The 70,237-nt window shown below is 54.6% G+C and overlaps 1 protein-coding gene across 1 annotated transcript; it reads right to left on the bottom strand.

Moving 5' to 3' along the window:
- Positions 1-13,956: 13,956 nt before the first annotated feature.
- Positions 13,957-52,772, bottom strand: LOC124516401 (short-chain dehydrogenase/reductase 3). Its single transcript, XM_047085717.1, has 6 exons — positions 52,578-52,772; positions 22,780-22,923; positions 21,956-22,075; positions 21,353-21,591; positions 16,678-16,803; positions 13,957-14,489 (listed from the first exon to the last, which is right to left on the bottom strand). Exons 1-6 carry the CDS (start codon positions 52,770-52,772, stop codon positions 14,405-14,407), a joined length of 909 nt encoding a protein of 302 aa, XP_046941673.1. The 3' UTR covers positions 13,957-14,404.
- Between the last annotated feature and the right edge of the window lie 17,465 nt (positions 52,773-70,237).

Genomic DNA, 70,237 nt, shown 5'->3' with positions numbered 1-70,237 from the left:
AATCACGCATCCAACACATGTGAGCGAGGGATATGAAAAGATCATTTACCTACAAAGATATTGGACTAAGGCAGTCAGCAGGCACTGAGTGTTTATCCTGCGGTAGGCACTGCCTTAAGAGTTTTCTATCTCATTTAATTATCACAGGAAGTGCAGCAAGAAAATCTAACATATACAGAGTTGGTGACTGTGGTATGTTCCTTTTTCCTATATTATCTATGAAATGCTGTAATCTTTTTGTTTGTCCCAGAAAATTTTTGCATTCCGATCTTTTCCTAATGTTTATTTTTGAGAGAGAGAGAGAGAGACAGAGTGCAAGCAGGGAAGGGGCAGAGGGAGAGGGAGACATAGAATTCAAAGCAGGCTCCAGGCTCTGAGCTGTCAGCACGCAGCTCCATGCGGGGTTTGAACTCACGAACCGCGAGATCATGACCTGAGCCGAAGTCAGAATCTTAACCGACTGAGCCACCCGGGCACCCCCTTGCGTTTCCATCTTAATGAAATCTCTCCAACCAGGCAGGTTTCCGCAGGGTATAATCCATTCATTCGGGTGTGAAAGATTGGAAACTATTTACACGGTCACAACCCTGATAGCTGGGCCTGGGACAAAATTAATTCATTTCCGAGTTGTCTGGGTTCTGCAGATAATGTCACTACTGTCGTATATTCAAGCTACTCTTGAAAGGCTCACTTCGGGCAGTTCTGAGAAACACTAGAAAGATGAAAATATCTTGTAAGCTCTCGGGGCAAAGACCAGGTTTGGATTTCAGTACTCTGAAGGTGCAGTGGGGGCCCAAAGCTCTTATAAATATGCAAATAAAAAGAAAAATTCGGCCGAATTGGGAAAAAAAATAATCGCAAAAAGGCCGTGAGGAGATGACGTTATCCCCTTTATACGTGATGGTCTGGGGCTCGGAGGTGAATTCACTGGTCAGATTCACCTGCTCTGAATCGCCACATCGTGAAAGGTTTCTCTGCACTGATAATCGAAGAAGGGCAGATTGAAGGAGGTACTTCGAGACTATTTTATACTACATTGGCAAAAAGAGGAATGTTTTTGAGGCCACACCCAGCATTGGCAAGCATGCGTAGAAATTCATATCCTCACCCTACTGATGGAATTGCAAATTGGCATCTCCCTTTTGAGAAGCCAGGGGATCACACCCAGAAAAAAAGCCATAAAACTTTTTGTGTTCTTAGTTCCTGGACCCTCTGTTGGGATTCTTCCCAAGGGGAAGGTTTAAAAGATACAAAATGCCCAAGCTGGTAAATATCCAGGGCTGCAAGTTGTCAATGGCAACAAACAAACAAACAAACAAACAAAAAACCTGATGCAACCTATACGCCCGTTAGGAAAGGAATTTACCAGAAATATGATGGGAAAGGTGCACGAAGGCAGAGTCGAAAGCCATTGAATATTATCTTTTTTTTAAGTTTATTTATTTATTACTTTTGAGAGAGAGAGAAAGAGAAAGAGTGGGGGGGGGGGAGCAGAGGGAGAGAGAGAGAGAGAGAGAGAGAGGGAGAGAGAATCCCAAGCAGGCTCCGCACTGTCAGCACAGAGCCTGATGTGGGCTCCGAACCGTGAACCGTGAGATCGTGACCTGAGCTGAAGTTGGACGCTTCACCGACTGAGCCACCCAGGCGCCCCTGAAATGATTTTACAGTGAGAATTCTGAAGGTTATGCACAGAAACATCTATCAGAGTGTTAAGTAAAAATTGAGAATCATAAACCTGAGTAAAAAACTTGTACCACATACAAAATTTGCGTGTGCCGAGCGGGTCCCAAGGACCACCCGCAGGCAGGAAAATGGTATTTGCTGGGACAGTTAGTGGGTGCCCATTTCTCCGCCCCTCCCCCCCATTTTCCTCTTTCTTGACACGCCATCATCTTTTTAATAATACTTTAAGACAATGAGCCCATGGGCAGACCATGTGCTCTGGGAAGCCCCTGGCCCAGGAACTGTGGGAAAGACAGGAAGCAGAAAGGTCACCGTGCCCCAGGGAAATCCCACTGCTGGAAGGGCCGGCATTAAGGGGAACCTGTTTCTTTGGGGGGGCAGGATGCTGATGGCCATAATGACCCGTTTGTAAATAAAGTAGTCCACTTTCCTTGAAGGATTATATAATCTCCTTCCTTCCTTCCTGCCTGCCTTCCTTCCTTCCTTCCTTCCTTTCTTCTTTCACTCATTCAATACATCGGAGTGGGGTCCTTGCCCTGTGACAGATACGGGTGGTCAGGGAAGGCAGCTGTGATGCAGGGAGATAGATCTGAATGCCTTTTAACGTTATTTTCATTTTTTAAAAATAACGAGGGGCGCCTGGGTGGCTCAGCCCGTTGAACGTCCGACTTCAGCTCAGGTCATGATCTCACAGCTCATGGGTTCAAGCCCATGCTCTCTGCTGGCAGGGCGGAGCCTACTTCCTCTGTCCCCCCTCTCTCTCTGCACCTCCCCTGCTCATGCTCTCTCCCTCTCAAAAATAAATAAGCATTAAAAAAAAATAATAATGAGTGTATATTGTTTTTTATAACCAGGAAACACAGAGCTAATAACTTCATGTTAGGAAAGGCAAGAAAGGTGACGCTTTAGGGGACCCCAGGAAGATTCCCTGACGTCGGGATCTCTTTGTAGGAAAGCCAAATAAATTCGCCTCCTTTCCACGCCAGGCCCGGTTCTGGGTCTCTGCGGCCCCCGTGTGGAATTATGGGGTGGTGTCCGCAGGGCCCATCCCCAGTAGTGCCCTTTCCACCACTTCCAGGTCCCTGATCCCCAGAAACACCAGGCGGGAGGGAGTGACTACATCTGTCCGCAGCGCCCCTTCTTGGGAACACAGCCAGCGGGGCCAGGTTCCCCACATTATTTGGCCTGAAACCAGACACGTTTGTTGAACGGGAAGGATGGCTCTGAGTCCAATGGAGGAGCAGGCAGCTTCTCGAAGGCCACCGTCTGGGAGATGACATCGGCCGTGACAGAGCCCGAGGGCTCCTCCAGCCCTCCCTGCCTACAGACAGCCAAGGCCTTGCAGCAGTGCCCAGGGAAGGAGGGTACAGAGGGCAAGACCACAGCATTCAGGTTTCCATCATCCTCTGGGGGGCGCGGGCCACATGTAAATGCAGAACAGGGGCGCCCCTGCTCACACCTTCTGCCACGCTGCAGGTGCCCCCCACCCTCTCTCCGGAGAAATGAGGACTCCCGGGCAGCTCTCCTCTTCCCCAGTCCTCGGGAGGGTGGGCACTGAGTCCCCATCTCACAGAATCCAAACTGCGGCCCCCGAAGGCGAGTGTCCGAGCCGGGGCTCCGTCCAGACCACCCACCGCCATCCAAAGGGCTTGTCACTGCGCAGCCCCGTGCGGTCGCTAGGACCAGCTGGTGTCCTTGTCGGGGAGGTGGGTTGGTCTGAGCAGACAAGAAGATAATGTACCAGGAGGGCCAAGGGCAAAGCTAAGGTGGAGGCCTGGCCTCCGACGCTGCCCCACAGCCCTGTGCTTCGGGCCGGCCCAGCTCTCTGCCTCGCCCCACACCCCTCCCTTTACAAGGATGTCTCCTCCTTAGGATCCTGACCGCAGCTCAGATGCCACCGCCTCCGGGAAGTCTTCACTGACCGCTCCAGCCACTGTCTGATATTTGCCCCTGTGACTGGTCTGTATACTGGCCTATCTGTCCATCCACCTTCTCTCCGCTCAGCCAGCACAGGCTCCTGGCCCTCCGCATTTTCTCCGTGTCCCCGGCCCCAGGCCCGGGGCCCAGCACGCAGCGGGCACTCATCCCGACGTGCCCACGGAGCGAGTGAACGCCTGGCCCCTTCCGGGCCCCGTTTGTCTCCCGGCCCTGCTTACCTGTGCGCCAGGGTCGTGCATTTCTTCCAAGCTATGTGTCCAGGCTGGACGGCCACGAGAGAACAGGACAGTGGGCAGAGACGGCCTGGTGGCTGTCGTCAGGGCCCCCCCCCCGCTCTTCAGCAGACTCCCCTCCTGGGGAGGGTCTTCCCGATGCCCAGGCCTTCCTCTGGCACACACACTGTAGCCTGATGACCCGCGAGGCCGCGTCTGTCCGCGGGCCCCGGCTCAGAGAAGACTCTGCTGGCTGAGGGACATACCTGCTCGTGGCACAGAGCCCGGGGCAATGGCGGTTGCTTGGGGGACCCCTTCCACGGGGAGGGCCTCTTGCTTCGCCCTCTGAAGATGGAGCCGGTGCCCTGAGGGGTGGCTCAGGCCTGAAGCAAGCCAAGAGAAGGAGGTCCGGGTAGAGGGTCCTGCCCTAAACCTGTAGGGCCATTTTCAGGGAAGACAACCTCGGCCCCGCCCCAGTAGTCCCCGGCTCCATCGGGGGCAGGTGCCGGCTGGGCCAGAATCGTGGGACCCACCCAGGGTGAGAGCACCGGGTGAGGGGAGAGGAGGGCAGGGGCTGCCCAAATTCAAACTTCGGGCTGGGTCAGATCCCCGAGTTTCTGAATGAGGTGTCGGCAGCCCGGCGTTGGGCCCGTGGCCTGGGAGCCTCGGGGCTCCGTCCCAACGCGCTCTCCTGGGGTGGTGCTGGTGGCTGGGGGGAAGACGCAGGTGACAACCCCCCCAGGGAGGTGACAGCCACGGGGCGGGAGTTGCTGCCACCTGAGTGGGTGTGGAGCAGGTTAGCTGGGTGAAAAGTTCACCGAGAGGGGAGATGTCTGTTTCCCTCGCTTAATTTATCCACTATTTGGCTAACCTTGCTCTGAACCCAGGCCCCGAGACCCCTTCCTCTCTCCCCCGCCTCCCCACTGGGCTCCCCAGCCCCCGCCGCCAGACCTCCCGCCCCGGGGGCCGAGAGGCGGGGGACACGCTGGCCTTGAAGAGGCCTCGGCCCGCGGGCCGCCCTGGGGGATCGGAGGCCGGCTGCCCGGCCAGGCAGTTTATTTATGACCCGAACCTTCCCATCCTTAGTAACCAAAATAAAGTCCGGTTGCTGTCGAGGTCCAGGCTCCCAAACGCCAGCCGTGGGCCGAGCGAGCGCTCAGAAGGCGCCCCACCCCGCCCGCCTCTGCCAAGACACTGACCTTTCCTTCGGGGGCCATCTGTCATCCTGGCCCCGGGCAGGAGCCGGACGCATGGACCAGCTGGCCGAGGAGAAGAGGCCAGCCTCCTTCCCTGGCCCGGGGGTGGCCCGGCCTTCGGTCTGTGGCGGCCTCCCCGGGGCCGGACGTCCAGACCTGCCTCGTCTTAGCCTCTTATTCCAGTCATGTGGGGGTGGGGGGAGGGGGCAGGGATGAGTGTGATGGGGGAGGGGAGGGGACAGGCATAGCAGCGACAGCCACCCCTGGCACGTGAGACACGTGGTCTCCCGAAACCCAGGGGGCAGCCCGGGTTATGGCGGTGGCAGAAGGGGCCGGGGCGGCCGGAGCCACCTCCGTCGTCCTGGGAGTTGTCAGCGGCCCAACCGGCCAGCGTGGTGGTCCCCACGCTCACCTTGTCCCCCCTTTCCATTCACCAAATCCCTTTCCGAAACTACGAAAGTGGCACGTGCGGCAGCCTCCAGTGACAACACGAGGATGCGCAAAGAAGGCACAAAGCGCTTCCTCCACTGGGTCCTTGGAAGCGGACCGCGTGCAGACGCGGTGTGGGGGGCTGGCGGGGGGGGACGAGTGTGCAGTCCTAGGATCCCTCTGTGCACGGCACTGGGCAGCTGTTGACCACAGCCCCGGGGTGGGGGGCAGCCCCCAGGCCCCACGATGCCACCGAAAGCGAACTCCCTGATCTGTCACACCCACCCCTCTCCGCTCAGGGTCACCACCCTCTCTCATCTGGATTACCCAACTGCCCCCCACCTTCCACCCCTGGCCCCACAATCGGTTCCCTCTGCATCCACAAGGACCTTCCTAAAAGGCAAGGCTGATCCTGTCACTGTCCTTGGGAGGAGGGCGCAGATCCTCTCCCGGGCCCGTCACAGCCTCACAGCCTCTCCAGAGCTCAGAGGGCCAGCGGCTGGCACACCCCTCCCCGCGAGCTGCTCCAACCTTCTTTCACGGCCTAGGACACTCCTCTAGCCGGGCCTTTGCTCTCTGCTCCTCCCGGCGGGGCCTCCCCGCGGCCTCAGCTGACAAATCACCTCTCTGGAAGGCCCCCCTCCACCCACATCCACAGGGCACATCTACGTCGTCAGCACCCCAGCCAGGCCCCTCTTCCCCGATGGGCCTCCAGCTCAGTGAGGGCCAGCCCTGCCTGTTAAGTTCACGGCTGCCACCGCTCGCCGCCTGGAGCCCCAGCGTCCGACCCCTGGTGGGCCTTTCAGAACTACTAGAAGCTGAGTGACACTGAGCGAGCAGGGCCAGGCCGGGTGCCCATTCGCACATTTCCTGGGTCCCTGCATTCCAGGGCCACAGGCCCCTGGCTTTCGGAGGGAACCACTGGCCCCCAAAGTCCTCTAGCTCCTGCCGGAGGCCAGGGAGCCAGCTCTGGCCTTCCCCCTGCCGTCTTCTCTGCCCAGCTGGGGCCGTGGTGTAAGGAAGGCCGAGCCAGAGTGGGGCAGTGGTGAGCCCAGGAGATCTCCCCGTGTTCTGCAGGGCAGCCCCCAGGAAAGACTGCCAGATACGGCTGGTCGGCTGCCAAGCACTTTGAGGGCCAACTGCCCACCGGGGTGCCTGCTGACTGCCCGTCAGACGGGGCCAGAGGTCGGCAGGGGGCCGCCAACCATCTGTCACCACACTGGCCAACTGTCAGTCAGGAGAGGCCCCGGTCCTGCTCTGGGAACTCAGTACTGCCCGTGGGGCATGGCCAGCGGCATGTCAGGGAGCCCACCACTGGTCACTCTGGTGACGGCTGCTTTTGTTACCCAGAACCCTTTCTCCTTTCTCCTGGCTGGGGCACCCCACTGGACTTCTGGGGACCCAACGCCATCCCAACTCCAGTCCACGTGTTTTAACGGGCTTGATTCCCTTCCAAGCTGCCAAGACAGACGGCAGGTCTCGGGACCAGCCAATCAGAGCATTGCATTCCTCTGGCTGTTGTGATTGGGTCACAGTGGACGTGTGACTCAAGTCAAGCCAACTATCACCCGTCAGAACTAACTCCGATTGACTGGGAAGATCCAGTCTCTTTCCTCTGCTGCCCTTGAGCCTGGGAGGGGGTAAGGCTGGAGCCGAGCAATCACCTTGCGGTCACTAGAACAAGATGTTTGAGAGCAAAGCCAGCCCAGAGGATGTGGAGCTGAAGGTCCTGATGGTCCTGGAAACATCGCTGGAACCCCCGGATCCAGCCATGCCTGAAACCACCTATCGCTGGGCTTTCTGATTACGTGAACCAATAAATCCCCCCTTTTGCCTAAACAAGAATCCTTGTGGATGGGACTCACTCAGGGAGTCTGCCAGTGTCCGATGGAAGGCCATCTGCCGGTCAGGGCACCAGCTCTTGTCTGAAGTCCAGGGTGGTCCCGGGGGAACCCCTGACTAAAAGCCAGAGGCATACAGAGGTTCTACTTGTGGTTTCCCTGCTCCTGGCAGCTGAGGCGTGGCCCTGTGATCACCACTCCACCAATCAGATGCTTCCTCAGCCTTTCACTCAAATAAGTGACGCAGAGAAGTGGGTTACTGGGATTCTCTTCAGTGCTGGCCACAGCAGGGAGGGTACAGATGAGGAAACTGAGGCTCTGGCAGGTTAAGTGACCTGCCACACAGAGCCAGGATTCAGCTTTGGCTGCCTCCAAAGTCGAGCCTCAGCCCTTCTCTGAGTCCAGCCCTGGCTCCTGGTTAAGTCAGCTCCCCAGGCTGTCAGCGGGCCCTCAGCCAGGGGGGGACCCCGGATGGCTGAGAAAAATGTGGGCTGGGCCAGAACCCCCTGCCCACCCCCCTGTAAGCAGTCCACTGCCACAGGGAGTCCAGGGTGGGGTTTGGGGACCTTTTGCCTCCTGTCAACACGCCAGGGTCGCAGAAGCTGACGTGCCCACAGCTAGCCCCGGGGTTGGGCTCTGTGCGTGGTCCCCAGTGTGACCTCCCCAGGCAGGATTCAGTTACATCACAGCGGCAGCTAGGGAACAAACACAGCTTGTGTCTTCCTCCAAGTGCTTATTTCCTTTGTCTTGTGAACATTGAAAAATGAAAGGAATGATAAGGATTTGGGGGCGGGGGGGGGGGGAGCAGCCCGGAAAATTCTGCAGCGTTGGCGGAACTCACCAAGAGGGCGGCGTGAGGGAGTTTTCAAACTGAGTCCAGAGGCAGAGAAACTCAAGTGTGATGCGGGCGGCCGGAGGGGCCCAAAGCCTCCGGGATTCCCAGCTCCTGCCTGTGGGTTAAGGGCCCACCCTGGGGCGGCAGCTTCTCATCCGCTTCTGGAGCTGGCTTGTCCGTGGTCAGGCCACTGAACCCCCCCGGGGCCTCCTCTGCCAGCCAGTGCCCGTAGCGCCAGCTCCCGATGCTGTGGCCCGCGATGGGAACGAAACAAGAAAATGTGTGCAGACACGGGGGGGCGGTCAGCTCCTCGGGGGGCATTTGCGGCATCATCTCTGGTTGTCACAACCAGGAGGGTGAGGCGCCTGGCATCTAGTGAGTAGAGACCAGGGATGCCGCAGAACAGTCTGCAATACACAGGACGGTCCCCTGCAGAGAAGTGTCCCCGACCGACCGAAACGTCAGCAGGGCCTCGGTGAGAAACACTGAGCCCCTGAACGTAGCGCCCTGAACGTCGAATGGTAAATGTTGGTTTTACGATGCAGGGGCCCATCTGGAGTACAAGGGGAGGTGGATGGGAGAACGGGGTGTGCCGTGAGAAGGCAGCACGCCGACGGTGGCTGCCTCTGACAAAGGCTCCGTCCCTCTTCATCCAGACGGCAAATATTTACCACGCCACGCACTCCTCCAGGTGCTGAGCCGGCGTGGACCGGCCCAGGTGCTCATGGAGCGTCCGGTCTGGAGGGGAAGAGACTCAGACAGCCCGACAGAGCGAGTAAACAGAAATGGCCCGGAAGATCCTTCGAGGGTGAGGACTGGGTAAACAGGCCGCAGTAGACGCGTGCCACGCAAGAGTTTTCAGCCGTGAAAAGGCACCGATGCCCCGCGCGACTGCAGGGTGAGCCCCGAACGCGTTTGCTGAGTGAAAGAAGCCAGACGGAAAGACCACATCCTGCACGCACGTTCCCAAAGATGTTTGCGGTGGGGGCTGCATAACCCCGTGCGTGTACCACGGGCCACTGAATTGTACACTTCGAGCAGGTGAATCTCCATACAGCCGTTACACGTGGAAACATTAATGACGGCCCCTGCCCACCTCCGATCTGGTGAGACAGGCAATGAACGAAGTCAGGGCGAGGCTGATATGGGGGGCAGCCCAGGCCACCGTGGCCAGGGAGGGCGCCTCCCGGGAGGGCAGGTTCGCGCGTGCTGGAGAAGGGGCTGTGGGCCTGGCCACGCGGGCGGGACCAGGTAACCTTTAGCGACCTGGCGTCTAGGCTTCGGGGCCCTGCAGAAATATTCCCTCACAGCTGCTTCCATCCAGGGAAGTCAGTGACCCCGGGGTCACACAGCCGTGCACTGGTCGCCAGGCCGCCCCGCACGGGCTTCCCCAGCCAGCTAGTGTGGGATGGGGCCCTGCCTCCGAGGCCTGCTGTCCACCCAAGGGGATCCACGTGCTGAGAGCGGCTCCCCAGGAGGGCAGGGCCCATCGAGTCACACCTGGCAATGCCTTCCCAGGGGACTTCTGTGGTTATTTTCTTCCTGAGCCCCGGAGAGACTTGGGCGCAAAGGGCCTGCCCAGAGCCAAGCATGGTGGGTGGGGGGTGAGGGGCGGGGGGTTGCCAGACTCCCCGGCCCTGCCCGCTGTGTCCTGGAAGATGGCAGAACCCCCTCCGATGTAGCATTTCTGTCTGACCCCTTTGCTCTGCCCTCCCCACGGGCCTCCCGGCCCCTGCACCTACCGCCCACGTTGGGGTCTCCTGAGCTCCAGCTTCGTTCCGCCCCAGCCTCGGAGGAGCTATAACCAGGCCTCAGGGCAGGCTGCTGTCACAGGTCAGGCTGGGCCACACCAAGACGGTGATGCTGGGTGTCCCGAGGGGCAGTTCGGTCTTGGCTAGGAGCTGTGGGAGCCAGCAGCATCACATTATCCCCCTCCCAAAGTTCCCAGAACCTCTGCACTGGACACTCATCGCTGCCCAGGAGGCAAGGAGGCAGGAACATCTTGTCCCTTCCGCAGGACAGGAAAGGTGACCTCACATGCAGGAGGGCAAAGAGCCAGTGGAACTCCAGTCTGGATCCCTCCCTGAAAATACTGGGGCCTCCTGACGCTTGGGGAGCCTCGGGCCATGGTGGGCTGGGAGAAGCTGGGTACTCAGGGATCTGCTGGTTTCCTGGAAGCTGAGGGCCTCGGGGCGGGGGGGGGAGGGGCATGGGAGGTGAGAGGGGCAGCGGCCCCCAGGCCCAGGCTCTGTTCCACAGCACACAGTTTAGGAGGAGAAGTGTGTTAACGAATGTTGGTAAACTGGATCCCAGTATGAGGGCCCTACTGGAGGGGAACGCAGAGTGACTGGGGTGCCCACAGGCGGTTCCCAGCCTTCTTTCTGTGCCGACGGACACCGTCGTCACCCCCTGCTTTGCTCGAAGTCAGGAGTGACTGCATATCGATGTTCTCTTCACAAACATAGACCTCTGGGCTCTTATTAATGGTCGTCTTTCTGAAAATCAGAGAAGCCTCCTCAGTGGGAGAAGTTCCAGATGCACGATGGTGGAGGGACAGCACCCCACAGCGGCCCCTCCCTGACCCCGGACCCCCGTCCTCCCACCTGCAAGCATTTTGTTCCCTCTGTGCTGCACGGCACTCAGGCAGCAGGATTCATTTATTTGTAACCTGGTTCCCTTTTTTGTCCCCCATCAGACTGGGACATCTCCAGGGGCATGATGAGAAGGGCTCAGAAGGGGGACAATCTGGGGTAGAGCTGAGCCCGTGGTCAGCCCAGGAGCTTTCTGTCATCCTGGTCCCTTCTGGCCGTTGGTTTGGCCCGAGAAGAAGAGACTCCGCTTCTCAAATCATTCTGGCCTTAGGAGCGGGGCTGTGGCCACAGGATTTAACTCTTGGCCACTCGCCAGGCCAGATAACCAGGTCCCTGGAACCCTGCCAGGATGGGCTCGGGTCTGGCGCCTCCCTGGGCCTGGTGCCCACCTCCACTCTGATTCTCTTTGGAGATAGGGAGGGGCCCCCGGCATGACAACTAGGTCATTTCCCAGGGTCCGAGCCTCCTCTGCAGGGTTGGCATGCCCTGTCCTGCCCCTTGGGGGTCAGGAAGTCAGAGTTCAGTGTTTGTCACTCTCATTGGCTTGGCTAAGCTCAGGGACAGAATTAGATCTCCTCCCTCACGCTCAAGGCTTTCCAAGCACCCAGACCATTCTGGGGGAGGGACCAGGATAGGGCCTCCTGGGAATCTGCCCAAGGCTTTTTCCCTGGTTCCTCTGGGAAGAGATCCAGAGAAAGACTGAAAAGTGTCCCAGCAGAGAGGGAGGGGTCGGGGTGGGACCAGGCCCTGCCTGGCTGTCAGGAGAAGCCCCGGGGGCTCTGGGAAGATGTGAGGTCCCACTGCAGCCAAGCCAATTCCATTCTCACGAAGCCCTTGTCAGGCGGGATGGGGGGGTAGGGGGCGGCGCTGGCTGGCCCTGTCACTCCCAGAGTCCACTCAGACCCCTGGGATCCTCACTGTGTTCCTGGCCTGCAGGTCACATGCAATTTCGTGGAAACTTCAGGAGTCCGATTCCCTCCAAAAAGTTGGCCTGGAGCCAGCTGTAACCTCAGAAATCTGCTTGCCACTCAAGGATGATCACAAAAGGGGCAGACACTCACTAGCTCAGTAGACAGGATCCCCACTTCTTCCTCCTCATCCATCCCTGCCCACGAAGATGTGCCCCCCACCCGGAACCTGTCTCCCGTGAGAGCCAGTGACAGGCATCTGGCTGTGGTTCTGGGACAGCAGAGGGGTCAGGCCAAGCCCATGGACATTCCGAGCCTGACCTCACTGGGCTGGCAAGGGTACCAGGGGGACACCGTTAGCAGCTTTCTCCCCCCCACCCCCGACTTTGTGACACATGTCCTCAAGCACCAAAATGAAGGTGATGAGTCTCTTGCCGGTGTGACGGGTCTTGTAGCTCAGAGCCAGGTTCAAATTCTGCCTCTGGTCTTTACCAGCCCTACGAACCCGGGCACGCGATCTCCCTGCTCCGAGCCTGTTTTCTCGCCTACAAAACGATCTTTCCAAAACCACCCCCACCAAAAGGCCAGTGCTTCTTTGGGGCTCCGCTCAGGGCCCGGTGTGAAGCACTGAGAGGCCACCACATCCCTGGGCGGCATCTATCGGCTTCCCTCCATCCCCTGCCTACATTTCACTTTTTCCTTATGTTCTAGGGACGACTTCCACGGCGTGGCACGTGGCATAATAGTTCAAAATTACTGACCACTCCTCCAGGGGGATTGTATGGCCAGCCACACCCACGGCCGTCTGGACCACGTGACCTGTTCTGGCCAATGAGCTGTGAGCGGAAGTGACATCCCTTGTTTCCAGGCAGAAACTTTCAGAGCCGATGCCGGGTGGCCAGGCGTGTCTACTACCTCTACCACAAGACATCGTCCCAGATGTTGGCTCCTCTCTCGGCCAGGCTCCCAGCGCAAAGAGGACACAGAGCAGAGCTGTAGCCACCCTTGAAGGACAAGTGGCAATCCTAAGACAAGCCTCCGTTGTTGAAGGGATGACACCTGGGGTCATATCCTGGCTGATACACATCGTGGCTGCTGGAAGGGCTTCCCGAGAGCTGCTGCCTGGTGCAATGGATGATTCACCGTTAGAATGTGATGCCCTTGACTTGGCGGCCACTTGGCAGGTACTACACGAGCAGCGGATGTGACCGTGACTTGGCATTTCTGCACACAGATCTGACAACAGCCTGAGCTCCGAGATTAATCTGCTAACGTGAGTTGTGTGGAAACGCTGGCCTTACACAGCACGTGGGAGGCTCTTCCATTGGATTCGTGGCCTGTGACCGTCTTCACCTCTGGGGAACCACTGCCTGTTCCCCTCCCTGCTCCTGGCCACCCACCAGCAAGAGCCGTGTGCACGGAGGCCATTGTCCACCTGTGCCCCTGCCAAGGTCAGGTTTACTAAGCTTGCTGCAGCAGGGAAGAGCATACACCAGGCGAACCAGGGGGCGGCTCTCCCCACGTCTCCTTGGCCGTGATTTTCCCCATTGACTGAGCCCGGGTCTGTTGTGCCATTCCAAACCTCCTCGTTCTTTGCCATTCCACTTCTTCTTCTTTTAATGCTTATTTATTTTTCAAGGAGAGAGAGACAGAGCGTGACCAGGGGAGGGGCAGAGAGAGAGGGAGACACAAAATCCGAAGCGGGCTCCAGGTTCCGAGCCGTCAGCACAGAGCCCGACGCGGGGCTCAAACCCACAAACTGCGAGATCATGACCTGAGGTGAAGTCGGACGCTTAACCGACTGAGCCACCCAGGTGCCCCTTTGCTATTTCACGTCTATCCCCTGAGGTCCAATCTGGGTCAGGGGCGTGTAGCACCCTCCTAACACTGGTCTTAATGATGGTGGTCTTCAGAATGTTGGCCTCTCAGCAACATTGCCCTCTCAGTACCCAGTCATGCTCAGTAGACAGTGGGTACTCACTAAGGACTGGTTCTCTCCTGAGTTGGTTGCTTTGTGCTGGTGGGGCTGTGGCAGAGCAGAGGGCAGCTCTCCGCAGACCAGTTCGTCAAGGTCGTATCAGGGAACTGGATGGGGGTGCAACGTGTCCCCCAACTCATGGCTGTTGGGAGGGGCCTGGCAGAAGCCGCAAGGAACCGTGTACCCCAGGCTCGGGCTCCAATACCTTTCGCCACCTCTGCCCTCTTCTCACCCGCTCCACTCCTGGCAGCTGGGGACCCTAAGCAGAACAACTGTCTCTTAAAAGATGGGGTTTTGTGGTTGGGATCAGTCCCTTCCCAAATGGCAAGGACCAGGGGTTCAGGGATTTCAGCAAAAGAACTCGCAAAAACGATGTCTTTATTTATCATTCCTGCCATACAACCAGTTTGCACAAGCTGAGGATGGGTGGATTTTGCAAAGAAAAGAGCATCTGGGTATAGACCCTCCTGGAAACAGTCTAAACACACTGCTAAGGCTGGTTAGACTCGAGAAGCAATTTAACAATAAACTCTACAGAATTAGACATGTATGAAAGTGTCAAGGTGGCTGCTGGCTGGTTTCTTGCCTCCCCATGGGGGTCAGAGTTACGCCCATCAGTCCTGTGCAAAGGTCCTGGGGCTGGCCTGGGGGTTCACCCGGATTCTTCCTGGGGACAGGAACAGTCCCACTCACCCAGCAGAAGTGTGCCAAGGGACAGGCGCATGGGGGTGTGCCCACGTGCCGTGGCCCCCTCAGGTTCCGTGGCTTTCAAGCATGTCTCTGCATCCTGCCTTTATGTCCTCCCTTTGAAAGTGTTCATGCAGGTATAGGTTCCTGAGAATTTGTGGATCTCCTCCAGTGCAGCCTGTGGTAGTATGCTGGGGGAGTGGGGAGGGAGAAAAGAAGAGGGTCAGTGGGGGCACCAGCCACCAGGTCATAGTAGAGCAATGGTTCCCATAAGCTGTCCCAGCCCTCTCTCCAAGCCACAAGGAAGGGCTTTCAAGTAAGTGGATAAACAATGTTTCCGAGGTAAAGGTAAAGGTAAAGGTAAAGGTGGCTGGTAGAAACAAACTTTCAAAACCACATTCTTAGCATTTTGGAGCCAATAGGTATCTGGGAGATCAATTCCCTCCACGAGCCACTCATTCAACAAATATTTGCTGTGTGGGATTGAGGAGTTAGGCAGTTACCACCTCCTCCAGGGAAACTTCCCAGATTCACCCCCAGGCCTCTCCTTGGGCTTCCCAAGCCCCTGTGCTTCCCCAACGGGCCCTGGGGTGGGGGTGGGGGTCCTCGCTGTTTCCTTAGCAAACCCATGCCTGGAAGATACCTCATCTCTGATCCTGGCCTGCAGTGTGGGGCTCGGCATAGAGAGGGCCCCAGTCCATTTGCTGAATCAAGTTGAAGGGCCCTGGACCACCCCAGGTGCGGGATGGGAAAGGCTCACTTCCAGCGAGAGCAATTTGGAAGTCTCCCTGGGGCGTGGTTGTTCTGGAGTTGAGCTTGTAAAGGTTTCTCTTGGGGAAAGTGACAGGGGGGTGCAGTGCAGGGGTTGGGGGTGGGAGGTGGAAAACTAGTGGAAGATAGAACAGGAAATGTAGGCTGTGGGCTTACTGTGGAAAGCACTGAGATGTTCTAGACAAATCAGCTTTTTCCTAGAATGTTCAGAAAGGCTTCTAAGAAGCTCCCCAAGGTGGGGAGGGGGGGATGGCAGCCCCATCCTGGTGAGGACATGAGGCTCTACCCTCCTAGGGGCTCCCAGAGGCAGCCAAGGGCATGTCAGAGCCTCAGTCAGGATGGACTAAGGGAGGCAAAGATGTGGCCCGATGAGGAAGCTTCTGGGCCCGCGGCTGGAGCCAATCCTCAGCTGTAGACACACGCCAGAGGGGAGCCCGCGTTCCTGGGAGCTGATGTCTGATGAAGGTACTCAGGTGCTTCACTTCCCGGAAAGGCCTTTCAGGTCAGGGGGGGTCGGTGAGCTGGGGGTTCGAGGTGGCAGATGGCTGGAGGCCCAGAGGAACCAGGGCCCACGGTCGCTGGGGCTCCAGGGTCGAAGCTCTCCCTGACGCCCTGTGTTCAGCTGGGCACCTAGAATGGCCCCTTCATTGTGGGACCAGGATGGGCAGGGTGTGCTGCTCAAAGTCTAGAAAGTTCTAGGAAATGTGATGCTGGGCCAATTCTGAAGGAGGATGATCTCTTCTTGAAAGCCCACCTCCTGAGATAGTCTGTTCTGGTACCTCCCACCTGACTAGTCCTGGGGCGTTTCTGTGAGTCCCAAACATTGCAAACCCTGTTTCCCCCCATTAGATTGAACTTCCTGAACACGGGGGCCAAGTACTGGTCCCGGGAACAATGGTTCTCAAAGTGTGGCCCAGGAACCCTTGGGGGGGGGTACCCGAAATCTCTTCAGAGGTTCAACTGGTTTTGTAATAACCCCAAGACATATTTGCCTTCGCACGCTCTTCTCTCACAGCGTGCAGCTGAGTTTTCTGGAGGCTCCGTGACATGTGACATCATAGCCGATTAAAATCAGAAGCAGATATAAGAAATCCAGTTGTCTTCAATTAAGTCAGGCAATAGAGAAAGAACTTCCCCAAAATGCAAAACAACACCATTCTTCCTACTCCATATTTTTTGGAAAATACACTTTTTATCAAAATATCATATTTATAACAAGGTATGGATTTATTACCGCTGCCTATCAATCAATCAATATTTTAAATCTAAACACATACATAAATGTTGTAACAATTTTTCTCAGTTTTAATTTCTCATACAGTTACTAATAATAGATACGACACATCAAAAAAGGTCCCTGGGTTCTTCTAATTAAGATCGTAAAGGAGTCCTGAGACCAACGCTTTTGAGAACCACTGCTCCCTACGAAGTGTGGGAAGTCCCTGGGACACAGGTCACCACCGCTGGTTTTCCTGCCCACAGCAGACATGAGTAATCGATCACATGTGTATTTTCTCCTCCTGCCGCCTCTTCCCCACCAGCATTCACCAGCGGAAGGGGAAACAGCCAGCGTGAACGTGACCCAGAACTTTCTCCCCCAGCCCGTACCTTTTCAAGATAATGAGGGCATGCATCGTCCACGGGAGAAGGAGGAGGGCCTGATTCAGCTGCACGGCTTCCACCGTCCTCCGGGCCACAGTCTCCGGCTTCAGCGGGGGGAAGAGGTTGGGGAACCTGGTACAGGAAGAGACAATATGGGTTTCTCCAAGAGAAGCACGCACTTCTGCTGACCATCTCCGTGGCTAACATCCACGGGCCGTCCCTCTGGCTTTTCCTGTTTGGGAGACTCGAGTCCCCTTTGGAACATTCTCCCCGCCCCTGCCTGCTTCCCCAGAAATGTCGGGAGTTCCTCCTTCCCCTTCCTCCCAGTGGGTCTCGCCTGGAGAATGGAAGTCTTGTAGCCCACCCCCTGGGAACCATTCTTCAAAATGCTTCCTTTAAAATGTCTTTTAAAATGTCACCCAGGGGCGCCTGGGCGGCTCAGTCGGTCAGGCATCCGACTCGATTTTGGTTCAGGTCATGATCTCACGGTTCATGAGCTCGAGCCCCATGTTGGGATCTGCACTGACAGTGTGGAGCCTGCTTGGGATTCTCTCCCTCTCTCTGCCCCTCCCCTGCGCACGCGCTCTCTCTCTCTCTCTCTCAAGATAAATAAACATTAAAAAAAGTACTAACATGTCACTCAGATCCCGCTGCTGCCTGGCTCAGACCCTCTTCCAGCACTGTCCTGGGCCCTGCCCACTGCCTGACCTCTAGCCCTTGTCACTCTGCTCCTGAAATCCAGGCCAACCTTTCTGTTTCTGTCGCTTCAGCTCCCTGCCATCTCAGGCCCTTTCGCCAGCTGTCCCACCAGGGAGGGTTCTCGGCCCATCCTCTCTGGGTGGCCTCTGATCTCCTCCCCCTGCTAATTTCCTTGACCGCACTTACCACGTGGCCTTGCCTGTCTGCTTGTTTGCTTGTCCGTGGCCTGTCTCCCCTGTCAGACTGTGAGTGCCACAAGGGCAGAGGTCTGGTCGGTCTTGCTCCCTGTTTTAGCCCCCAGTGTGCAGTGGCTGGCATACAGTGGGTGCTCAATAAACGCTTTGCTGGACCAATGAACCCGGAACAACTTGCTGCTCCCCGAATGTGCCCAGCTCGGCCCGTCTGGAGGTGGGGGTCTGCTGGGAATGCCCTTCTCTGCCCCGCTGGCTGGTCTCCTCCTTGATTCATTGATTCAATGAGCTGGTCAAACGTTTACAGAGTGCCTTCCACGGGGTTGGTAAATGAATGAATGATTGAATAAGCGTGCCTGTTTTCTCGTGCCTGTTCAGAGGCCTCTGACCTGAGCCCTGCACAGCGACGATGCTCCCTGTCAGGCCTGAGCTAAATCCAACAGGCACCATTTGCTCCAATTCATAGAGAAGGGAGCTGAGGCTCTGGGGAGATGGTGGGGCCCTAAGGGCTCAAGCCAGGCCAGCATGAGCCCCAGGCCAAAGCTCTGTCCCCCTCCTCACTTGCAGCTTGTCCTCCCATCCTTGGTGGGCCTGTAGGCGCAGGGCTGACCTTGATCCCACGAAGTGCTTGTGCTCAGGTACCAGGAGCACTTAGGGTGATGAATCTCTTGGAGCTGATGTCACCTTGGGCAAAGGCAACTCTTGAGACCCCAGCACAGGCCCGGTTGGTCTCAGAGAACCCGTGGATCTCCCCCCACACCCTCCCGGCCACGAGCTTCCTCTGCTATCTTAACGTGCAGCTAAGGTGTTCACAGCCCTGCAGTCTGGAAGGACGGCCACCGGGAGCCTGCAGAGATGAATGTGTTGACGAGCCCTATAGACATGGCGGACAGTCTGGTTTTCCAACCACGACCAGGGCCCAGCCTACTTGCTATGCAGGGGAAGGGAAGACAGGATGGATAGGGCCAAGCTCTGTGGGGACAGGGGGGCCCTTCCTAGCAAGACCCCTGCAGGGGAGCCTGACAGAGGAGGCCGGTGCGTCTGCTGGAGGGACTTTCTCCTTTCCCTCCTGGTGGGTGGGATGGGTATATAGGGAGCTATTACTCCCACGGAGGCCGTGCGGACTTGCAGAATAAGCGAGTTCGGCCCATGTCCATCTGTGTGGCCCTGGGCAAGTAGCTTCGCTCCTCTGAGCCTCAGTTCCCACGTCTGTGAAGTGCGGACAAGAGCTCCCTCACGGGGTTGCTGAGGGCCACGTGTAGCAGCGTTTGTAAAGTGGCTGTTGTGGCTGGGACATGGAACAAGATCAATAAATAGCAACTTGCAAACAACAGCACCTACATGGCCGTTCTTGCCAGAAAACCCATCAGTTTTGTCCTAAACATCTGTCTCTACATCCCTTTAACACTGGGAAGCTGTTAATCATGGTTGGACAGGAAACCAATGCTTCTCTTCTTTCTTCTTTCTTTCTTTTTTTCTTTTCTTTTAGGGAATGGAAGTTGTTTACACATCAGTCATCCTTTTATGACCCTTACCCCCAAACCTCGGGGCTCACCTGCACAACCACAGGTAACTAACCTTCCCCTAGTGCTTACTACGTGCCAGGCAGGCTAGGTGATTCACATCTAGGAGCTCAGCTAAGCTGTGAAGAAGGGAGTACACTTTCAATCCCTTCTTAAAGATGAAACCAAGGCATAGAAAAGCTGAGTCACCTGTCCAGGGTCACACACAGCTGTGATTTGGTCCTTGGCTGTTTGGGCCCAACCTCCGAACCACTGTAGAAAAAATGTCGCCTTTCCTTGAAGTGATAGAGAGGAAACGGCCAGAAGATGAGACAGGAACACCACGCAAGAGGTCTGCTGATGTCCTGCCTACTTCTGTGCCCTGGAGCCCACCTGAAACCCAGGATTGCCCCTGCTGCTCTTCCGTCCAATAGGAATTTACTGAGCACCTCCTGTATACCCAGAAGAAAAGAAACCGGCCCAAAGTGGTATGGGGGGGGCGGCAAGCCAATAGGGAACATCAACGGTCATTAATCCCACCTCCTCTAAATACAGAATCCGTGATCATCTGCATGTGAGTCAGGTGGAAATGTGGATTTCCACACGAAATCGTGGCACACGAAAGGTATGATCTGATAGGAAGATTAATCACATCTGCGTTCATGGAGATGTTCACTGTCAGTTAAGGACAAAAAGAGCAGCCGTTCATTACTGAACATCTAGCATGCCGGGCTTTGCACCAGATGCCTCACATGTATTATTTGTAATCCTCCCAAAGATCCCCGAGGGAAATATTATTTCCACTGTTTTACAGACGAGCAAAGTAAAGCATACAGAGGTAGCAAGACTGGGTCAAGATTTCACAAGTGTAGAGAAGGAGGGATGACCAAACCAGTCTCAGTAATAACCACCAAGGGGGACTGAGTGATTCCCACATGGCTCGTGCTGTGCTAAATGCTTTCCACCAGCTGTCTCATTAAATTCTCACGGTGAACCTCCACGCCATCTTCGTGTGTGGAAGAACCTGTTGTGCATAATTTAGAAGGCAAATCTGTTATTATATGCTGCATTGCAAAAGCAAGGAAAGTAGCTGTTGGATAATTCCCCATCGTCACCTGTCTCTAACTTTGTGCCCCTTCATGACTGTACATCATTAGAGCACCATTATTGGGGACTTACTATAGACACATGCAGTGTTCCATGCCAGATCCCATTTTATCCTTATCACAGAACCCTAGACGTGGACATCCTCATCGTCCCGTTTTATTTTATTTTAACGTTTACTTATTTTTGAGAGAGAGAGCATGAGCAGGGAAGGGACAGAGAGACAGGGGGACAGAGGATCCAAAGTGGGCTTGATGGGGCTCTGTGCTGACAGCAGCAAGCCCGATGTGGGGGCTCGAATTCATGAGCTGTGAGATCACGACCTGAGCCAAAGTCGGGCACTCAACTGACTGAGCCACCCAGCCACCCCACTCACCTTCCTGTTTTACCGATGAGCAATGAAGGCTACAGTGGGAACTAATTGGACCCAGGGTCAGATGGTACAATACAGGTATAAGTGAGTCAGCACCACAGGTGGCTGGCTCCAAAGCATGAGCTCTCAACCAATAGTTCCCATTCCCCTGGAGTCCCATTGGCCTGGAGGACAGGGGGTTGGGCTTCAGTCTTTCTTTAAATTGAGCTATAATTTGCATACATATAATTATGCATATAATTTGCATAAAAAGTTGAAATAAATCTTAAGTGTATGGCATGATTAATTTTTACCTATGTAACTGCCACTTGGATCGGGAAGAGAGAGCATTTTAAAATATTCTAGAAAGTTCCTTTGTGCTTCCTCCCAGGCTATGTCCCCGCCCCTCCAGAGATGGCCACTATTCTAATGTCTATCACATTGGCCTCGTTTTGCCTGTGCCAGAGTTTCCTGTAATGCCTTCATGCAGAAGGCACTCTTTGAAAGCGTCTGGCTTCTTTTGCTCAACGTAATACTTTCGAGATTGATCCATGCTGTTCATGTGTTAACACTGTTCTCTTGGGGAGTATTCCACTGCGCGCATGTGCACTGATACTTTGTAAGAGCTCCCTGACCTGAGAAGCAAGACCCTAAGCCACTACAGTGTCCCACGGCCTCGCACATAGAGAATGGGGTATGAGACCACAAAGCCAAACAGAAGGGGCTTCCGCGATATTTTTAAATTTTAGCTCTCTCTGTGCATACTAAGCACGTCCCTGGTCCGATCCGCTGTGGGACTTGGCTTAAGGGAGGGGAGTCCCCCGCTCACTGACCTGACCCTCATACCCTGGAACATCTCGGTGCTGGTGTGGAAGGGAAGCACGGTGGTGGCACTGACTCCTGGACAGTCCAGCAGCCCCAGGGTCAGGCTCTCCATGAAGGCGAAGGCCGAGGCTTTGGACGTGCAGTAGTCGATGGCACCAGGGATGGCAGACAGCGCCAGCACGGAGTTGAGACACACGATGTGGCCGTTCTGCAGCTCCAGCATGCGCGGCAGGAAGGCCTTGGTGGTCTGAGGGTGGGTGGGAGGTCAGTGTGGAGCTGCCGCGGGCTCCAGCGGCCCCTCTGAAACCTCTTCTGGGGAGCACGACCACCCCGGGCACAGGCACCACTCCATGACTGAGCTCTCCTGGGACGGGAGGGGAGGGGGCCGAGGCCCGCCCACCGCAGGGCACCGAGCTCCGCATTTCTGTACGTCCAGATGTCTCCGGGGGCTGGGCGGTCATTGCTCTTACCTGGCCACCTTGCCTCCCGACATCCCCCTGGCCTGAGCCCAAGCCCCGGCGAGCCTCTCCCCACCCCCCTACAGCAGCCTGGAGGGCAGGAACACGTCACAGTCACGCCCAGGGCCGGCTGTGGCCCAGGACGGCCCTTACCCAGAACTGGCCCAGGGTGTTGATGTGCTGGGACTTGAGAAGGGCGTCATCGTCACTGTCCATCAGGCTCTTCCCGTGGACCACGGCAGCATTGTTCACCAGGATGGTGATGTCGCCCACCTGTGGGCAAGGGGGCCGCGGGGCTGTTAGGGCAGCCGGTCCCGGTGGCCTGCACCCACAGGGGCGGGGCCTGCCCCCTCGACACCGGCTGTGTGCCCCTGGACAGCCACATCATCTCTCTGAGCCTCAGTCTGGATTTGTGAGATGGAGCTGATGGCCGTACCGGGGTTGATCTGAGGGTCAGAAATACTTCGTGGCACACAGCATGTTTACGATAAATGAGGTTATTGCTACACAGAAGCACTTAACATTCACCACGGGCTAGATAGCAAACAGGATGGGTTTTGCTCTTGTGGAGCTCACTGATACATTCACCATGAACAGATGGCTGGAGTCAGGAGAAGGATCCTCCCAGAGGGCGATGGGACTTTTGCCCCCGAGAAACTCACAAGGTTTCTTCCAAAGGGGACAACAGGTGATTACTTCTGTTATGTAATCAAGCCACACACCTAATCCCTGCCCCAAAGAACACACGTGCGCGCGCACACACACACACACACACGCACGCACGTATACACTCACGCACACGGACATGCACACACAGCTTGGGCCAGCTTCCGGGACAGTCCCCAGACATGCCCCGAAAACAGCCATTTTGCCATTCGCAACGCTCTCTCCCAGGCCAGGCAGGTGAGAGAATGTTCTCTTTGGCTATTGTGTCTTGTGTCCAGCCAAACTCGGGACAGACCCTCCTGGGCACTTACCTTCTCCCGGACAGCTTTGGCCGTCTGGTATACCTCCTCCCGGTTGCCTACATCACAGATGAAGTAGTGGCATTCGGTGCCCATCTGCCGAATCTCCTCTGTCGTCTCTTTCAGGCATTTCTCAGTCCGGCCCCAGAGAACGATCTGGAAGGAGAGGATGGCAACACCAAATAGGTGGTGATTAAATGACCCATCGTAATTCAATGGTGGGCAAGGAAATTCAGCAATTTGCCCGAGTAATTGGCAAGTCAAGTAGCTAGCCTCCCCGACTGCATCCAACGACAGCACGCCAAGCACATTAACAATACGACTTTCTGAACCGAACGGACAGTTACTGAGCCCATTTACGACCAGTCGATGGATGCATTATTTACAAGTCTCTCTTAATGTTTATTTATTTTTGAGAGAGAGACAGAGACAGAACATGAGTGGGGGAGGGGCAGCGAGAGAGGGAGACACAGAATGTGAAGCAGGCTCCAGGCTCTGAGCTGTCAGCACAGAGCCCGACACGGGGCCAGAACTCACAGACTGCGAGATCATGACCTGAACCGAAGACACTGAACCAACTGAGTCACCTGGGCTCCCACACAAGTCTTTCTTACACATTCCTTTCCACAGGACGCCTCCCACCAACAGATTCTAGTTACCCTACACAGTCTGGAGTGACAGCACTCCTGTATGGTGTTCCAGAATGTTCTCAGGAACAAGCTGGCCTTCCCACCCAGTAGGTCTAGAGCCAGGTTTATGAGCACCAGCCTCCAGAATGGACTGGAAGGTCTTGGCCATGAGGCCCACAGAGGTGAAGTGGACTCCCCACCTAGCTGTGGCCCCACTGGGAAGGAGGGCACGAAGACAGGCACCCAGGCTCCCACTGAGAAAGAAATGCTGCCGTCCCCACAGGCAATAAATGTGGGACCCATTGCACTAGGAGGAGACCCTGGTGGGGCCAATGAATGGACTCCTAACAGTGTTGGACAAACTTATGAATGGCTGGCCATAAAAGGCTCAGAAGAGAAGGCTGGTTCACTCTCAACCTTGACCCCAACGAGAACAACCCACCTCCCCATGACATGATGTGTCCCTGGGTCCAGAGAGGCCCCCGTCGGTAAAAGGGTTGGAAGACAGGGAACTAAGAACCTTAATAAAATTCAGCTCTGGCAGCACAGGGCAATAGAGGCAGGGGCTGGAAGGCATCAGAAAAAAGAAGAGATGGGGTTTCCCCAGGGATTAGTCTAATGGGTTTCTATTTTCATTTCTTCCTTCTAAAATTGTCAATGAAACTCCTCCTTGAAAAATGAAACCCAACATGGTACCCAGTGTGTGAAACTAGGTTTCTTCACAAGGAAGACATTCCAGGTCCAACCACAGATTTTTCCCTCTAGAAGAAACTAACGAGAACAGGAAGGCCGTGTTAGGTAAGCAAGCGTTTTCAAGTGAAGGCTACAGAGGTGGCTCCAATCACACCAGCCCAGAACCCGATGGATTTCTCCAGTCCGCTCTGTGACACAGTAGAGAGAAAAGTCACACAGACTAGTTGGTGGTGTGGTGGGAACGGTTTTATCAACTGTAGACCTTAAAATCTCAGAACGTTCACTTAAGCAGAAAGGGTCCCAAAGGGAGAAGGTGGAGGGATACACAAAAGACCTGGTGTGCTCCCCCACCCCCAAACTTTCTGGAATGTACAAATCACCTGAATAAAGCAATGGGCTTTATCTTATTAGGAAAGAAGACAAAAAGAGCTGGTGGTCTCCAACGGACCCGCTTTTTCTACTAGTACTTTAGATACTTTTGAAAATTTACAAAAAATGTTTATTTATTTTGAGAGAGAGAGAAAGAGAGAGAGAGAGTGGGGAGGGGCAGAGGGAGAGACAGAATCCCAAGCAGGCTCTGTGCTATCAGCGTAGAGCCCAACATGGGGCTTGATCTCACAAACTATGAGGTCATGACCTGAGCCAAACTCAAGAGTCAGACGCCTAACCAACTGAGCCACCCAGGCGCCCCTGAAATATTTTTAAAAAGAAAATAAAACTGTTTTTTCAACCCCTGAAACATCCCTGGGAAGGCCAGTTTGAAGACCCCACCTAGTCCAACCGCTTTATTTCTTATAATTAAGTCTTAAAATACAGGAAGTGTTTTACAAGGAAGGATTCCATCAGTGGCTCTCCATGACCACAAAAGTCCTTTAAGGGCAAACGGACTGCAATTAGACAGTCTCCAGGGGACACTTTCTTGTCTATTGAACTAAAAACAGACTTAGAGTGTGTTCCTTCAGGGGAGGCAGTGAGATTCACTTCAGGAAGAAGAAAAAAACCATCTCTTGTGGGAAGGCAATTGGGTGTAAGCATCCTCCACTCCACCAAACCTCACCCTTGCCTTGTAGTCCTTGTCACCCAAGTTTCTTTCCATCCTCCCTTGTTACCCCATCTGCCTATCTGTCCATCCATCCATCCATCCATCCATCCAACCATTCACTCATCCATCCATCCATCTACCCACCCAATCCATCCTTCTTCCCTTCCTCCCTCCCTCCCTCCCATCCATCCATCCATCTACCTACCCAATCCATTCTTCTTCCCTCCTTCCCTTCCCATCCATCCATCCATCCATCCACCTCTCTTTTCTTCCTTCTACTCACCCTCTCCCACCATCCAACCACCCTCCATCTAATTCTGACTATGTCAGCCTGAGGTGAAGGTGATCTTTGGCCTCTTTTCTCCTCCCCTAGTCCCTGCTCAACCCTATCCCACCTCCAGCTCCTATGGGGAACAGGGCCACGGGGTTTGCACCGTTCCCTAGGGTCTGGCAGAAGGCAGTGCCTCTGAGGACTCTGAGAATTTCTGGACAAGTGGAAAGAGAAGGGAAGTGTAAAGCTGGGGTGGGTGTTGGCAGGTGCAGGGGTCCTAGGAGCACAAGCGAGCCCCTCAGAGGGTCTGGGGCAGTAGTACACACAGGAGGCCTGTATTCTGGGAACCTTGGGTTGCTTCTCAGCACACACAGGTGTGCATGGGGTTCCAGCAGAAGGGGCACCAGGGACTCCTGGCCGGATTAACTAATTCTTCCTGACCCCCCCCCCCAAGTTCTCAGGTAGGGCAAGGAGGGTTGGGTCTAACCCCGCCTCCGGTCTGCCCAGGAAACCAGCCATCAGGAAACCAGGGAGGCCAGGACTGTCCATGTGGCTGGAAGAAAGCCCTGAAGAGGGAAACAGGGACTGGGGGAAAGGGGGCAAAGGGAACGCTGTGTCCACTCATTTCCCGTGGGCAGGGGATACATACATCCAGGCGGGGCCATTTCCTTTTCGGGGTCTGTTGAGGATGCCCTGGTGGGCTGGCTTCCTCATGCTCTGTGCTCAGAGCCTCCAGCTCTCCCTGGGCACAATGACAGGGCTGCTTGCTGCCCCCCCCGCCCCCCCCAACCCCACTGGGCTGGGAGCCCCCTGAGGGCCCTCAATCCTGGCTTGTTCATTTTCACATTCTAGGGCCCAGCACGGCACATGCTGTTTGCTGGGTGAATGAATGACAGTTCACCTGCCACAGGTGGGACGGGCAGGGAGGAGGTATGAAGGCTGAGACCACCCCATCCTCCTTGATGGAGCCACGAAGGTCCTAGAACCTTCAACACAGAGTCTGCTTGGACCAAGATTCAGCGAGACCCAGATTTCCCCAGTGCCTCAAAACCACCCTGGGGCTGTGCTGTGATGTGAAGAGTCAAGTCTGAGGTTGAGACCCTTGAAGGGGGCAAGGGGTTACTCTCGGATGGAAAAAGAGGCTCAGGGCCATGCATGGGTGCCTCACTGGTGGCCACGGGCGGGTCCTCTGGGGATGGGAGGACTTCACCTGTGCCTTGCTGGCTTCTCCTTCCCCAGTGCCCTGCCTGGACCCCTCTGGGGACCCAGGGTTGCTGACCAGGAAACCGGCAGATTCAGCCCAGCAGGTCTGCCCACACGGTCCCTGCCCGGAGTCAGCTGGGGGTGACTCCGGACAGCTGACAGGACAAGAGTCCCACCCGGTGTCAGAACGGAGGAGAGGACAGGCAGGCAGGAGGCAGGGGTCTGAGAGGGGCGTGGGGTGAACAGGAGAGGAGGGGGCAGATTGACGAGCCCGTGGAACTCCAGCCGGCCTCCTCTGAATAAACTCCCAGGACAGGAAGCAGCTGGTGAGGGCCAGCGGGCCCGGGATTCACTCTTAGGCCTGGTTGATAAAATGAGGGTTCAGGGTGACTCCACACTGGCGGCCTCCCAGCCTCTCTGGGGCCAACGGTTAGCTCCTGTCCTTCAGGCTGCATGGAGGGAAGGGGACCAAGACATCCGGCCCCTCTCAGGCCACGGCCGCCCTGTCCGGCCCAGGGTCCCTGCCCTTCTCTCCCTCAAAGCTGCCCTCACCGCAGCTCCAGCCAGCCTGAGCCCGAGAAGCCCCAGAGTTGAAGGCCACTGTTACCCACTTCTCACAGCTGAGGAGACCATGAGGCCAGAGGTCGGAGGTCCGCGGGTCCAAGCCCTGCCTGCTCCCCAGGTCCCTGGCTCTGCCCCTTCGGGGCTCCCACCCAGCACGAGGTGGCTGTCTGTTTGGCTCTCTCTCCCCGTCGTGAGGATGAGCGAGGAAGCTCACGGTTACAGGTTGACACTCACGCATCACATGCTGAACTTGGCCCCCAGTGTGCTGTCCTCGCCATCTCCCATCTACATCTTGTCTCCTGGATAAACGTCATTCATTCCGAGTTCCCTGTGACCCTACCTGGTGCCCAGCACGCTGTTCTCCTTTGCTTTAAATGCCAAGCCTACTTGTGGACTCCTATTCATCCTGCAGAACCCCTGCTTGAATGCCCCCTTGGCTGTGAAGCTTCTCTGGCTGCTCCTTCTATCCTTCAATGACACACAATAATCCACAATAACAACATCATGACACAACAGCCAGTATCTAGTGAGCACTTTCCATAGGCTGGGTACCCTCCGTGTGTTTTCCTTTCATCCTTACAATTCCGTGAGTGGGTATGGTTACTCTGTCCATTCTGCAGGTGAGGCTCAGACAGGTAAAATGACTCGTCCAGGGTCACACCGCTGGTGCAGTGCAGTGTGACCCGAGCCTCACATGCCCAACTGCCAACACTGATCTTTGAGCGTGAACACCCCTGCCTCCCCCGCAAGCTCGCAAGGTCCTCTGGGGAATCCCATCCCTTCTATCCATCTGGTAACCTCAGCACCCAGCAAGAGTAAAAGCCAACTAACACTGTCACCTGACATTGGCCCAGGGAGGTCTCTAGAAAAAATCTGCTGGCCAGAGAACAGTGAGTGACTCTTCTCCACCCAGCCTTGCCTTCTTTGCCCAGAGATGCTCGCATGCAGGCCTGCACTTGGCATTCATTGCTGGAGTTCAGCTGCAGAGAGCACAGTCCCCCTCCCCAGTGACGTGAGCTGGGTGGTCTCCGGGCGGATCCCAGGAGGAGCATCTGTTTATAATCGGCGGCCCCGGAAAGATCTAAGTCCCTCGGAAGGTCTTTGGCAGAACAGCTCATGTCTCACGGGTCCCATGTCTTGGAGCGAAGCGATGCTGAGTTGGTTTCCCAGAAGGAAGAAAATACCCACCAGAGACCCCAAACCATGGCAGGGAAGGGGGGTGGGTGGGAGGGTCACGGTTTTGAGGGTGCACAGCTCTCCTCCACTCTTAGCACCTCCAGCGGGAGGACGTTCATAAAAACCCATTCTCAGAGCTTCGTGTGGCCCGCAAGGGGTGCGGGTTGGTGACGCTGGGAGCACGGACACGTGCTGTCCAGCGGAAGTTAAATTTTAAGCTCTCTTCTCTTTCACAGTCCTGCCTGTTTCCAAAAAGAGACCCCCTATCTTTCGAGAAGAGTGGCTGAGAACACAAGCTCAGGACCCAGAGACTGCTGGGCTCAGTTCTCTGATCTACCCCTCAGAAGTTACACGAACTTAGACACCCACCGAACCTCTCTATAAATTAAGGTTATGAATTTCAAAGGGTGGTTGGGAAGATGAAGAAAGGACATGACAAACGCTCGCTATTATTATTATTCTTCTTATTAACTCAGGAACATAAATAGATCTCTGCTCGCAGAAGATCCCACTCTCCCCCCATAAAACTGGGGTCACCGGGGTGACAGATGCCTGGAAGACCGGGGCTTCATTGCCTTGCTTCTAGACACAGCCTCAACTGGGGCCGCACCGCAGAATCTTAGAGACCTCTCCATTTCCATCCTTCCACTCGACTTACAAGACCCTCCTTTGTCCACAGTCCTGGGCCCACGAAGGTGGAGACCAGTGTCAAAACCGTCCGAGGATTTCCCGAGACAGGTGTTCCTGCTGAGCTCCGGGAACCGTGGGGGAGTCTAGCGAGGAGCCTCCAGGGCTGCTGAGGGGTGGGAGGCTTGGTAGACGGGGTCCCTGCTCCCCCCCTCCCCACCGGGTCATTCAGAGCACTGTCACTTTTATTCGTCTTCTAGAACAGCCATTTCTACACAGATTCCGTTGCTAAAAAAATAAAACGAAGTTTGAATACTACCGCTCTGGATCCTTAGCCCTTTCTTCTCTGGAACGGAAGCTTTTTCTTTTTTTTCTTTCTAGGAATGAACCCCAACCAGCTGCCTCCAGCTCTCACCCATTGGGAGTGCTGGGCGGTCACCCCCAACAGGCAAGCAGCCCACCTTGTCTTTCAAAGACAGCCCTTCAGAATCCATGACAGTGATGGGATACTTCCTCGAGACATTTCAGATTTTCTAATCTTCCCACCTCCCCCCCTTCCCCGAGAGCCCCGTTTCTGCCCTCAACATGCACCCGTTCGCACCCTGCCCTTTGCATAGCCTCCGGTTCGCTGTCTGTGTCCCCCCCCCGCTGATGTGTGACCCCAGCGGGTCAGAGGGGGCAAAGGCACTGGGCCTCCTTGCTGGGGGCTCAGGCCAGAGGCGGCTCCCCCTTCCTGTCCCCGTGCTGCCGAGCTGCCCGAGTGACAGGCAGGGCAGGCTCGCGCTGGCTTCGCTCCCTGTTTGGGCCTGCCCAGAATGTTCTGGCTACCGCCGGCTCAGCTGTTGGAGCGGACTGTCAGGAAGCTCCTCAGATTAGATCAGGCAACAGTGTCCTCCTCCCACGAGTCCCTGACCACAGCCTGGAGCCGGACAGAGACTTCCTCCCGCCGAGGTCCGCCTGGAACTGGCCCGTGGGAGCCACGGCGAGAAACACGAGCATCATGTGGACGCCTGCGGCAGGTCCCCACCCAGCCCTCTGGCAGCTCTAGGAGGCGGGCCCCAGGCCCAATCCGAAAATGAGGAAACTGAGGCACGGAGGGGCTGTGTGATACGCCCGAAGTGACTCAGCTGGTAACGGTAGAGCCGGAACTCCAACCCGCTGGGTCTGATGCCCAATCCTGTGCACTCGGCCGCCGAACTTCACCTGCAGAGCGAAGAGCCAAGTGACCCCATAAAGGGCCACATGTATGCACTGCACAGCTGTCACCGAGTGCACACCACATGACAAGGGCTGGACGGCAAGGCGTCCACCTCCCGGGAAGCCGCTGCCCTGTGACCGTGTAGCACGTGGCCCTGCTGACCAACTATGTGACACACGGGTGACAGTAAATGATCCTCAACACTTTGCGAGGCTACCGGGGGCCTTTAGAGGCTGAGGTGGGAGAACAGGTGAGGACAGGACCCCACTGTCCCTGAGCATAGGTCAGCACAGTGGCTGGGGCAGTCGGTGGGGGGGGGGGGTTGGGGGAAGGGGTGTGCCAGGAGCATCCCTGGTTCTCCCAGCGGGCAAGAAGGAGAACGGGACTCACCGCTGCCACTGCTAACGTTTCTCGGGCGCTCGCTGTGTGCCAGGCCCTGCTCTAGGCACTGTAGATGAGGTCCTCACTACTGCCCGCAGGGGGGCATAACAGCTTGACTCGTGCCCCCCTCCCCAAGAAATTACGTCCAATTCCTAATCCCTGATACCCATGCGTGTGACCTTATTTGGGAAAAGGGTCTTTGCAGATGTAATGAGTTAAGGATCTTGAGATGAGATCACCCTGGATTAGGGTGGACCCTAAATCCAATGACAGGCGTCCTTATAAGAGACAGAAGGGAGACACACAGAGAAAAGAGAGGAGAGCCCTTCCAGGGGGCAGCCATGTAAGTGTGGTCCAGGAGAAAGGAAGGAAGAAGGCTAGGCCATCTTGGAGCTGGTGGAGTGGAGTCCCCAGGAGAGGGTGGCAGCATGGACAGGTTCAGGTAGAGTCCAGTTACATACTGCCCTTGACCTCTGGGACCAAGAATATGTATTTGATCCATAAATAACATAGGGCCACTAGAGGCTTTTTTTTTTTTAACAGTTTTAGGTTCACAGCAAAATGGAGCAGAAGGTACAGAGAGTCCCTACATCTCCCCTGCACCCCCTCAGGCACAGCCTCCCCGACTACAACGTCCCCCATCAGAGTGGTACACTTGTTACAACTGATGAACCCACACTGACACGCGTAAGGTCCCTATGCCTTTTCCAGAATGCCATACAGTTGGAATCACAGTATATGGTTTTTTCAGACTGGTTTCTCGCACTTAGTATATACATTTAGGGTGCCTCCGTGTGTTTTCGTGGCTTGACGGCTCATTTCCTCTTAGTGCTGAATAGGATCTCATTGCTTGAATGTTTCAGTTTATTTATCTGTTCACTTAATGGAGGGCCTCTTGGTTGCCAGTTTTGACAGCAATGAACAAAGACGCCATAGACATCTCTGTGCACGTCCTTGCTTTCTGACTTTCCAGATCTCTTCTCGGACACACATCTCCCTCCAACAATGGAAGCCCTACGTCCATGAGGACAGGGGCACCGCGCCCCCCACCCCGCGACACACACACACACACACACACACACACACACACACCTAACACTTTCACCTGCCAAGAGCCATGTCTTCAGCAACTATTCAGAAACCAAGTAGGACAACTGGGCTAAGTCCCCATCTCATCCCAGGGTGTGATTCTTGTGACTCTTTTTGGTTCCAGGACCACTGGGAAAACCTCCTCAAAGGGAAACTACCTCAAAGGCTGCCTCTAAGGAAGCGCAGAACAGCTTCTCACTTCCAGCCGGAAACTCAGGGACTGACGTTTCTTTTCACAAACACTAACAGCCTACAAGCCGGGCCCAAGGGCTGCACCTCCTTCTGTCTACCCGTAGACCACACTTGGCAAAACCCAGGAGTGGGAGAACTCAGGCCAGAATTGCTAGCTGACACCTCATGACCTTTGCCCCCGTTCCCGCATCTGGACCTCCCTCCGGGGCCGTTGCAGAGAACACCAGGTGACCTTGAGATGCAGGTGCCAAGAAGGGGAGGAGAGCCAGCGGTTACAGGCCACTCTCCAGCATGGCGCACATCTCCAGCATCACCATTCTGAGAAATGGGACCATAAGTGCCGTGTGTGAATGAAGCTCAGACAGGCTAAGTAATTCGTGCAGGCTGTGTAACCAGAAGTTTCAAAGCAGCTTCAACCTAGACCCCAAAGCCAAGCTCTTTCACTGCTCCCTGTCCTGACTCACTCACTCGCTCACACATTCAAGGGGGCTTACTGAGTGGTGACCGCATGCCAGCCAGTGCTGGAAGCTCTGGAATACAGCAGGAAAGTTCTTTCCCCTCTCCTGGCATCTGCTCTCATGAGTGTACGGGGGAGATGGGGAACAACGAACATAGGAACGAATGCAATATATGAAGGTGGCCAAAAGTGCACGGAAGGAGAGGGAAGCTTTGTAGGGGGGAGGCTGGATGGAATGATCCCCGGGTGGGAGTGGTATTTACTTGGGAGGGGGGACAGGGAAAGCCTCTCTGATAGGATAACATTTGGGCAAACTTGAGGGAAGTCAAGGAGGGAGGGATGCAGATATCTGGGGCAAGGGCCTTCCAGGCAGAGGGAGCAGCCAGTGCAAAGGTCCTGGGGTGGGAATGAGCTCAGGGTGTTGGGGTACAGCAGGGAGGCCAGGTGGCAGACACGAAGTTGAGCACTGCAGCTGTAAGGAGTGCGGGGTGGGGGTGGGGGCATGGAATTCTATTCCCAATGAGACTGGAAACCCTTCAGAGGGTTGTCACCACAGAAATGATCACTTTTGACTTGGCTTCTGGAACGAGTTCTGACTGCTGGATTAGGGGTTGGGAATGGGAGTGGGAACCAGGGCGGTGCAGGGGGGCCTGTCAGGAGCTGCTCTACAGGCGGGTGACACTTGAGGCAGATGGGGCAGTCGGGTGAAGGTTCTGGAAGAGGAGGGTTCAGGACTGGGCAGCCAGAGGAAGAGGGGTTCCAAGAGGACCCCAAAGGGTTTGGTCTGAGACACTGGTAGAACAGTGGTCCTGCACTGAGCCTCTGAGCCTCCCTCTCCGGGGAAGGTCGGCTTTGGCAAGTCCCAGGTTCGGAGGAAGAGAAAGGTCCTGACTTCGATCCTCAGGTCCCTTCAGCATCCAGAACACTGGGCTTAGGCAAAGCGAGGGGGAGGGGTGGTGGAGAGTGCGGAAACGGTTCCAGGTGGCGAGGGCCGCCTCCCCAGGAAGAGGGTGCCTGGATGCCGGCCGAGCAGGCCAGCTGCCCACCTAGCGCGCCCTTGGCCGGCTACCCACCTAGCGCGCCGCCGGTAAACACCCCAGTTTCCAATAACAAAGCGCCGGCCATCCCAACACCGCCCCTGACAGCGAAATGAGCCGCCGCAGCCTGCTCCGTGCAGGGAGGCGAGTCTGCGCTCACATGATGGGGTGAGGGGGTGGCAAGGAGGAGCCGCCGGGCGAAACCTCAACGGGTCTGGCAGGAGGCTCCAGGAAGTCTTTCTGAAAGCGGGCCCAGGGGCGGGCGGAGGGTGGGGGCCCGCGGGGGTCCCGGGAGGGGGTGGGGCAGGGCTGGGCTGGAGCCCTGGGTGGGGATCGGGCTGGGATCCCGTTTGGCGGACGGAAAAGGAAGGGAGAGGGTAGGGAAGAGGGCTGGGAGGTAGATGTGGAGGGGGCGGGGCGGCGCTGTGGTCCAGGAGGTGAGGAGGGTGGGGGGGTAGGGGCTTCAGGGAGGTGTCCGGAGCGCGGTTGGGGAGGGGGCGGAGCAGGGGGGAGGGGGCGGGGTAGGTAGGGACCGGGCCGGGGACGTGGGGAGGAGGGCCAGGCTGAGGTTGGGGGTGCGGGGAGGGGCGCAGAGAGGGAGGGGGCAGGGGAGGTGGGGAGGAGGGCCAGGCTGGGGCTGGGGTCGCGGCGAGCGCGGGGGCTGGAAGGGGTGCCCCTCCGGCCGCCGCCGGGACCGCCCGCGCTTCCTCCCCGCGGTAAACAAACGGCGTGACGTCACGGGCGCCGCTGGCCCGCGGCTGAACCCGGAGCTGTAAATGAGATGCAAGGTGCCAGCAGCCTCCAGGCCGCGAGGCCTGCGCGCCACACACGCTCCTCCGCGCCGGCCTGAGGTTACCCCAGCTGCACACACGGACAGGATGCTGCAAACGCCACCAGACATTGCAACACGCAGCCAGTCTGCTGGCCGCAGCGTGAACCCTCCGCCGCCCCCCTGGCAGGCACGGGCCCAGCTGGAGCGCGGCCTCCCTCCTCCGGAGCGTCCCCGGGGGCTGGCGGCGTCCACCCATCTGGGGTCAGCCTCTCCGCTGGGGACCCCATCCCCTGCCTCTTGGGGCGGGAGGGGGTTTTCAAAACCGAGGGCTGAGCCTCTGGGGTCAGCTCTGGGCTTTCGGCCCAACAGACTGGGGAAGTGCCTGCCTTCGAGCTCGGCTTTCTGGGAAGCTCATCCCTCTTCATGGAAGCAGAAGTGCTGGGGTGCTGGGGGCCCTTCCTCCAGGTGTGAGCAGATGCCAGCGTGTCCCGCCCGCTGCCCGCTTCCACCAGGCAGGGGACCACCGTTTGTTCCAGGCGGCTCCCAGAACGGCCCTGGCCCGCACACCCTTGGCAGCCCAGGTGTCTGAACTGCCCTTGGGAATGGCAGGCAGCCTGGCTGGGGCCGGCAGGCCAGCCCCGTGCTCTGGAGTTGATTTGCTGTGTGACTTCTGGATGAGTCACTTGGCATCTCTGGGCATTACCGTCTTCCCCCCCCGGGGAAGTGGGAAGAATCAAAACTGGCCTCCCTGTGCCGCTGTGGGAAGGTCAAAAGTGCACGAAAGCCTCACCAGGCTCCTGGGGCTGGCTAGAAGCCTTCAGATCCGGGGCCCGATGCAGAACCTGGAGACACGGAAAGGAACCCAAGCAGGCCCTCTCTCCTCAGCCACCTACCAAACTTGCCTTCTGGATTTCCTGTGAGTGGCCAGGGCTTTGGGGACATATGGGCAAGTGGTCCCCTGGGCCCAAGGAGCCGCCACAGACTCCCCTCTTTGGACCCCACTAATTCAAGTCCTTGTGGCGACTGGGGGGGGGGGGTAAAGAAGAAATGACTACAGATCTTTAAAAAGCAGCCCAGGAATGCAACAAGGCACCGTCTAACACCAGAGCCAATTCCAGCTTCCCTGTCACCGAAGTTAATATTTAAATCTCTCTCCCTCCCATCACCCTGTTTTATTGTCTTTACAGCATTTTGCCGCTATCTGAAATTTTAAGTTATTTCTTGCCCCCCGCCCCCCAACACACACTTTCTAGCATAGGCTCTCGGGATGAATTCCCAGCACCTGGCATGGTCGTCAGGTGCCTGCTGAGCATGTAAGCGAACGAACGAAATCATTTTGCCTCCCCTGTGAAACCGGTGATAATGTGTCTTGAAGGGGATCTCGGGACGGATGAAGTATGGCCCACAGGCCTCGCACGAGGAAGCCGGGCAGGGCCTTTACATGGACCGGGCTCTAGAGCCATACCCAGGGGCACGGAATGCCAGGTCACGTGCCTTCCCCTCCTGCCCTGGACAGCGAGAAACATGGCCCCAACAGACCCACTGCACGATGCAGAATGGACAGCACATCCCAACAGACGGCTGACGACAGCTAGCTGATTCACAGTTGCCTACACACCCACTCTACACATGCAAAAAAACCAAAAGCAGTCAGTACGGAAGCGTATTAGATTTAGCGGTGAAAACAATCGTATCACAGTGGTCCCCAGTGCTCTAGGATTTATTCAAGAGCTTGTCTAAGGTGCTTCAGTGAGGTCTATAATCCCCTAGCCTCAGTTCCTAAATCCAAAGTCTCCAAAGTCCTTTTTCCCCACCCTCCTCTTAATTTGATCTATACATTTAAGCAAGTCCTCAAGGGGCCATGGACCTGAGCTATTGGGCCATCTTATAGATGGGACACCGAGGTCCTAGAAATGTCAAGGGCCTGGCCAGGAGTAGCTGAGCTGGGACCCCAACCCTGGTAACACTTCTGCTGATGGAGGTGAGACTATAGCTGTTGTTTTGGGAAAGAAAAGACTGATTTTTCACTGGGGGAGGGGTGATTCTTTCAGCATCCCCTTCCTATCCCAACCAGGCATCCGGGGGTCCCTGAGCTGGTGTGCCCAATAACACACAGCTGGTGTGTCCCAGGAAGACCTCCGGCTAATTAAGCATTATTTATGGCCCGGCCTCCTGAGGACAAGCTTTAAATTACTTGCAAGCTGTGCCAAGGTAACTATCTATCCTACAGGCCATTAATTAGGAATCGGTCTGATCTCTGCAGGAGGAAGGTCAAACGCCATGGAGTTGACCCTTCCGGCTGGCTGGCGTCATGCTATCAGGCTGGGGATCTGGGCCTGGAGGGCTGGGGGATTTGGGGAAGCAGTGGGACGTTTTGCAGCGGGAATCGGCCTGCTCGGCAAAGGCGAAAGGATGCTGGGAGCAAACCTTCACGGTTCTCGCCTGGCCCGGATGCTGGGCCATGAGGGGATTCCCTTCAGCACCAGCCCTGCAGAAAGAGGAAAATTCTGCTGGAAAACCAGGCTTCCCTCACCTTCCAGGAACCCGGTCTGGTCCTGCACCCTGTAGAAGCTCCTCTTTGGCTCCCTAGCGCTCTTTCAATCCAGTCTGTGGCCACCAAGTACTGTGAGGTGTCGCCCTTTACCATCTCCCATCACGCTACTCACACTTCTGTTCTAGCCGGCCCAACCGCCTCTCCCATTTTCCAGACACGCACTTCCCCTTCGCCTGGGATGTTTTCTTTCCGTGGCCTCCACCTCCTCCTTGATGTCTCGCCTTAGACCCCAGGCCGAGCCACTGCCAGCCTTCCTTCCGCAGAAGCCAGACTGCCTGGCTTCAAATCCCACGACTATTCGTGCCGTGTGATGTTAGGCAAATATTTAACGTCTCTGAGCCTTATTCTGCTCATTTAAAAAATGAGGACAGGAACAGTTCCTACCTCTCAGATGGTCCCTGTAAGTCACCTAGTGCACAGGAAGAGCTGCATTGACAGCAAAGTCAGAGACTGGTTGGAAGCCCTACGCTGTGCCCATAGCTGACTCCCATCATGGTTTGCTCATCAGGCACCCATCACACCATATATGTTACTGAGGGCCACTGGCCCATTTTCCCAGCTAGACTGAGGCTGGAACCCAGAACCTTGTGTTTTTTTCTTTTTTTTTTTAATTATTTTTTAAAAGTTGTTATTTATTTACTTTGAGAGAGACAGAGAGATCAGGGGAGGGGCAGAAAGAGGAGGAGAGAGAGAATCCCAAGCAGGCTCTGTGCTGCCAGGACGGAGCCCGATGTGGGGCTCGAAGTCACAAACTGAGATCATGACCTGAGCCCAAACCAGGAGTTGGAGGCGTAACCGACTGAGCCACCCAGGCGGCCTTGTGTTGTTTTCTGTGTAATGTCCACCTGGGCCCTGTGACCTAGGAGAGTCCCCTGTGTGCCCTTCCCTCCTATCAAATCCGCCCCCATTAGGAAGCCTTCTGGTCTGACCCAGGAGCAGCTGCTCCCCCAGCACAGGGTCAGTAAAAGTCCCTGTTTTTCCATTCTGCTCTCCAAGGACAAACCTTCCCTGGGGATGTCCTACTGCCCTCATCACGATACCAGCCGCTCTGTGGCAGGAACCGTGACATCTTCCATCCTTGGTGACTCTGGATGGCACCTGAAACAGAGCTTTGTATTCAGCAGGTGCTCGGGGCAGATCCAACCAGCATTTTCTGAGCCCCTGCCCAGCATGCTGGACCATCTCCTGGAATCCTCCCAAAGGCCCTGGGAGGCTGGGATTAGCACTGTCACTTTGCAGATGAGAAAGCTTCCCCAGGACACCGGGCCCTAATCCCCAGAATTTGTGAAGGTGTTACCTTGCAAGGGAAAGGGGGATTAGGGTTGCAGATGGAATTAAATTTGCTAATCAACTGACTTTAAGATAGAAAGATTATCCTGGATTATCCAGGTGGGCCCCGTATAATCGCAAGGGGGCCTTACAAGTTGACAAGTGGGGCCAGAAGAAGGGAGTAAGAGGAAGTTGTGAGGAAGCATGGCAGCCGCTGGCTTTGGAGACAGAGGAAGGGGCCACCAGCCAAGGGACACAGGTGCCTCTAAAAGCGGTGAGCGCAGGGAAATAGGTGATCCCCTAGAGCCTGCAGGAGGAACGCAGCCCCGACACCTTGACTTTAGCCCGGGGAGACCTGTGCCGGGCTTCCGACCTCCAGAACTCTAAGAGCCTAAGTGTATGCTGTTTTAAGCCACTGAGCGCGTGGCCGTGTGTTAGCACAGCCACCGGAAGCTCCTGCAGAGAGGTTGAGGAACTTGGCCAAGGTCTCCGGCCCGAGGAGCTGGGATTGAAACTCGAGTCTGTCTGCCCCAAAGTGTGTAGGCTGTCGGTGGCACAGCAGCCCCTCCCCATCTAACCTACCCTCCCCGGCTTCAAACAAACCGGTCATAAGTGCTTTTGTAGAGGGGGTACGAGACGCATTGGAGTGAATAGTCAAACACGATCCTCGGCCGCACCCCCGGGGCCAACACATACTGAAGGCTTGTTTTGTGCTCAGGACTTCTACACGTTATCTCATTGAGTCCTCCTTTTACAGATGAGGAAACCGAGGCTCAGAGAGGTCTAGAAGCTTGCCCGGGGTCACTCGGCAAAGTAAGTGGAAGAACTTTGGTTTGAGGTTTCCGAGCTCAAAATCGGAACCACTGTTCTCTACTGGCTCCTGGAACAGGGCCAAGAAGCCAATGCGGGTGTGCGTGCCCAGCACGCGGGAGTTCATGTGTGTGCGTGCAAACACACGCACATACCCCGCCCAACACAAAGGCCCAAGAGGTGGCCCCAAAACCAGGACAGTGGAGCCGCCAGCCAAGGAGGCGTGAGCCCTCAGAGGGGTGCAGGGTGGCCCCTGTGCTCCGGGCTGGAGGACCCCCACCCATTCCCCTGCACTCTGCTGTGTGCTCACAGGGAAGTGGCCTGGAGAGGTGAGGCGGGAGCCCTTCTGTGCCAAGTGAGAGGTGAGGACGTGAGGCGCGGGAGCCAAGGGTGGCCTGATGTCACGTGGGGGTGTCTGGCAGGACTGCTAGCCTGCTGTAAGGTCGCCCTGCCCTTTGTGGTCACGCTGGCCCCAGCCGCCCAGGATAACCTGCTGTGGGGCCCGAGAGGGTCGGAGCATGCTGTGCTGGCTGGCTGGGCTCTAAAAGGACCCTGGTCCTGGGAGTTCTAGAAGTTCCCCAGAGACCCTTCTTCCCACCCTGGAAGGACCCAGTATGGGCTCCCTTCTGCTCACCTGCCTGTGGCCAGAAAAGAGGGAGAACTGGGCTTCTCACACTCAGGAAACCACCACGATGAACAGTGACCCCGCAAAGGGACTTCCTTTACTCTCCTATTATGGTGGCCTTCAGTCTTCTAGAAAAGGTCACGAAGAAAGTGTTGACAACCTGCGAGGCCACCTTGACTGGCTGCTCATTTTGCCTCTTTGAGCCACAAACTCCCCGAGGGCGAGGAGGTTTCAGCTCAAGCCTAAAAGGACCACTTTGTCCTTTTAGCCCCTAAGTGTCAGTAAATGACCTGATAATGTCTGCAGGACCAGACTTGGGAGACTAGACTAGACTGGCTAACAGGTGGGCCTGGATCTCCTGGAAGTTTCTGCTTGAGATGACTAAAACCTGGATTGGTCCTTCTACAAGGAGGACTAAACGCCTGCCCCTAATACCCTTGCTCCTGGTAACAGCACTCCCACAGACCCCCACGGAAGCCCACCTCCCCACTCTCAACCACTGTGACTTGGCTGGGGCTGGTCCACCCCTGACTCAGGGACAGGCCTGTAACCCATCACTAGCGACTGCTTCAGGCTCAACCCAGTCACAGACAGGGGGACTCAAGTCCTGGATCCTTCTGGAACTGCTGAGCAGAAGAGACCACTCCATCCTGTGGACTGGGAGCTGGGGTATTTAAGGCAGCGAGGGGCACACGTGAGCAGGAGGTCTGCCCAAGGAGAGACTGAATCCTGACACCAGTGTTTGAGCCCCTGAAGCCATGCCCGGAGGTAGTCCCATCTGCGGACCTTCTGGTCACAGAGGTCGACAAACCAGTGTGAAGGATACCTCCAGACCCACCATCAGAACTGTAGCTAATGTTGTTTGATGCATTTAGACTCCCTGGCTGTTAAAGTCAACGGCCGCACGGAGTCTGCTGGGGGGCTGTCAACATGACCCGTTCTGTTCCATAGAATGATTAATGAGGAGGTACCAGAATCACCGGCTCAAGAGGACACCTTGGGTTTAAATCCTGCTTGGTCACTTACTAGATGTGAGATCTCAAGTTACTGACCCCCAGAGTCGTGGCCAGTAGAGAGAGGATTGGAACGGCACCAACGCTAGGCCTCACTGTGGGGAGTAAATGACTTACATGGAAAGTGCTCAGAACCAGCCCCCGGGCCCAGTAGGCACTCAGTGAACACAGGCTCTAAACTAGCCAGGATGGGTCGATCACGTATTTGCTCAGGCAGCGAACATTTATCGAGTGCCTACTGTGTGCCCGATACTGTGCCAAGTGCCTAGGACGCTTGGTGAGCGAGGAGACTTGTCTCCTGCTCCCCGAGGACCTTACAGCCTTTTGCATCAGACACATGGCAACGAGCAGCCACAGAGCGCCCCGAGTCGCCATGGTAACCTGTGACTTTGGCCTCACCACAGCCCAACCCTGACCAACTGAGCTACTTGGATGCTGAGATGAAAATGACTAATGAAAACCCACAGAGGGGAAGCTGGGTGGTTTTCAGGGGAGTGGGCAGCCCGGCGCAGAGCAGAGCAGAGGCCGGGCCCTTGGCCAGCCTCCCTCTGCTCTTCACCCACAGAAAGGCCTGCACCCACGAGGACAGGGACAGTCATTACCGGCCATCTTAACAGGGATGGAGGCCTCAGTGGGTGGTAAGACACCAGGCTCTGAGCCCTCTCTCTGTGGGAAGACTGATTCCCTCCCACTGTCTTCTAGCTAAAATTGCTCGAGGGTTTCTGTGGCATGGGTGGGATAACCCCCTTCCTGGGGAACCTCAGAACCAGGTCAAGTTCAGCCAGCATGTTCTTTGCCTTTTGCCCCTCCCCCTCCCCCACCTCCCCACCTCCCGCGCTAGATAGACGACCTGGTTCAGTAAACAAAAGGTGCAGAATCATGGTTGGGGTGTGTCCACTGTCCCCCTGCCCTTACACTGCCCCCCCTCTCCCCCCCCACCGCCTCCCCCCTGCCCCCAAGCTGGCCCCCTTTCTACCACTCCTGCTCCCCAACTGCCTCCCCCCTCCCCCATTGCCTTCCCCCTCTCCCCCACACTGCCCCCCCCGCCCCCCCTCCTACCCCTGACTAGAAGGAACCATCCTTTCTTGCAAATGATGAACTAGGAGGTTTACATATGTTATTTCACTCAATCTCCACACCTTCATTTTTCAGATAGGTGAACAGAAGCCCAGAGAGATAAAGTTACTTGTCTAAGGTCACACCACAGGTGGCTCTTTATGGGATTAGGAACTGCATGAGTGCTGTGGCCTCTAGCCCTCAAGAGACCCATGGATCAGCCCTTGGCTCTGGGGCTGGGGTGGTCAAATCCCAGTCTTTCAGGGCTGGATGCTGGATTTGGGAGGCCCCTTCAATCCTGGTTGAGAAATGAAGGCTTCTAGTTCACGGACTCCCTAGGGGTGGTGGAGAGGCCCTGGCTGAGGACTGAGCAGGACGCGGGGTTCCACATGCCTGGAGTCGAGGGGGGTGGGGGTCCTTCTCCTGTAGGGCCAAGGAACAAGCTCACAGGAGAACCCATCAGTCCACATGCTTCTATGCCTTGCAGGAAAGAGCCAAAGGTTGAGGACCCAGTGTGATGATGCTGGGCACATCCAAGGATCAACTGGGGAGAGGCGTGTGCCCTGAGCATTTCCTAGAACAGCTATTTTTAAGCTGTGTTTTTTTTCTTCTCTTGAAAGTAATGGCATTCTTTCAAAATGCTCACAAAAATTTTACATGGAATTCAAAGGTATTAAACAGAAGTGAAGCCAATCTAGTTAAGTGGTGGTGGGGGCCCCTCAGAACCCTATTTTTCCCACCTCCCATGTGGTCCCACCTTCTTGGAGCCCCTCGGATGCTCTGGAACCCAGTTTGAAAACTGGCTCCTAGAACCTCAAATGGTATCGGGGGCTGTGGGGGCCTAGATGGGCCAGATGTCTGTAGAAGTGGGACATATAGATAGGAGACAATTATCTATAAACACCTCCCAGGAGGGATATTTCAAATGCGGACAAAATGGTCACATTGTTCATGATCAAAACGCTTTTTTGGCACCTTCCCTGGAAGGCCCCTAAAAAGGGATTTCAAGGTTGCATTCACCAAAGCAAGGGGAATGGCCAACAGAGTCAGAAAGGCTGGGGCCAGGTGGCCGGTGCTGAACTGACTGTTGTTGGCATTAAGCACCACCAGGCCACAAATCTGCTGTCCACTTGGGCTTGGCTCTGGCTTCTGGGTCCCAGGACACCAGGGGGTCCCCTGCCTGTGGTATGAGCTCAAATCCTGCACCGGAATCCAAGCCTGAAGGACTTAGACGCGGTGCCAAGCTTCCTAACCTGGTGGATGGGATAGGCATCGGGGGCATCCAAGGACCACTTGAAAGCATAAAAATGTGTATTGCAGGGCACCCGCGTGGCTCAGTCGGCTAAGCGTCCCCCTACTCTTGATCTCATGGTTTGTGAGATCGAATCCTGCATTGGGCTCTGTGACGACAGTGTGGAGACTGCTTGGGGTTCTCCCTCTCTTTCTGCCCCTCCCCTGCTCTCTCTCTCTCTCAAAGACAAATAAATAAACATTTAAAAATGTGTCTTGTGGGGCGCCTGGGTGGCTCAGTCCGTAGGGTTCGACTCTTGACTTTGGCTCAGGTCATGATCTCACGGTTGTGACATCGAGCCCTGAGACGGGCTCCGCCCTGGGCGTGCAGCCTGCTTAAGAATCTCTCTCTCCTGGGGCGCCTGGGTGGCTCAGTCTGTTAAGCGTCTGACTCTTGATTTCGGCTCAGGTCATGATCTTGTGGTTTGTGAGATGGTGCCCTATGCTCTGTGCTGACAGCATGGAGCCTGCTTGGGAGTCTCTCTCTCCCTCTCTCTCTGCCACTCCCCGGAGCATGCATATTCACACTCTCAAAAAAAAAAAAATGTGTATCGTATATTCTTAGAACAGGGTTTATTTATTAAAAAAATTTTTTTAATGTTTACTTATTTTTGAGAGAGAGAGAGAGAGAGAGAGAGAGAGATAGTGAGTGGGGGAGGGGCAGAGAGAGGGGGAGACATAGAATCTGAAGCAGGCTCCAGGCTCTGAGCTGTCAGCACAGAGCCTGATGTGGGGCTCGAACCCACGAACCACGAGATCCCAGGGTTCTACAATCAGCAAAAGATGAAGACTTACTACAACTCCCTACACTGCCACCTCCTCCAAGAAGTCTTGTAAGATTTCCCTTAATGCGCAGTGATTGCTCCCTTCTCTGTACTATCAAAGCTCTTGGTCCCTTCAGAGGATCGAGCTGGGGGCGGGGGCTCAGGGTTAGCTGGAAGTTGTTGGCACTCACTGTTCCCGCAAAGCTGGCTCCTGGCATATTGGAGGGGTTACACTGCTTGTCAAATTAAGTCCAAATGAAGTAGATTTGAAGCACAAACTGTGTTGTTTTCCTGCTTTTCAGTTGTTTAAAGCAAACCCTGATAACCAAGGACTACCTTAATCCTTTGGCAAGTATCCCATTCATTGTATGCAAATACTTGGTGCTTAAAAGTGTTTTGAGTAAAGGGGAACGGAACTGCATCCTGGCCCATCCTGTTGACTGCGTCCTGTTGACTCCGGTACAGCTTATCAACCCTCTGTCCAGAACCCTCTGTGCACGAGGCCCCATTATTTAACAGCTTGTCTCCTGACCCTTCTGTAACCCTGACTGGGGTAGGCGGGGCCAGGCTGAGATGATCTGTCCTTGTGGCCAAGGGCCCAGTTTGGAAGCTGGGAATCCTGAGTTCAGAGTCTGCCTTCGGCCAAGCATCCTGGACAATTCACCTCACCTGGATCTTAGAAGTGGGCCGCCGATCACACCCACCTCGGGACGTGGGCGAGACAGAGAATGTGAGAAAGCACTGAACGGTCACCCAAGACTAGACCAGGACAGCCACCTGGGGAAAGCACCTGTCACGTCAGTACTCTAGTCACTTACAGCTGCATATAGCACGCGGTCGTGCAGAGTACTAGGAGCCCAAGGAAGCCCTCAGCATCCAGTTTGGGGCCGCAGGTTCTGAGTCATGACTGAAGGTCAGAGTGAAGGATGTGACAGGGGCCTGTCCCGCACCTTCCCTTCTCCTCTCTCCAGCACCCTGAAACACCCAAGCAAAGGAATGACATGACCCCTGAAGGACACCGGTGAGGTCACGTCGAGAAGAGTTCCTCTTCCAAGTGTTGGTTGACCGATGCTGGTATCCTCTCCCCTTCCTGGCCCCTGACCCTGCCTGGGTCACTGTCCTCACCGTAGTAACCATGATTCAGAGCCTGAGGGGTGGAGGGGCCCCGGGTGGCCGCCCAGAGCCTTTCCCTCCCTGTGGCAGGCGTCCACAGCACACACTCTCCCAGAGCAGCCCGCTTGGCTCCAAAGGGCAGGACGGCGGTCCTGGTGCGGGACCCCAGTGCACATCCTGGAGCACCCCCCACCCCCCGCCCCTGCAGCCTGGCGCCGCCCTTCGCCCTACCTGGCCCAGGCCCCTTGCCTCTGCGAATCGTAAGGCCGCTGATTCCGTCTCCAGCCCCTAAAGGAGTCACGGATTTGCCATCCAACCTCAGTCCCTGTCATCCTGAGCCCACTTCCTGGACACTCTCCAACTGCTCAAGGACCCTCTCAAAGTGTTGACCAATCCTGACCACAGTGCTCCAGAAGTGCTTCGACAAAGTGGAACGGAAAAGCGTCTCCTTCACCCTGGGCACCAGAACATCTGCTTTTGTTTTCATTTTAGTTGTGGGGGGGGGGGGGGACGGTTCATCCTTATGACCATCCAAGCCATCTTGCCGGAGCGGGCTCATCTTTCCAAAGCATCAGGGGCTTTGTCAGTCTGGGGACAGTCATCATGCCAGACTCTGAGTGCCACTGGGAGAGAACCTTGTTTGTGTGGTTCCTCTGCTCGCTGAATCAAGCGACACGGTCTGCCACGGTCACAATTACCCAGAGCCATGCCACCCTCCAGCTGGCTGGCATCCTTTGCCGGAGGTATCAGCGAGAAGAGATCGGGACCTGGCCGACAGCAGGTCTCCCCAGAAGACTCTGAGGCCTGGGTCCCCGATGACTCCCACCCACTCCACTAGGGGTGCTCCAGCCCACCTAGATCCCCTTTCAGCCCGTTTGCTTCCATCCGACTCTAGAGACATCGGAGGACACAGCCAACATCTTCCCAGTCCCACATGCAAAGCTGAGGTCCCACCCTGAGAAAGAGGCTCTCAGAAGAGGGCGGAGCAGGTCTGGTGCGATGTTCTGGCCGTGGGGGGTGGGGGGTTGGGCTGCAGAAATGCACAGTGGCCTCCGAACAGCTCCCTGCCCCTGGCCTGATAACACCTCCCTTGTCTTGGTTTCTGGCAGCCCCGAGATCCTGCTAAGACTCAGGTTAGATCTGTCATTTCTGTGCCCCAAACCCTCCAACTGCTCGCAGCTTCACTCAGCGTCAAAGCCAAAGCCAGTTCTAGACATCGTTGCTCCCCACAAGCCCCTGCCCTAACCGCCCCCCTCCTCCCCACCCCTGCACTGCCGGGAATGCCATTCTCTCCTCTCCCACCATGTCCTCTTGGTCTGCTTTGCCTCATTTGTGTTGCCCTGTGTTTCCATTACGACCTAATGTGCTCTCTATTTTATGTCTCTTGTTTATTATCTGTCTGTTTCCTTCACTAAACTGTGGGCTGTTTACGTGGCTGGATATTTCTGTCTTGCTTTGCTCCTTACCGTTACCATATCCCCAGTGCCTCTGATACCTGGCACACCGAAGGTGCATAGGTTTGTTGAGTGAATGACTAAGGGAATGGATGAATGAATGAATGGGTTCCCGCCCACCATTCATTTGCTAACCTGTTCTGGTATTTGGCCCTCTCTTTTTAAGAATACAGAGCACTCAGTTTTGGAGCGCTAACGCCTCCCGCACTGGTCCCACAGTAGTCGCATGGGCATTTGAGGATGCCAGCATCTAAGCAGAGTCCCTTCTCTCCTTCTCATTTGGATTTAACTTTTCCTGACCTTCATGGTTCATCTGAATAATACGTTTCAAATGTTTCCTTTCAAATATCTTATATACTTAGTGTATTTTTAGATTGTGTCTTTTGAAGGCAGCCATAAGGAGAGCCTCTTAGAACATTCCAGGTGGGGTGGTGCTTTTGTACAAGAATAAATGAGGAGAATACGTTGGGTCTGGAATCCTTCCGGCACCGATGCCCAGGACTCTGTTGGATTTTGATGGCAGTGGCAGGTTGGGACAAGGTCCTTCCGGGACAAGTTGCAGTGGCTGTGACAATCAGATAGCTTTCCCAGGTAGAAAGGACAGCCAAGGGCTACCTTCTCATAAATATGGCTGAGGTCAGGGGCACCTGGGTGGCTCAGTCGATTGAGCGTCCGACTTCAGCTCAGGTCATGATCTCACACTCCATGAGTTCGAGCCCCGCGTCAGGCTCTGTGCTGACAAGTCAGAGCCTGGAGCCTGCTTCGGATTCTGTGTCTCTCTCTCTCTTTCTCTGCCCTTCCCCTGCTCATGCTCTCTCTCTGTCTCAAAAATAAATAAAAACATTTAAAAAAATTGAAAAAAATACGGCTGAGGTCATAGCTCAGTGATGAAGTTGGAAATGGAGCAGGGAAAGTAACCATAATGATGAAGATCCCAGAGGGCTCTGTGCAGGGATCACAGCCATAGCTCTGAGAAGCTTGAAGCTCATAAGAGCCTGGACTCGAAGCAAGGATTAGTGGACAGGCTAGGTAGACTGGATGTGAGATTCTTGACCGAGGCTCAGCATCGCTAGACCTAGTGAGCATTCTCTAAAGCCCAAATAGACAATCTGGTGACTTTAGGATAAAAGCTGAAAGTTCTAGGGGCGCCTGTGTTGGCTCGGTCAGTTAAGCGTCTGACTTCAGCTCAGGTCACGATCTCCCGGTTCATGGGTTCAAGCCCCGCGTCGGGCTCTGTGCTGCCAGCTCAGAGCCTGGAGCCTGCTTCAGATTCTATGTCTCCCTCTCTCTCTGCCCCTCCCCCGCTCATGCTCTGTGCCTCTCTCTTTCAAAAATAAATAAATATTTTAAAAAAATTCAAAAAGAAAAAAGGTGAAAGCTCTCCTTTGACATGCTAGTTGGGAAATTTGGGCCCCTGGATCCCTTGAAAACTACAGGTTGAAAATATTAAAATTTCCAGGGCGCCTGGGTGGCTCAGTCAGTAAAGCATCCGACTTCAGCTCAGGTCATGATCTCACGGTTTGTGAGATGGAACCCCGCATCGGGCTTTCTGCTGTCAGCACAGAGCCCACTTCGGATCCTCTGTCCCTCCTAACCCCCCCCCCCCTCCTTCTGCCCCTCCCCTGCTGGTTCTCTCTCTCTTTCTCTCTCAAAATAAATTAAAAAACTTAAAAAATAACATTAACATCTGTAAGAGTTGAAATAAACCCATGGCAGACAGCTCCCTGGAGGCTGTCGAGATAGTTGAGGAGTGGGAGTGAGCCTCCCATCCACTGTCGGCACATTTCCCAAATCTGAGCTGCTTCTTTTTTCAGTCAGTGGGATCTGATGAGTAGCAAGAAAGACAGAGATGAGCAGTGAGGAGGACAAATGGGTTCTGAAGAGGTCTCTTCCTCCCAACTCAGGGAGCTTATTAGCAATCTGTTGTTTCCCTGGGAGGTTGATCCATAAAATGAGACTTTCAAGGCGTGCCAGGATCTCAGGGGTCATTGTGTCCTCTCTCATTTTATAGGTGTGCCTGTCAGCTGCAGCCCAGAGAAGGTAGTTCCTTTCCCAGGGTTGCAGCAGAGCTGGCTCTAGAACCCAGTCTCTGGCCTCCCAGCCCAGGTAAGCCAGGCCACAGCTGGCACGGATCCCGTTGTGAGGTCTTGTTCCGCAGGGGAAGTGGGTGAGGCCGTAAGAGGGAGGTGTTTGCCCATTCATGACACAGCCCAAATTGTAAGGCCCATTGTTTGAAACCCAAGGACCTGATGCTATTGAATGGCTTTTCCCAAATGCCACAGGTAGGACAGGGGCCCTACCTTTTTGCTCCAAGACACAACAAATGGGAGCCTGATCCTTTTCCCAGAAACTTCTGGCAAAGTCTGCATTCAAGGTGAGGTTGGAGGGGGGAAGGGCCACTGACCTTCATCACCCATCATTGTTTAAAGTTAATTTATTTGAGAGAGAGAGAGAGAGAGAGAGAGAGAACAAGTGTGCAAGTTGGGGAGGGGCAGAGACAGAGAGGGAGAGAGAGACTCCCAAGTGGGAGTGCGGAGCCCAACGTGGGGCCTGAACTCACGAACCGGGGAGATCACGACCGGAGCCAAAGTTGGACGCTTAACCCACTGAGCCTCCCGGGCGTCCCATCCATCATTGTTTACTACTATTTTGTTTACTAGCTATTTTGTTCTGGTGACTCTGGGTCCCACAGGAAGCCCTGTCGGGACCCCTCTCCACTCTTCTTCCTCTTTCCTATTTTTATTTGTACTGGCCTGACTCAGAGTCTGAGATATGACTCCCCACCTACCTCCCCAGCTCCCTATCCCAATCCACAGTATTGTCTTTCTTTGCCTCCGGCCTCCTTTCCCCAGTTCCAATGGGGTGCATAGTCTTTGATCAGGTGATACCTCGCACCCGGAGTGACCTTTCCACATCCGGAGTGACCTTGTCACATCCCTTCAGGTTGGAACTCTTGACTCAAATGCTACCTCCTTCCCGAAGCCCTTCTGTGAGCCTCTGTTATAGCTTAACAGTTCCACTGGGCTCCCCCTGTGTAGTGTCCCCTCCGCCCCCCACCCATGAATGGGCACCCTAGAACCTCTGAATGTGACCTCATTTGGAAATGAGGCTTTTGGAGATGTAATCAGTTCAGGCTCATTCATTCCTGGCTGAGGCTTCATTACACATTGACTGGTATCCTTATAAAGAGAGGAGAGGACGTAGAGACAGGGACGGAGGGGAAGGCCACACGAGGAGGCAGAGACTGGACAGATCCCACCACAAGCCAAGGAATGCCAGGAGCCACAAGAGCTGGAAGAGGCAAGAAGGAGTCTCCCTTAGAGTCCTTAAAGGGAGTGGGGCCCTACTAATCTGTTATGGTGGCCAGAAGCAACGAATGATCTGTGCCCTGACTCTAAACACCTGCCACTGTCTCTGGGTCTTTATTCATCTTTGCTGGGCCCACCCCCTCTCCAGGCTTAGAGCTATACCAAACACCTGCCAGACACCTCAAGCAGGGTCGGTGAACTAGACGGTCATCATGGCACAGATGGGCCCGGGCCTGGCCCAGCACCGGGAATGGGAAGGATATGGGACTGCTGAATGGATGGGAAGGAGAATAGGATTCCCAAAGCCACATAAAGGGCTACTTCCTGGCTAGCTGCTTTAGGGACAAGGCTATCAACCCACATGCTGTAAACTCAATAATAGCCAAGCAAGTACAACTCCAAGCCAGTTCTCACAGTACCTCATTGAAAGGGCTGGGGCCCTGACTCCCAGCTCTAGCCGTCCTTCATGGATGGACTGGGTCCTCATTTTTTTGCCCCTGCCTCCCTGGGCCCATCATCACAGCCCAGGGCTTTCATCGAGCTGGAACAGCCACTGCAAACACTTCCAAACAAACAGTCCAGTTTTCCTCCTCCCAGGGCCCCCCTGCTAAAACCCTGTCAAAGTCAAAGACTTGGGAGGCTGTGCCAGCTGACCAGCTAGCCGGATGCGCCCAAGCTCTGTGAATGCTTTCATGGAAAGAATTCCGGGGGAGCACAGAAAATTTAAAAAAGGAGTACAGTGGGAATAACCCACTTGGAGACCCTGACCATGGGCAGCCCTGCCTTGGTTAACCTCAGGATGGCATGGGTAAGAACAGATGTTTCCAGGTGAGGGAACTTCTGACTCCTGGAGCCTTCGTGTCCCTTTAAGAAAAACCCTCGTTTGGGTCACCTTTGTAGCCTAAGGCACTCTTCCGCCCACAAATATTGCCAAAGATCATTATGAGAAAAGGGGGGGGGGGAGGGGGGTTGCTGCTCTTTCCCAAAGGTAAACGGGCTTCTCTTCTGGATATGCCACTGTTGGGAGAAGTTCTTCCTTCTTTCTCTTTTGGGGGCTTCCCCCTCCAGATCCGATCCCACCCAAATCCAGGTTGGAAGGGCTCTCAGAGGCAGCGCACACACTCCTGGGCTCAGGATTGTCCCAAGGCCCTCTCCCCGGCCCCAGATGGACCCAGGCAGATTCCAAATTCCCCACCATGGCGGCAAGCGGAGGGCTCGTTAAAAACCACCTCTAGTAATTGGTCAGACAGTTATTAGTTATGGGGAGCACTCTTGTTCGTCCTGACCGGGCTGATGACTAAACCTAAGCATGAACGGCCCTGGAAGTTTCACGGGCCCCCATGGATTCTGTTTCTGGTGACGGGATACCAATTTGAGACATATTTCTAATTGGCCCTGAGTTTATACCCTGGAAGAGAATGTCCATTCCAAGTAAGGTGGGACAGGGTTCCCAGTGCATGAGCTTGTGGGGTGCCACTCCGCTCTATTTCACTGCCTCCCCCTCCCATGCCATATACTTCTTTAATTTAGGGTTGTTTACACTAGTCAAGTTTCTCCAGATTGACAAAAAGAGTTCTTCGTAAGCCTACTGCAGCCAGTTACAAAAGCAGTAAAAGAGACCAGGACTTGGGCCAGCTGGAAGACTCTGAAGAAAGTTTCTGCGGGATGCAGACATCCAAGGAATGACAATCACACGCGACTGTCCCAGACCCCACATATCCACAAGGACACCTTCATCTGCCATCCTGATTCCCCCCCTCCGCCCCCTCCCACCCCTCCACAAAGAGCTTTGGGAGACTTTCGAGGCGGCATCACCCCAAGGCAATGAAACTGCTGAGTACAACTCTCTTACTTCTCCTTTTTTCAGTGTGTCCAAGGGTTAAAAACACTTCCGAACTACCCTTCCAACTGCAAGGTCAAGCAGCTGTCCAAACCACCCAAGGAGAAGCAGGAGCCAGGGACAGCCAACTCCAGCTAGCTGGGCCACCACGGCCCTCCCCTCCCCCACGCGGGCCCGGCAGGGGAAGAGTTAATCGCCATCAGCTTTGGCTGATAGTTCAGGCTCCAAAGTTCAGTCCCAGTCTGAGCCACCCCGGAGGAATTGTAAATCTCAGGGCAGTATTTAACAAAACAAAAGCAACCTGGAATTACATGCAGGTTTGGTTTTCTACAGTACATATTTACTTAATCCCCTAGGTATGTGGCTCCGTGTCAGATCAGCTGGCTTTGCCGGCCCTTCCCCCCCCCCCCCACCCCCTTGCTCTCAACAGTTGAAGTTTCAAACTAATTCCCTGATTTTGCTCTTCCTCCTCACAGGGCCGGCTTGAGACAGTCTGGCCTGCCAGCCTCCAATCTCTCTCCTTTGCTCTAGTCACCGGGTGAGTCAGCCTAGCTTGGGTCAGAGTTGGGTGACAGCCGGCTCACCCTCCCCACTCTCGGGCACCAGGTCTGGGAAAACCAGAGGAAGAGATGGTGTAACCACCAAAAAGCTAAAGACAGCCCTGGGGAGGGGGAGGGCCCTCCCCACAGTGCCACCTCCCCATTTACTGGGGAGGGATCCCCTCTGGGGCTGCATCTGGGGGGGGGAGGGGGCACGGTTGAAGGTGAGAACAAGGGCGCTTTATCAGCTGCCATTACCCTTGTCCCCCTCTTTCTAGATTTCCAAATACCTGGGCGTGGGAGTGCATGTCAGGCCTGGCTAGACATCCAAGACCGCTCCCCACCCCCCTTTCAAACCCAAACCAAGTATCCCCTCTCTTCGTGCCTCCAGAGCTGCAGCCGCCCAGGTTGGGGCTGGGAAGCGGGTTGCCAAGGAAAATACGAAGCCAGCTAGCAGGCGGCTCCCAGCTCTACCCAGGAGCGCACACACCCTGCACTCACCAGGGTGGCGGCATCGAGGGGAAGGCGAGGGGGGAAAACACAACACCTTCCTTCGGGAGGGAGGAATGTGGGAAATGGGTGGGTCTCCTAAGTTTCGGGGTGGCGGCGAACGGCCAACCGACCGCCGATCCCAAAGGAGCGGACCAGCTCCGGACCTGCCAGAAAAGACAGTCTGGTGCCCGGGAAAATTTACAAGGTGAAACTGGCTAGCTCAGCGCTCGCGGGTGGCGCCGAGAAGTAGGGTGGCCGGCGACTCCTCTGGGCGCGGGTTCCGGCTGCGGCAGCAGGTGGGCGTCCCCCGCACCTTCGGCCCCCACCCCCTGGAGTCGCCGTGCCCCGGTACCTTTCTGGCGCCGCGTTCTGCGAACTCGCGAGCGAGCTGGCGTCCGATGCCTCTCCCGCCGCCGGTGATGAGGACGTTCTCCCGCGACAGGTCCCGAAGCTTGGCGGGCAGCACCAGTCCGACGGCTGCTTTGGCCACCAGATAGATCATCTGCAGAGGGAACACCACCAACGCGCCCAGCCATTTCCACACCATCCTCCGCGCCGCGGAGACAGGCAGGGGGGGCGAAACTCCCCGGACCGAGCAAAACAGGAATTAAAAAAAGAAAACACCCCAAACAATAATAAATAAACCGAATGAAAGGGGGAGAGAGGCGTCCCACCTGGCCACTGTTGAAATCACCTCTTCCCAAAAGCAAAGCACCGGGTGAGAAAAAAAAGAAAAAAAAAAAAAAAGGAAAAGAGAGAGAGAAAGAGAGAGAGGAAAAAAAAAAAAGATAAATCCTCCTCGGGAGGAGAAAAACCGTCTGAGAAGGTTGGGACGGTAAGAGGGCTGGAGGGGAAGCCGGAGGTGGAAAGTTCTAACAAGAAGTTTCTTGCCCCAGCAGCCGTTTAGGCTGGGGAATTCTCAGGTAATGTTTACAGGCTGACAGAGGAGTTTAGGCAAGGGGGAAAAAAAAAAAGGCACCAACCACACGCACGCACCCTGCTACAGTCCCGCGGTTTCAAAGTGCAAGATTTAAAAAAAAAAAAAAAAAAAAAAAAAAAGAAGGCCGTTTCCAAATTGTAGCGCCCCCCCCACCCCTTCTCCAGGAAAAAAAAAAAAAAAAAAAAAGTGGTGGGGGGGGAGTGCTTGCAGCTCCCAATTTCAGCCCGCGAAAGTCTCCCGACTCATTGCTATTCTTGGGCTCAGGAAATTGCTTAAACGCGATCTGATTGCCAGCAACGTGCAGGAGAAGTGGGGGGTCCCGGTGTCAGTTTCTTTACGTGCATGGCTCGCCCTGGCGCGCGCTCGATCTCTCCGGCTCTCTCCCTCCCTCTCCCAGCAGAGGCCGGGAGTTGCCGCTCGATCCGGCTCCCTTTCTCTCCCCTGTTAGCATTTATTGCCTTCTTTTTGTCCTTTCCAACTTGGAGAGGGCCCGGGTGCGGAGCGCGTGTGGATCGGACGCCCTCGTCAGCGCCGCCTTATTCATTCGCTCCCGGGGCAGCAGCGGCGCGGAGCGAGAGGGCTGCCCTTTTTTCCCCCCCATTTTTTAATACCCCATTAAGTCTGATTGACAGTTAAAGTTGTGCGGAGGCTCCACTACCGTTCCTCTGAGTGGCTGCCGCGGGCTCCCCTCCCCCCGCGCAGTGCGGGGCGCGCGCGCGGGCGCGCACCCGGGCTCGCTCCGACTCGCGCTCTCCCGGGCAGGCTCCCCTCTCTGCAAGCCGGGACTTGCCGGCGGTGTCCCTGAGGGCTCGCGGCAGTAACTCGAACACGCTGGAACCGACTCCTGCGAACCGGCTCCCTCCTCGAGACATTCCTCCCGGTCGGGGACGCGGGCTCCCCGAGCTGGGGCGCCCGCGGGCCAGGTGCCGGGTCCTGCGCGCGGGGCAGGCCCGGGGGAGCTCGCGCACGCTTTGATCCAACCAGGTCGACCAGGGGTTATTTCAGGCTCTTTGGTCACCCCCTGCCTCCAGGTAGGACCAGGAAACCACTCCCGCCCTTTGCCCAGACGCCTTCTGTCTTCACTTAGCGTACACTTTCTTAGTCGGCCCGAGTCCTTCTTGTTGCTGGGGGGAAACAGCTGGGGAGCAGGGTTTTGTTTTGAGAGGCGTAGGGAGGGGGGTGGGGGGGGAGGTGAGCAGGGTAAAGGAACCTCTGCCCCCAAGGTGCCAATAAAATCCCCGTAAGATTAGCTGGGAGCATATTTATTGCTCATCTGGGGTAGAATTACCTTGAGTGACAGCAATTTCTTTAATAACAAAAGCCTGCAAACAAGACGTCCTACACCGGTGCCCCCTGCGCTGTGCAGGCAGCGTCTTCTGTCTATGGGTCTCCTTGGGCTGCCCTAGCCTGGCACCCACCTTGTCACCTCCTGCCCTCCCCCCCCCCCCCCACGCAGGGAGAATACCTCCTCTGCCGGAGGGTGGGAGCCTGCTATTTAGAGATGTCTGCTGCGGGAAGTCTGGGAGGTGAGTCACGAAAAGGCAGCCCCAGTTAAAAGTGCTGATGGGACTTGCCTCCCACTGCCCCTGACCGTCCCAGGCCAGCAGGGGAGGGGATGAGCCGGGCAAGTACCCTGTAATCTGGGACAGTGGTTCCCCAGCGCCAGGCTTGTTCAGGCGAGGAAGCTGGGCCTCACCCCCAGACGTTCTGATTCAGCAGGGCTGGGTGCACTGGAATCCCTGTGTTCCACCTGGTAATTCTGCTGCGAATCCGGTGAGAGAACTGCTTTCAGAAAAGCTGACTCGGGGAGGTGGCGGCTGGGGATTCCACAAAGACCCTCTAGTCCTGGGGAGAGGTTCTGCAGGTGAGGGTCCTCTTTCCAGGGGAGTTGGGAAACTCATCTGGACAGCCACTGGAAGAACAGGAAAGGTTTGGATGAGTGGGGTTGGAGGAGAAATTCTCCTACACTGAGGGTTTATATTCTGACATTTAATCCTCCCATTGACCTTGCAACGGGGGTATTAGTAGCTCCGTTTTTCTGGTTACCCGGCCAGAAACTGCAGGAGGGAGGGATTCCAACATGGACCTGATTTCTCCTCCCACCCCACCCGACTCGGGCACAAGCGGGCGACAGAGGTGGAGGATGACGTTCCCTCCTGTCTCCATTCGACCCTCCACAAGTGTGACTGAAGGAGCGGGCCGTCGCCCTCATTCCCACTCCCAGACTGGGGCTAAAGATAGGACTCTGTCGAAGTGTCTGACACCTCCCACCTTGGAGGTCTGTAAAAATGGAAAAGAAATCCCAACCTGAGAAGAGACCGGCCCTTTCCAGCCGCCGCCACGCCTGGTGTCCGCGGGCCTGTTAATCAATCAGCCCCTGGGAAAGTCTGGAGCTGGAACCCCACCCCCCTCCCCGGACTCCGCCTGTTATCATCCCTTATCCTCGGAACCGCCTAGTGGCCTGTCTGCGACACTGCACCTCCAAGCTGCCCCAGCCAAGGCCTCCCATGTTTCTGCTCACTCCCCAGCTATCCTTTTTCTTCCAGACCTTTCTCCTACGTAGTGGCAACACCCCGAGCCTAAAAGGGCCTGCGAAGATCATAGCCCCACCTCCCCACATGCCTGCTGCTTTATGGAGGAGGAAACTGAGGCACAGAGATGTTAAGCAATTCATAAACACCGTGGCATGTTCACCTATATCCCCTGGTCCCCCACATGTGACCTGCCCCCTTCCGACGCCAGGCCAGCTGGGGGACCACTGGGTTCTGCCTACATTTCCCCTGGGTGTGTCCTTGGGATGGAAGGCAGGCAGTGGGCAGACAGGGGGTTGAGGACTCACGTTGACCTTCCGGGTATCAGGTCCCTCAACACATACTCTCATTTAAGAAAGGAGCCGGTCCGCAGAGGTGGGTGTCCTCACACCCAGTTGACGCGGGAGGAAACAGGCACAGCAAATCCAAGTGACTCACGAAGGCCACATGGGATGGTGCCCTTTTCTTTCCCAGCAGTCAGCTTTGGGGTGAAATCAGAATGAAAAGGAACAAGTCAGGCGATCCTAAAAGGTGCTGGGGGTTGGCTTATGGCCGGGAAGCAGACAGCTTTTTTCTGCTTGTTTCACCTTCCAGGATGTGGATTTTGTGGGCCTGGCATCCCCGTGGGCCTCAGGTTTCTTCTGTCATCAGCTCCCCCATAGAGGTGTTGTCACCTCCTCTGTAGAGCATCCCCCCCTGGGTCCTGAGAAGGATGAGGTTGAAGGGGCACTGGGCTGGGGGGTGTCCAGTCCAGCAGGTGGGCCCAGAGGGTCCCTGTGGCTTGGCTTTGGTGAGAAATGCATGGGCAGGACCCCTTCCTGTCGCCCCCATCCCTTGTCCTTTGCTCTTGGTACCCCTCCTCCCTTAGTTTCCTTGGGGGCAGGGGGTGAGGAATTTAACTTCAGGGCGAAGTTTGAAATTTCACATCCCAGCCCAGGGAGAGGGCCCCACAGTGCCTCCCCTCCACCACCCACCAAAAAAAAAAAAAAAGAAAAACGTGAAAGGAGCCTTTGTGGGTTGGATGGAGTGGGGGGTGAGCTGTAGCCTGGAGAACTAACTTTTTCCATGACTCAGCTCTCCTGGCACAGGGCAGGCACAGGAGGTACAGAGACCCAGCAGGGCAGTTTGGGACCCGCCTCAGTCCAGAGCCAGCCCGTGTCAGGGTTAGAGGTGGGCCCCCAGGAGAGCCTCCCCTGAGATCAGCAGGGGAACTTGCTGGCCCTGGATAGGCCACGAGGCTGTAACCATCTCCCCCCCTCACTGCCCACTGAGTCCCCTATTTTTTACTTATTGGCATCCCCAGTGCCAAGCACATGAATGTTCATGGCACTTTCCTTAGCACCACCTCAACTGAGAAACTGGAAAAATAAACGGGCATCAAGCCTTGCCTTTTATTTACGAGACTCAGAGAAGTTAAGAAAGTCACCCAAGATCACACAGCTAGGAGATGGAGATGGGACTTGAACCCTGGTCAAATGCTCTAAGTTCTGTCTACTTTATCCAGGGATGTCTCTCAGAACGTGTAGGACTCCCTGGGGTGCTGGTCAAAATACAGATTCCTGGGCTTCCAGCCTAGACTAGTAGGGTCAGGGCCCACGAGTGTGCATGCAGGCCAGGCAGGAGATTGTTGGGCACCCAATGGTTGAGAACCTTCCAGGGCTGTCGCTCCGTGGCCCCTTTGGTACTTACAGCCCCTGCATGAAGGTCTCCCCACCTCTTCCACCGCCGTGCAAGCCCTTCCCTCCTCGGCACTTAGGCTGCATCATGGTGTGAAGCCCTCCCTCATGGGCTGTTCTGGGTTGATCCTTCTTGTCAGCTCGAGATACCTAATGAGGGGAGAAAACGGAAGCCAGAGGGACGGAAGAGCTTTCACTCACCTATTCAGTCCATCCACCAGCCAGCCAACCGTCACGGAGTCCCCTACCTGGGCTGCCGCTGATGGGACCGGAGGCAGGAGGGGGGTGCGTCAGAGAGGAGCAGCTTGGGTTCAAGTCCCAGCTCCTCCAGCGCCCCCATCTCGAGCTTCCTCATTTGTCAAGGGTGGGTAATAATGAGGATAGAATTAGAGCCTCCTAAAATCCCCTACCAGGAGCTCAGTGAGTGCCAGCTCTTGTTTTCATGGCACGGTCCCTGCTTGTCAGGGCCTTTTAATCTTGCTAAGGAGTCAGCCCGGCCACATGCAGAGAAACATTTTGTGGGGTTCCAGAGCAGGGCTTCTGAAACATCTCGCCAGGCTGGGCACTCCCTCATTTGACCCTGTTACCTTCCATCCCCATAGCTGCCAACACTCTTTCTCCAAGACCTTTTCTCTCTGGCCAAGTAACTTACCTATTTATCTGGCAATGTTTCCTTTAACTCATGTGCTATTTTTTTTTTCCAGGAAACTCTTCCTAGCTGCCCCCTGAGTCCCCAGTGTCCTTGCCTTAAGCCAAGGCTTGACCCCTGTGTTTCCCTCCCTCCTACACTGTATCTGGTTCCACACACCAGGACTCTCACACCAGACTGGGAGCTTCTCAGGGCTAGAGGCTGGACTGCCTTGGTGGGTATGTGACCCATGCAGTGGCACTGGGCCCCCAGTGAGGTCAGTGTTCTGTTATCACCATCTTGAAACTGGTACTTAAAAAAAAAAAGAAATGCTGATTTATTTTTGAGAGAGGGAGAGAGAGTGAGCAGGGGAGGGACAGAGAGAGGTGGAGACAGAAGATCCGAAGCGAGCTCTGTGTGACAGCAGAGAGCCCGATGTGGGGTCGTGAGATCATGACCTGAGGGGAATTCGGTCGCTCAACCGACTGAGCCACCCAGGTGCCCTGAAAATGGTCATTTTTTAACTTGTGTGATTTCTAAGCGAAGTTGTACCTTCTCTCCCCCAGTAAAGAAACCGAGTCACTGACACGAAGCCTCGGGAGGAAAGTTAGTGAAATATTTCAAATGTCTCTCCATTCATTCATTCATTCATTCACTCACTCACCAGCTATTTATTGAGCAGTTACTGTGTGCCAGGCCCGGTTCTAGATGTTGGAGAGACAGCAGTAAGGACGTGAAGGTCCCTGCCCCCACGGGGTGGGCATTCTGGCATTGCTAGGAGGTGAAGTGTGCCAGGAAGAATATACACAGGGTAGGGGACGGAGAGGTGAGAGTGGGCAGGGGTCCGAGTGACGGTGGTAGGTTGAGCAGTTGTTCATGGGGGCTGGCCAGGGAAGGCCCTGCTGAGGCGACACTGAGGCAGAGACCTGAGTGGAGTGGGGTGTGAGACCACGGAACTGCAGGGGAGGAACAGGAAGTACCCAGGCAGGAGGGTGCTTGGTGGGCTGGAGCCGCCAGAGGGGAGGGTGGGGAGAGGGGGTGGGTGGCTGGGGTTAGCTACCCTGGGGTCTCCACGCGCAGTGTGGTCTTGGACCAGCAGCGTCAGCATCACCCGGACGTGTGAGAAATGCAGAGTCCCAGGCCTCACCCTGGACCTCCTGAATCAGATTCGGCGTTTTATTTAGAGTGGTCCCCAGGTGCTTTTTGTGAACATTGAAGTTTGAGACGTGCGAGGTGGTGTCCCTCAAGCCGGTGTGACAGGAGCAGAGGGGAGAAGCCCCGGCTTCTGGGTCCAGAACAGCCCACAGGAACCAGGAGCAGGTGCGGAGACAGCAGGGGGGAGGCCGTGTGGGATGGGCAGGGGAGAGACGGGCAAGTAGTGACACCAGCAAGCTCTCTCCTGGGAATGCCCAGCTCGGGGGCCTCCCGGGAGGTCCCTTCCTCCTCCAAGGGACACTCCTTTTGAGTGGGATTTTAACAGCGATAACTCGACACACACACACACACACACATACACACACACACAGCTTTATCTGACCATTGGCGACTTTGCCCTGAGCAGAACAAGCTGGCAGTGTTGAATGAGGGGGTTGGATTTGGAGAACCTTGTGGTCTAGTGGAAACCAGTGTCCCAAGCAGTGTAAGAGGGGCTAAATTTTGTGGGGGGGGGCATCTTTGTGGAGACGGCCACGTGGGAGGACGTGAGCCGTGTGAGGGGGTGCGGACCAGGGGTACTTGTCCAGCCAAAGGAAACAGGAGAAAACAGCCTTCAGTAAACTCCCTGTGGGGAGGGGGACACTTGGTCTGCAAAGGCTGGAGACGTTAAAAAACTAATACCCACCCCCCCCAGCCCCCGCCCACTTCTAACACCGAACATTTACCAGGAGGGCCCATTTTCTTCTTGGTGAGGTCTAGCCAATGGGACTGGGTACATATATATATATAAATCAAAACCAAAAACCCAATGGTTTCTTTCATCCGTGAAAACCCATCCCCCACAGGTGCGTATTTTCCATGGAACTCCTCCTTCCCAGGGCCGGGGTCTGCTCGCCCAGGCAGGCTTTCCTGGTGGGTTCTGTGGGCTCCATGCGAGTGGACGCTGGGGCAGGCCGTGTTTATTCTGGCTGCCGGGACTGGGTGGAGAAGCAGGCCGCAGCCAAGGGTCGGGAACGTGGCAGGAACACAGACGGGGTGGGGTGGGGTGGGGGTGAAACCTGAGACATCTTGGGCCGAAGCCAGGAGGGCACCCAGTGGTTGTCACCTGCCTCCAGGCCGGTCACACAATCCTAACTCAGGGCGTGGAGTGTAAGGTGTGAGTGAGGATGGCTGTGGGGCTGGCACGCCGGCTTGGGATCCAAGCTCTGCCACTTCGTCGCTGTGTGAGTTTGGGCAAGCGATTTGCCTTTCTGAGCCTTTGTGTTCTCATCCCTAAAGTGGAAATTCTACCACCTACAGAGATGATGTCTTGGAAGGGCTTGGCATCTGACGGGAAAAGATGCTCGGTGGGTGTTCTTTTCCTTTCTTCTGGCTACATGTCCTCAAGGAACTCACTGGGGCGGGGTGGAGTGGGGGAAGAATCTGAGAGTCTGAGCGAGAGGGGCACTCGCCAGGGGGGAGGTCAAGAGGGCCTGGAGGGGGTGGGGGGAGGGGGGATCCCTGAGCAGTAGGGTACAAAAAGCCTTCCCTGGCACTAGAGTGTGCCCAGAGCTGGTGCCATAGGAGTGCTCAATCCTTACCCCGGGCCAGGAGTCAGCAAACCTTTTCCGTAGAAGGAGGGCTCTGTGGACCATACGGGTCTCTGTTGCAACAACTTGACTCTGCTGTTGTAGTAATAGACATGTAAATGGACAAGATGTAAATGAGCAATACGTAAATAGGCAACATGTGAATAGATAATATGTCAAGAGCTATAGATGTGCCCTCTCTGATGATCGTGGCCGTGTGCCAATAAAACTTTATTTATGGACGCTGCAATTTGAGTTTCGCATAATTCGCAGGTCGTGAAGTATCATTCTTTGATTACTTTTTTTAAACGTTTTTACTTATTCTTGAGGGACAGAGTGTGAGTAGGGGAGGGGCAGAGAGAGAGAGGGAGACATAGAATCCCAAGCAGACTCTAGGCTCTGAGCTGTCAGTACAGACCCCGACTTGGGGCTCAAACTCACCACCCGGGAGATCATGACCTGAGCCCAAGTCAGACACTGAACCAACTGAGCCACCCCGGCGCCCCTGATTACTCTTTAATGTAAGAACCAGGGACACCTGGGTGGCCCAGAGGCCTCAGTGTCCAGCTTCGGCTCAGGTCATAAAAAATGTTTATTCATTTTGAGAAAGAGAGGGGAGAAGGGGTGGAGACAGAGGCAGAGACAGAGCACAGAGCCTGACACAGGGCTCAAACTCATAAACTGTGAGATCTTGAGCTGAGCTGAAACCAAGAGTTGGATGCTTAGCCGGCTGAGCCACCCAGGTGCCCCTCTGCCATTTATTATGAGAGCTGTCTTTAATTAATTGATGACAAAGCCAGCCCGGTCCCTGCCTTCAGGAGACAGACCCCTTGGCTTTGCATGGACGTCCCAGATGCCCCAGGCACCTGCCTCCTGCCACATCTGGCTTGCTGTCTCTCAGAGGACGGGGACACAGGGCTCCGTTCTAGCAGCTCTGGTTCCACTGTTGAAAAGCCCTTGTTGGGGCAATGATTTCAGGGTCGTTTTGGAGTTTCCTCTTACCAGTTTATAAAAACGAGTAGAGAGGGGCGCCTGGGTGGCTCAGGCGGTTAAGCGTCTGACTCTTGACTGTGGTTCAAGTCATGATCTCATTCGTGGTTCTTAGTTTTGAGGCCCGCATCGGGCTCTGCACTGGTGTGGTGGAGCCTGCTTGGGATTCTCTCTCCCTCGCTCTCTGCCCCTCCCCCCCCCTCTCTCTCTCTCTCTCAAAATGAATTAAAAAATAAACCTAAAGAAAGACTAGAGAAATAGACAAACGGAAGTGCATATATTCATAACGTAAAGATTATGTCTCTTAAATGTCAGAAACTTAATAATTATCGTTATTATTTTACTTTTCCCCGAGCACTTACCAGACCCCAGGTCCCCATGCTTCATGTGGATTACCTCGCTTCGCCATCACAAGCCACCAGCTGATGGGGTACGGTTGTCATCCCCATTTAACAGATGAGGAAACTGAGGCCCACGTAAGAGGAGCAGCTGGTCCAGATTGTGCGGTTTTGAGTGGTGTTGCTGAAACACAGACGGGATAATCAGATCTTCTGGGCTTCGGTGAATCTGTAGCCCAGTCAGGCGCTTGTTGAAGCGTTCGTAGTTACGTGGAACAGTCGCGTGGGCAATTACGAAGGAAAACAGCAACCATCCGCCCACTCCCCAGTCAGGTGTACAATATTGGCAATATACTCCCTCGTTTAGAATTTAGTCTAGGGGCGCCTGGGTGGCTCAGTCGGTTAAGCGTCTGACTTCAGCACAGGCCATGATCTCACGGTTCGTGAGTTCGAGCCCCGCGTCGGGCTCTGTGCTGACAGCTTGGAGCCTGGAGCCTGCTTCAGATTCTGTCTCCCTCTCTCTCTGACCCTTCCCTGTTCATTCTCTGTCTCAAAAATAAATAAACGTTAAAAAAAATTTAGTCTAATAAGCAGGACATAATTGGGAATTTTATACTTTTTTTTTCAAGCTCTCTGGGAAGAGAAGCCTGTTTTCCCACAGTTATGGCGGTAACACCTTTAAAGTGTTGGGACACAAATTTGTATCAGCAACATGATCCCACTTTGGGAAAGAAAAAGCCTAAAGTACATGTTCGTATTTATTTAGTTAACCATTTGGTCGGGATTTACTGGGTGCCGGGCAGTAGACGAAATGCCTCCTATTCGTTGCACTTAATCTCATTTAATCCAAATGGCTCCTTTGAGGAAGGATCTATGTTCCCCATTTACATCTGTGGAAATGAGGGTCAAGCCGCTTGGTCAAGGTCCCGGAGCCAGTGAGTGGCGGGTACGGAATTCAAATTTAGCTCGGTTTTACTTCAGAGCCCATTCTCTCTGCTTCTCTCTCTCCCTGCTCTGGACCGTTGTCTTTCCCTGTCTCTCTCTCCACACACACTCACACACGCGCACACTCACACACGCGCACGCACCCGTTCAGGCGTGCACACACACCCAGAGGGACAGAGGGAACACATCGAAAAGGTTAACAGTTGCTGCCTCTGGATGACAGGAGTACATGTGGTTTCCATCTCCTTTTTATGTCTTTTTACATATTCCTAACGTTCTATAATGAGTTTATGTGAAGGAAAATCCACTTGATGATCTTTTTGTGCAAGTATGCTTGTTTTTTTGTTTTTTTTTAATTTATTTTTGGGACAGAGAGAGACAGAGCATGAACGGGGGAGGGGCAGAGAGAGAGGGAGACACAGAATCGGAAACAGGCTCCAGGCTCCGAGCCATCAGCCCAGAGCCTGACGCGGGGCTTGAACTCACGGACCGCGAGATCGTGACCTGGCTGAAGTCGGACGCTTAACCGACTGCGCCACCCAGGCGCCCCAGTATGCTTGTTTTAAAGTCAGCAGGATACAGGAGTTCTGGTGTGAGGCCACAGGGCCCCTGACCGCGGGCCTCTTCACCAAATCCGCTAACAAATAAGACAGGGGAGTCGGAACCTTTGCTTCTCGGAACTGCCTATCCGTCCTGTGATACCTTGCTTTGTAGGAAAGTTCTGTACATAAATCCCATAAAATCCCGTCATGTGGAGCTGACGCTGAGCCTACCCAGAACCAGATCTGCTAATGATCACGGCTTGCCAGGAGCCTGCAGAAGTGATCGGACATGTCACAACCCCCAGGCCTGCCTCCTGCCTAAGCCCTTTTCTAATAAGGGCTCTTTTCATGAGTTTATAAAAACGCTTTGTCCAGATCACGTTGGGTCTTTATTCCGTCTTACTTGGGTGCTGAACGTCTGTGGGGCCGGAAGGGGCTGAGGCTAGCCCTGAAGTTTGGGACCCAGGGAAAACCACCGGTTTGTAAATCCAGCAGGAACCGCCCACCTCCCCCACCCGCTGCCTCCCTGCGGGGACTGGGCTCTCTGAAGCTGCTGCTGTGGGTGAGGGTGGCCGCCTCGCCTAGAGTGGCACCTGGCAGGGCCACCTGACGCTCCATAGGTGTCCTTCCCTTCCTGCGCTTCCCCCAACATACTGCCCCCGCACAGGTACCTACCTACTGCCTAGGTTTTCGTAGCTCAGGGTTTAAAAGTTTGTAAACTGTAGGTCTGAAAAGACTTACAGAAAAGTCGCAATAATGGGGCCAAGAATTCCTGGGTATTCTTCACTCATGTGATAATGTTTTTTTTAACAGAATTATTAAGATTTTTTAAATGTTTATTTACTTTTGAAGGGGGGAGAGAGAGACAGAGTGTAAATGGGAGAGGGGCAGAGAGAGGGAGACACAGAATCCGAAGCAGGCTCCCGGCTCTGAGCTGTCAGCACAGAGCCCGACACGGGGCTCGAACTCACAGATGGTGACATCATGCCCTGAGCCGAAGTCAGATGCTTAACCTACTGAGCCACCCAGGAGCCCCTCATGTGATAACATTTTATAGTTGCTTGTATCTATCCATCATCTGTCTGTATATATTTTTTCTGAGATTACGTTGCAGACCCAATTGCCTGATAGTTCCAAATACTTTGTATACGGGTCTTAAAAATAAGAACTTTCAGGGCACCTGGGTGGCTCAGTCGGTTGAGCATCCAACTCTTGATTTTGGCTCAGGTCAGGATCTCACGGTTCAGGGGATTGAACTCTGAGTTAATCTCTCTCCCTCTGCCCTTCCCCCACTTGTGATCTCTCTCTCTCTCTCTCTCTCTCTCTCTCTTTCTCAAAGAAGAATTTTCTATCACATAACCACAGTACTTTTTTTTTTTTTTTAACTTAAAACGCTTATTTCTTTTGAGAGAGAGAGAGAATGAGAGCACAAGCAGGGGAGGAGCAGAGAGAGAATCCCAAGAAGGCTCCACCTTATCAGTGCAGAGCCTGACGCAGGGCTCGATCTCAGGAACCTGTGAGATCATGACCTGAGCAGAAATCAAGGATTTGTTGCTCAACCAACTGAGCCACCCAGGGGCCCCATAACTATAGTACTTTTTAAGTCGAGATCAGGAAGTTGACATTGATACAATGCTGTTATGTAATAATCTATCAGCCTTATTCAGATTTTGCCAATTATGTCACTAAAATCCTTTATAACAAAAGAAAAGCATTGTATTTTTTTTTTTTCTAGTCCGGGAACCAGGCCAAGGGAACACGTGGAACTTAGTTGTCAAGCCTCTTTTAACTTCTACATTCTGGTCTTCTACCTTTCTTTGTCTTTCATGACCTTGACATTTTGGAAAAGCACAGGTTGTGATGGGCTGGACTACGTTCCGTCTAAATTCATACGTTGGAGCCCTAATGCCAGTGCCATAGGATGCAATTATATTTGGAGATAGGACCTTTAAAGAGGTAATTAATAAAATGAGGCTTTAGGGTGGTCCTAATCGAATCTGACTCGTGTTACAAGAAGAGGAAATTTGGACACACAAAGAGACCCTGTGGATATATGTGCAGAAGGGAAAGACCATGTGAGGACACAGGGAGTAGGTGGTGTGGGGGAGGGAGAAATTTCTTTTTCCTCCTCAGGATTCTTCTAGCTGGTTTAGGCATTACACTGATAGGAGACAGATTAACAGGAGAGAAAACCAAAGTCTTATTACACACACACAGAAGCCTGATAATGAAATCGAGACCCAATGACCAAGGTAGGCGATTTTTATACATTCTAGACAATGAAACAATAAATTGGTGAGGAACTGACAGGATAAAAGAAAGCAGGTGTTTGGGAGCTGTAATTAGTAAGGAATTCTGAGCAGAATTTAGGCTGCGACAGTAGATTAGGAAAAACACACACACACACAACAAAACCCAGCAGGGTTTGTTTCTACAGCTTTCTCGACTTTAAAGTCCCCTAACTCTGGTGAAAGGCATGTCTTTTTACTTAGTACAGAGAAGGTGTTTTTCACGTGGGAGATTTGTGTCCTGCTCTCAGGAAGACAGAGGAGGGTCTGCGTGTCTTTGTACCCCTGGTTGTTTCCCAAGTAGCTTCAACGGAACATAGTCAAGATAGCATGGTGGTCCATTTTGGGGGTGGCCTGCGGGGGGCCCTACAGTTTGCTCCTCTGTAACTGCCCGTGGGACCTCACACATGAAAAGCTGAGCCGATGACCGGGGAGGGAGAAGCTGAGCTAGTGAATGAGTGGTAAGAGATCTGCAAAGAGAAGTAACAACATAGAAAGAGGAGGAACCAACAGAGGGGAACAAATTGGAGCCCATTTCCGCACATCCCGCTAAGCCAGTCCCATGCCCCGGAAGCAGATGGGTCCCATGTCATGTCCGTGCTTCATTTATCTGCTGAGAAATATTAATTCTCCCTTTTAACAGATTTAAGTTCCATGTTACTTGTCCTGCTTGGTTTACAAGGAAGCAACCTTGTCCGCCGATGATTGCACAGGCTCCTCCCTGCTGGGCAGTCGGCGTATCTAGGGCACGGCTGTCTTGGAGAATCACAGAGGCTAAGCTGTTAGCTTCTGACTGGAGTAGTGTCAAAGTTTGCACAGTGGCATTGAACTCTTGTTCCATTACCATAGAGAGATTTAGGATTGCCTTTTCTTTTCTTTCTTTTTAAAAAATGTTTATTTATTTTTGAGAGAAAGAGAGAGAGAGGCAGAGCACAAGTAGGGGAGGGGCAGAGAGAGAGGGAGACACAGAACGGGAAGCAGGCTCCAGGCTCTGAGCTGTCAGCACAGAGCCTGACACGGGGCTTGAACTCACGAACCTCGAGATCATGACCCGAGCCGAAGTGGGGTGCTCAACCTACTGAGCCACCCAGGTGCCCCCACCTCCGTTTTTCATGTGGTGCTGTCAGTCTCTGAGAGCAGAGCAGGTTGGGAAATAGCTGATGTAGGAGGCCCATAGTTGGCTCTGGCAGCAGTAAAGCTTAGTTTATCATCCAGCCAAGTGCGTCCAGAATTTTGATCCTCCCAAATATAGTTTGTGGTATTGGGCAATCTCACAAGGGGAACAGTTGTGATACCCCATGCCACACAGGGCTGATCTGCAAAAACATTTGGTGATTTGGCAAATGTCTGTGCTAGTTATTTTTAATCTCCTTGCTAAGTTTGAAGATGCCATTGTCAGCATCATCCCACAGGGTTTGACTGCAGTGCCGTTCTGGTATATCTCCCAGAAGAAGTCAGGTGGCAGGTCTATTTTCACTGCAAAGGGAAAAATGTTCAGCTATTGTTTCTACCCTGACAAGAGACAATCCTGGAGCTTCCGTAGAGATTTTCTGGGGCCCAAGTAACTCACCAGGGAAAAGGCAGAGTGGCATTCTCCCGGCTGTGGATACCATAGCTGTGGACCGCCCATCTTCTGTGCTCAGTGCACCAGGTGTCACATCAGTGTGAACAAAGACCAGGTTCTTTGCAGTATCTGAATGTTGACACAGTCAGCACTCAGACCGATTAGTTAATGTGGCCAGGTTTGGTAAATGGGCATATGGGGGTGTTTGGTTTGTGCCCGACCTGCTGAAAAACAGAGGGTCAATAAAGAGTGAGACACAGGTTGGAAAAGAGCCCATAGTGGACACTTACAGACGGAAGTAGGGTGATGGAGACCAGCACTGTGCAGTCAACCTTCTATTAAGTGACTTAAAATGTGAAGAAGTATTCAAAGGAAAGTTTTGTTTTTGCTTGTTCTTTGTTTTCAGTGTCAAGGAGTCTTAAAAAAATGAGAAGAGTAAGTAAAGGAGAAGCTTCTTGATCTGCGCTCTGGAGAAGAGCTGCCCACACAGTGGTGTGGTCTGCTTCTGGGGCCTGGGACTTGGCCCTGGAAATCTTTGTTTTCAGGCCACCCGTAGAGTAATCTCCCAGTCGTCTTGAGAGGGATGATCTGGGTCCATTTTGGTGCGGCTTGCACGAATCCAGGAGGATTTTTCTCGTCTTTTGATGGCAGCGTAGGTGGCCAGTAGTACCTCACAGGGTCCTTCCCAGTGAGATGGCAGTGCGTGGTTTCTTCTAGAGACCTTGATGGAAACCTGGTCCCTGGTCAAAAGGGGTGGTAAGGATCATCAGGTGATGGAAACCATGTCTCTTTGCCTGTTGGTGATACGCCGTAAGTATAGCAGTTAATTCTTGTACATAGTCATGGTATCAGATTGTTCACTTAATCCACGAATGAAAGGTTTACAGATGCCCACAGGCGTTGGAAGACCGAGCATTGTTTCAAAAGGAGTCAAGCCATGGGGTGCCTGGGTGGCTCAGTCGGTTAAGGGTCCAACTTCGGCTCAGGTCATGGTCCCACGGTGCGTGGGTTTGAGCCCCGCGTTGGGCTCCATGCTGACAGCGCAGAGCCTGCTTTGAATCCTCTGTCTCCCTCTCTCTCTTCTCCCCCTCCCCAAAATAAATAAACATTAAGGAAATAGAAGCATGAGTATTAAAAAAAAAAAGTCAAACCATATCTCCTCTTTGGGGAATCCAAGATCTTAGTAAGGGCCAAGGGCAATGGTTCTGGCCATTTAAGTCCAGTTTTTTGACAGGTCTTTCCTACGTTCCTTTTTATGTCTAGATTTTTAGGTTTTATTTATCTTGGTGATTGAGGATGAAGTTTTAATGAGTACACCCCAATTTTTTGCAAACGGGTGGTTTATCTCTCTGCTAAAGTGAGTTCCTTGGTCTGACTCAATCCATAAAGAGATGCCAAAAAGAGGAGTAATCTCAGTTATTAATTTCTTTACCACTCTAGTGGCATCAGCATGTCTAGTTGGAGAGCATTCCCTCTATCCACTAACCATGCAAACAATAGCCAAACAATGAGAATAGCCCAAGGTTGAGAGCCAATCTAAAAAATCCATTGGAAGTGCCAAAAAAGGCAGTGTGGGCCAAAAAGGATAGACTGATTTCTTCCAGAAATCTGGTGAGGTTTACAAGTAGTGCACTGGGAAATAATTTGGCCAGAAATTTTGTGCATGCCAGGGCAAAACCAATTGTCTTTTTAGTTCCTTAATTATCCCATGTTTGCACATACATCCCTTTTGGTGGGAGGTAAGTACAAGCCAAAAGGGACAAGAAAAGAGGCCAGGGAGTCTTTTTGGCCCAGTGTATAATCCATCTGATAATTGTTTGACACCCTTTTGTGTCCAAGTGTCCTTCTCAGATTGTGGGGCATTTGTCCACTAATGAATAATATCACTCAGGGAGAAAGGTAGAGTTAAAAATTGGTTGGAAAAAGGCTAAGGGGGTCAGTTTTGGCTGCATACTTAGTAGCTGTGTCAGTTTTCTTAGTACGAGCTGAGCCGTGAACAATGGTGATTTCAGAAGAAGGTGAATAGCTTGTTGTAGATCAGCAGTTATATGCCTGTTAGCAATGGGAGTGCCTGTAGAAGTTAAGAATCCCCAGGATTGGGGCGCCTGGGTGGCTCAGTTGGTTAAGCGTTCAACTCTTAATTTCAGTTCAGGTCATGATCTCATGGTTCATGAGATCAAGCCCTGTGTTGGGCTCTACACTGACAGCACAGAGCCTTTTTGGGATTCTCTGTCTTCCTCTGCCCCTTCTCGCTGCTCATCCTGTCTCTCTCTCTCTCTCTCTCTCTCTCTCAAAATAAACAAAAAAAGAATCCCCAGGATTTCCAAATTGTGCCAATAGCATGGCCGACTCCAAATGCATATTTGGAGTCTGTGTAAATGTCAGTTTCTTCTTCCACCAATGTGCAGGCTCTAGTAAGAGCTCTGAGTTCAGCCATTTGGGATGAGTTTATGGTGGGCAAAGAACACTCCTCTCATGTTTCATGCGGGGAAACTATGGCATAACCATAGTTTCCCTGCAAATTTCACTTACAAGAGCCATGAGATAGAAGTATGTCTGGATTATCTGGAGGGATGTCTGACAGGTCCTCTTCTGGTTTTGAGACCATGATCTGTAGTTGTGAGGCAATCATGGGGAATAGAGCAGGACTCTCTAGCATCAGGAGAGGGAGTAAGGCAGCTGGATTGAAAGGTTACCTTGATGGAAGATGATGGAAGGGTTAGTCAAGAGTTTGTAAGTGGTCTGTTGCCATGTAGAGGGGTGCTGTGTCCTATGAACTTGTAAGAGAGCCCCCCACATGGGGAACATACAGGTGAATGGGGGATCCTTATGCAAGAGTACTGGCTT

The sequence above is a fragment of the Lynx rufus genome, unplaced genomic scaffold, assembly GCF_022079265.1.
Source record: "Lynx rufus isolate CCGP_SWC_20201006 ecotype Redwood Valley unplaced genomic scaffold, mLynRuf1.p SCAF_2, whole genome shotgun sequence".
In the NCBI taxonomy this organism is placed as follows: Eukaryota; Metazoa; Chordata; class Mammalia; order Carnivora; family Felidae; genus Lynx; species Lynx rufus.
This window is presented reverse-complemented; position numbering and strand designations above follow the sequence as displayed.

Coding starts and splice junctions, on each gene's coding strand:
- LOC124516401 (XM_047085717.1), bottom strand. CDS start 52,772: ATGGTGTGGAAATGGCTGGGCGCGTTGGTGGTGTTCCCTCTGCAGATG. Junction 16,804..21,352: donor TTCCAGGGTATGAGGGTCAG/GTCAGTGAGCGG, acceptor TTCCTGTACCAG/GTTCCCCAACCTCTTCCCCC. Junction 14,490..16,677: donor GCCCTCATTATCTTGAAAAG/GTACGGGCTGGG, acceptor CCACTCCCCCAG/CATACTACCACAGGCTGCAC.